The sequence below is a fragment of the Rutidosis leptorrhynchoides genome, chromosome 4, assembly GCF_046630445.1.
Source record: "Rutidosis leptorrhynchoides isolate AG116_Rl617_1_P2 chromosome 4, CSIRO_AGI_Rlap_v1, whole genome shotgun sequence".
NCBI classification, from domain to species: Eukaryota; Viridiplantae; Streptophyta; class Magnoliopsida; order Asterales; family Asteraceae; genus Rutidosis; species Rutidosis leptorrhynchoides.
In genome coordinates, this window is record NC_092336.1 from 17,379,904 (window position 1) to 17,451,992 (window position 72,089).

The following is a 72,089-nucleotide window of genomic DNA, read 5'->3' on the forward strand; positions in this document are numbered from 1 at the left end:
ATATCAAACACGTTAAGAAATTAATATATCACATAATATTCATATGTTAAAAATATATAGTTTCCAACAAAAATGTTAAGCAATCATTTTTAAAGAAAACACGGTCGAAGTCCAGACTCACTAATGCATCCTAACAAACTCGATAAGACACACTAATGCAAATTTTCTGGTTCTCTAAGACCAACGCTCGGATACCAACTGAAATGTCCCGTTCTTATTGATTAAAAACGTTCCATATTAATTGATTTCGTTGCGAGGTTTTGACCTCTATATGAGACGTTTTTCAAAGACTGCATTCATTTTTAAAACAAACCATAACCTTTATTTCATAAATAAAGGTTTAAAAAGCTTTACGTAGATTATCAAATAATGATAATCTAAAATATCCTGTTTACACACGACCATTACATAATGGTTTACAATACAAATATGTTACATCGAAATTAGTTTCTTGAATGCAGTTTTTACACAATATCATACAAACATGGACTCCAAATCTTGTCCTTATTTTAGTATGCAACAGCGGAAGCTCTTAATATTCACCTGAGAATAAACATGCTTTAAACGTCAACAAAAATGTTGGTGAGTTATAGGTTTAACCTATATATATCAAATCGTAACAATAGACCACAAGATTTCATATTTCAATACACATCCCATACATAGAGATAAAAATCATTCATATGGTGAACACCTGGTAACCGACAATAACAAGATGTATATATAAGAATATCCCCATCATTCCGGGACACCCTTCGGATATGATATAAATTTCGAAGTACTAAAGCATCCGGTACTTTGGATGGGGTTTGTTAGGCCCAATAGATCTATCTTTAGGATTCGCGTCAATTAGGGTGTCTGTTCCCTAATTCTTAGATTACCAGACTTAATAAAAAGGGGCATATTCGATTTCGATAATTCAACCATAGAATGTAGTTTCACGTACTTGTGTCTATTTTGTAAATCATTTATAAAACCTGCATGTATTCTCATCCCAAAAATATTAGATTTTAAAAGTGGGACTATAACTCACTTTCACAGATTTTTACTTCGTCGGGAAGTAAGACTTGACCACTGTTGATTCACGAACCTATAACAATATATACATATACATATATATTAAAGTATGTTCAAAATATATTTACAACACTTTTAATATATTTTGATGTTTTAAGTTTATTAAGTCAGCTGTCCTCGTTAGTAACCTATAACTAGTTGTCCACAGTTAGATGTACAGAAATAAATTGATAAATATTATCTTGAATCAATCCACGACCCAGTGTATACGTATCTCAGTATTGATCACAACTCAAACTATATATATTTTGGAATCAACCTCAACCCTGTATAGCTAACTCCAACATTCACATATAGAGTGTCTATGGTTGTTCCGAAATATATATAGATGTGTCGACATGATAGGTCGAAACATTGTATACGTGTCTATGGTATCTCAAGATTACATAATATACAATACAAGTTGATTAAGTTATGGTTGGAATAGATTTGTTATCAATTTTCACGTAGCTAAAATGAGAAAAATTATCCAATCTTGTTTTACCCATAACTTCTTCATTTTAAATCCGTTTTGAGTGAATCAAATTGCTATGGTTTCATATTGAACTCTATTTTATGAATCTAAACAGAAAAAGTATAGGTTTATAGTCGGAAAAATAAGTTACAAGTCGTTTTTGTAAAGGTAGTCATTTCAGTCGAAAGAACGACGTCTAGATGACCATTTTAGAAAACATACTTCCACTTTGAGTTTAATCATAATTTTTGGATATAGTTTCATGTTCATAATAAAAATCATTTTCTCAGAATAACAACTTTTAAATCAAAGTTTATCATAGTTTTTAATTAACTAACCCAAAACAGCCCGCGGTGTTACTACGACGGCGTAAATCCGGTTTTACGGTGTTTTTCGTGTTTCCAGGTTTTAAGTCATTAAGTTAGCATATCATATAGATATAGAACATGTGTTTAGTTGATTTTAAAAGTCAAGTTAGAAGGATTAACTTTTGTTTGCGAACAAGTTTAGAATTAACTAAACTATGTTCTAGTGATTACAAGTTTAAACCTTCGAATAAGATAGCTTTATATGTATGAATCGAATGATGTTATGAACATCATTACTACCTTAATTTCCTTGGATAAACCTACTGGAAAAGAGAAAAATGGATCTAGCTTCAATGGATCCTTGGATGGCTCGAAGTTCTTGAAGCAGAATCATGACACGAAAACAAGTTCAAGTAAGATCATCACTTGAAATAAGATTGTTATAGTTATAGAAATTGAACCAAAGTTTGAATATGATTATTACCTTGTATTAGAATGATAACCTACTGTAAGAAACAAAGATTTCTTGAGGTTGGATGATCACCTTACAAGATTGGAAGTGAGCTAGCAAACTTGAAAGTATTCTTGATTTTATGAAACTAGAACTTTTGGAATTTATGAAGAACACTTAGAACTTGAAGATAGAACTTGAGAGAGATCAATTAGATGAAGAAAATTGAAGAATGAAAGTGTTTGTAGGTGTTTTTGGTCGTTGGTGTATGGATTAGATATAAAGGATATGTAATTTTGTTTTCATGTAAATAAGTCATGAATGATTACTCATATTTTTGTAATTTTATGAGATATTTCATGCTAGTTGCCAAATGATGGTTCCCACATGTGTTAGATGACTCACATGGGCTGCTAAGAGCTGATCATTGGAGTGTATATACCAATAGTACATACATCTAAAAGCTGTGTATTGTACGAGTACGAATACGGGTGCATACGAGTAGAATTGTTGATGAAACTGAACGAGGATGTAATTGTAAGCATTTTTGTTAAGTAGAAGTATTTTGATAAGTGTAATGAAGTCTCTCAAAAGTGTATAAATACATATTAAAACACTACATGTATATACATTTTAACTGAGTCGTTAAGTCATCGTTAGTCGTTACATGTAAGTGTTGTTTTGAAACCTTTAGGTTAACGATCTTGTTAAATGTTGTTAACCCAATATTTATAATATCAAATGAGATTTTAAATTATTATATTATCATGATATTATCATGTATGAATATCTCTTAATATGATATATATACATTAAATGTCTTTACAACGATAATCGTTACATATATGTCTCGTTTAAAAATCATTAAGTTAGTAGTCTTGTTTTTACATATGTAGTTCATTGTTAATATACTTTATGAAATGTTTTCTTATCATAGTATCATGTTAACTATATATATATATCCATATATATGTTATCATATAGTTTTTACAAGTTTTAACGTTCGTGAATCACCGATCAACTTGGGTGGTCAATTGTCTATATGAAACATATTTCAATTAATCAAGTCTTAACAAGTTTGATTGCTTAACATGTTGGAAACATTTAATCATGTAAATATCAATCTCAATTAATATATATAAACATGGAAAAGTTCGGGTCACTACAGGATGTACAACATAGCATTTTAGTAGTATGAATTATCCGAGTAATATTTACCCCTTAAAATTCATACGTAATTGCTTTAGTACGAAAAGATATATTATGGTTTTAAAATTTATATATATATATATATATATATATATATATATATATATATATATATATATATATATATATAATATATAAATTCTTTGGAAATAATAAGTTAATACTTCATAACTCATTATTACAATATACCCATTGGTGATTGTGGTGTAGTTATCGTCGGTGGTTATGGAGCTGGTGGAGCTTGTGATGATACAGGTGTTGCTAGTGGTACTTCTGGTGATGCTGTATAACAAGTCTAGCTTGTAAATCACGTACCATTCTTGTCAGGGTTTCTATTCTTCCTTCTATCATCTCTATTCATCTGGTTTACGGTTAGAACTGGGATAAATAATCTCTAAGATTATAGATTATATAATCGTCGTAGAATATTTCTCCGATGAAGTTATGAATCCATACTTCATCGTTTGTTGTTGTTGGTACTCCTTGGTATCTATGGTGCGTATGATGTTGATATCCGAGGTACAGATTGTGATGTTGAGGCGTGTGATGGGGATGTTGTTGTTGGTGGTGGTAATGGTACTGTTGGTGTTAATGATGGTGGTACCGTTGATGCCAGTGATGCTGCTGGTGCTTGTGGTATTGAGGATGGCGATGTGGATGTTGCTAGTGGTACTGGTGTCGTTGCTGATGGTGCTTGTAATCTTTGCACCATATGTTCCAAAGTCACTACTCGAGCGTGAAGCTCGTTGACTTCTTCTATTATACCGGGATGATTGGTGGTTCGGACGATCGGATAAATAAGATTTAGAATAGTGGATATTACGTAGTCGTTGCGAGCTATTCTGGAAATGGGGGTGAAAATGGTGTTTCGAACGGGTTCGCCGGTAAGTGCTTCAGGTTCTTCGCCAAGAGGTGAATGTGGTGGATGGAAGAGATCACCTTCTTCTTATCTCCAATGATTAAGTAGATTACGAACCCATCCCAAATTCATCCAGAATAGATGATGGCTTATTGGTTGATCCATTTCGGTTACGCTGCTTTCGGAGCTCAGGTAGAATTCCATATTGGAATAGCTGTCGGAATCTGAGGAATTCGAACTAGATGCGGAATTCATCTTACACTGTTAGATAAAGGATTTTTGATATGAAATGATTTTCGGATTTTGGATTAGATTCTAATTACATAGAATACCTATATATAGTACAGAAGATCCCGTAGATTACGGAGGAACTTTCGGAAGCTGTCAGGAAAAGTTTACAGTAACTGATATGCTAAGATATGAATTTTGTCTATACACTATTCATGCAATCAATGCAGTAAAACGTGTCTAGACTAAGAATGATAAGCAGGTAATTTTCGATAAGAAATGATAAGCAAAACTTTTGACATGTAGACACGGTCGAAGTCCAGACTTACTAATGCATCCTAACAACTATTAGTTAGACACACTCATGCAAGACCTGGTTCGCTAAGACCAACGCTCTGATACCAACTGCGACGATCACTCCAAATCCATATGGACGAATACGTCATTCATCGATTTCATTGCGAGGTATTTGACCTCTATATGATACGTTTTATAAACATTGCATTCTTTTGAAAAGGTATACCATAAATGAATATTTAAATCTAAGGTTTTCGACATTTGATGATTTCTACATATAGACAATCACCGTAAATAATGGTTTACAATAATACTTCCGTTGACAATGCAGTCAAAATAGATACATGGTGATGATTTTGTGAATGCAACGTTTTCTCGAATAAAGCATGTATGACTCCATGCACATAGCTTGTATAACATATAAGCAAACACCAGAAGACTTATAAGGAACCTGAGAATAAACATGCTTACAAGTGTCAACACAAAGGTTGGTGAGTTCATAGTTTTAATGTTTCGCATAATCTGTATATAAAGGTGGACCACAAGATTTCAGTTGTTTCATTCAGAAACGTTTATCAAAAGATTCTACGAAATTGAGCACCCTAGTAACTAAACTTTAACGTCTATATAATAAGTACCCCTATTTTAACATACATGCAACCAACATGTACAATACACGCAAACCAACGTGTACTAACCTCAAATAGCATACGTCTGTTTTATAGTTCAGGCTAGGGTTTCTATACCTGGAACAGACGGGGATGTCAAGCCATATGGATCCATATACAACTATTCGCGCTCACCAGTTCTTATAACCGGCAGCTACTAGTTACCAAAGCTAAGGGATTTTCGGTTCAAACTCAGTGTAGAATTAAGTATGTACTTGTGTCCATTGCGTATAAAATACAGTTTGTATATATTCTCAGCCCAAAAATGTATTGCAAAAGCAATTAAAAAGGGAGCAATGAAACTCACCTTAGCAGCACATAAAGTCATTCACCGAAATGTGACCGAAACTCGGAATACCAAATAACCGTAGATCTCAACCTAGAGAACATATGTTGGTCAATAACTATCTATCAAGCTAGGTCAGGTCATAGTGTATTACAATCCTAATGCTCGAGATCGACATACAAAAGTTATCAAAAGTCATTTCAAAAAGTCAATCTGACTCAATACTATAGTTGAATGATCATGGCAATCGAAACATTTTAACATTTTAAATAGTTTCCCAATTCTTGTAAAATTAGACTATAGTTTTTATAAGGCTTTAAAATATGATAAAACAATCAATTTTGACAATTGTTCAACAAAACGAGACGTGCCTTATATAAGGATTCATTTACTCGGCTGGTAATATTCAAAAATCCACTTTATCAATCTCATAAACAAGTTGTTTAAATCTTAATTGCAGATTCAAAAGCAATTTCAATTAACGTCAAACATAATTCAGTTGACCATATCTTTTAATCCGTTCATCGAAATCACGCGATTTCTAAATGAAAAGTTATTGATTTTCCGCCAGCTTTTCAAAAACATGCATATCATATACCTTATACTAGTAGTATATGTATTAAATTTGTGATTCATCATAAACTATCTAACGACGAAATTTAGCATACAAGCATGCAAAAACATATATACTCGAGTACTTGACATGGATACACTATTAATATATAAAAGATAAGATATGAATGCTCACGTATCAATATTGTGATTCAATATTGCAGGAAAGTACGTAGACGCAACAGAGATGATAAATACTAGATTTGACTTGCGAACAAAACTCATGAACATTACCCATAACCTTCATAGCTATAACCCAAAGTTTCCTTAGCTCTATCCCGCTCGAAAACCCATTTTGAAAATAACCCGCTCATAACCTCGTTGTAATATTTTATGTAATAATAATACTAAATATAATAATAATAATAATAATAATAATAATAATAATAATAATAATAATAATAATAATAATAATAATAATATATAATATATAATTTTGTATAACAGAGAGAGATTGAGAGAAAATGGGTGAAGAGTTCGGCAGAAACTGATCGAATTTATAGACCTTTTGTGGAATCAGTCCCCATGCGATCGCATGGGGTTTTAGTGTGTAAGCCATGCGATCGCATGGCTTCAGTTTACAGCTCACAACATTTTTGTTTTCTAGTTTTTCGACATATTATTATATAATATATATAATATATTTAATTTATATAATTATTTATATATTATATTAAATTCTCATGCATAGTTAACCTGTAATTTTTGTTCCGATAAGTCGTACGTCGTCACTTAACTTATGTCCCGGTTCCAGTTTTTCAAACGTCCTTTCGTATACTGAGAAAACTTGTACTTTACATTTCGTGACTCTTACCTTTGTCAAAATATAGATTTAAATTATCCATAAACTATACCACTCGAATATAACTTATACATTTGAGTGTTTTGGTCATTTACCTCTATAAATCATCGTCTCGTTATCTACTAATATAATAGTATTATCAAACGTTTTAAATACACGTCGCAAGTTATTCATACAATTAATATTCCAACTTATCATATATATTCAAATAGATATATAAACCAATAAGTTTAATGTACGGTATCATACAATTAATACTTTGTTACGTTTTTAAGTTATAGTATATATATATATATATATATGTATCTATTTACATATAATTGTTCGCGAATCGTCGAGGACAGTCGATGGGTAATTGATCATATGAAAGTAGTTCAAAAATATTGAGATTCAGTTTTACAGGCTTTGCTTATCGTGTCGGAAACGTTAATCATACAAGATTATGTTTAAATTTAGTCAGAAATTTTTGGGTCATCACAGCTCAAAAGTCTGGAAACGCAGCTCGAACAGTTATCACAACGCCTTGAAACCCGACCGCAGGGAAGATTTCCAAGTAATACTATCCAAAATCCCCACATAGAAGAAGCAAAGCAAATGGATTCTGTAATCCCAGAGGAAGAACCACGGAAAAGGTCAGCCAGGATCAAGAATAAATCGACATATACTCAGAAGCTGACCCCTGAAACTCCAGTTCGCGTACCCCATCCTGGAAGGCTACAAGAAGGACCATCCAAGCTTGATTCCTTCAAACTTGATGGAAGATTCATGGACACCATGTCCAAAGTTCCCAACCAGAAGAGATACATCCGAAGGATTCTTTCTACAAAGGAGAGGATACCAGACTCTAATAAAATTCCACTGAGTGAAGAATGCTCTGCATTACTCAGGAACTCTCTACCACCAAAGCTAGGAGATACGGGCCGATTCGTTTTCCCGTGTTCAATCTACCAATCTAGAACCATTCATGCGCTAGCAGATTTAGGAGCAAGTATCAACCTAATCCCCTACTCTCTCTACAAGAGATTAGAGTTAGGAGACTTATCACCAACCAAAATGACAATCCAACTTGCCGATCACACAATTCGATACCCTAAGGGCATAGTTGAGAACGTCTTGGTGAAAGTTGAAAAATTCTTGTATTCTACGGATTTCGTAGTAATGGATATTAAGGAAGACCTACACACACCAGTAGTGTTAGGAAGACCTTTCATGAATACGGCTAGGACTGTCATTGATGTGTACAATCAAACCTTGATCTTACGATCACATTGGGAGAGCGTTACCTTCAAAATTGACCGACCAACCGATCTTTCTGGACATGCAGAGATATTTGCTATTTCCACCAGACAGATCACTTCCGATGACGAGTCTTCACCACCAGCCGATGATATCGAGATGGGTGTCGAATCACAGTTTGTAGACGACCCAGAAATGAAAGAAGAGGATCCCAGCAAAGAAATAGAGGAAGAGGAGGAATCTGAAGAGGAAGAGGAAATGGAAGACGTAAAAGAAACTGCGAAAATAGCCGCTTCAAGCATTGAGCGTCATGAAGAAATAATGAGGCTTGAGACGGAAGATCACAGTTTAATCATTCGCTTCAAGAAGAAGACCAACAAGGCTGAGGTTAAGGATATAGAAATTGATCCCGCAAGTATAAAAGTGGAGAATCAGAATACTGAAGAAACCCGTTCATCAGACGCATCCTCAGAAGAACAATACACCGATGATGACGAGGTGGAGCAACATTAAGACATTCTGAATAACTCACACTCTCCAACCGAACCAGATCAAGGGGAGCCGGACTCTTCTTCAGATCGGATTCCGGTTATATCCACACACGCAGACATGATAACCTTCATCAATGATACCGATGAATTTGAAGATATTCTAGAAGCCATCCAAAAATCAACCATTGATTTTTCGCTACGCTTAACAGAATGATTTATGGCTATCCAAGAAGAACACAACCTCTATCTCCTAAGAGAAGATAATGATGTTGAAATCCTAGAAGAAAGCATTCAAGAGTTTATCAATTCTCTTCACGATCATATTTACCAAGAAGAAAGGCAACGAGAGCACAATTCAGTGGTTCGCACTATTCTTGAGACAAGATTCTGTCGAGATCAGAAGATCATTTACTCTAAGGTTTATAATGCCTTAGCCGGATCTGCACTTCCGTTCTCACAAAACCAACGAGCACTACTGACTCTCATCCGAAAGCACATGGATCTTTCCACCGGACGCCCAACTTATCACTCTGATTTGCAAATGATCGAGGATATTCACAGCTTTTTCACTCTCTTGGAAAGAGATAATTTCGAAAGCACACCAGACAGACTAGTGATTTACGTAACAATTGATTACCATGCTGATCTGATTATCAAAGAGTTACGAGACGCTGTTATAGAAGAAGCAAGGAGAAACAATCCATTCTCTCATCTTGAACCAGAAAAGTCAACATTGCCACCTATGTTACAAAGCAGATATCACGTATCTTCCACGAATCCACAGATCCTAGTTTCACATTTAAAGCTGGATGTCGAGAGATATACTTAAAGACGGTGAAATTAATACTCGGATCAGGATTGTTGTTCACTTCTTTCCAGCTTCATCTTTTGACTAATCTGTGCAAAGCTACAGACTCCTACTGTGGAGATCACCGTTCCGAAGACTTCAAGATTCTAAAGATACAGTTTCTAACATTGTTTGAAGACCTCCGAAATGAGCATCCCATCAGAGAAACAATCACCACCAGCACTGCTTCTATGATTGATATTCATGGGTCAACCAGCAGAGCCGTGGATCATATTCTCATCGGACTTCAAAACTTATCAAGAGCCGAAACTGCGCACTACTTACTTTCAGAAGATCTTCAAGAGAAGTACTGGATCTACTACCACTATTGGTCCGACACTTTCTCAGGATTTATCCGCCAAGATTCACATTCCCTCGAGAAGACCAAGATCACAACCATCAGCAAGGAATGTTTGCTTTTTAAAGCATCACTATGGTCGAGCCAATGACCTTAAACAAAAGCGCTTCTCGGGAGGCAACCCGTGCAATAAAGTAGAGTAGAAGAATAAAGGATGACAAATGAGCCGATAAAGACGCAAGGATTGGAAGCCAGCCACATCTGCTAGGGGTATTTCTTTCCTTTCACTACTAGCTCAAGATTCAAACTATGCCACATCCTAGCTTATCACTAAGTGTGGGATAACACCCAATTAAAACACTAGACAAATACTCCCAAATCTTCAACTAAAACTCCTAAGTGTGGGATACACTAGGAACATTGAGGACAACATTCGTCTAAGTGTGGGATGTTGGTATAATATTTTTATGCTGTATTAAAATAACCCATTACGAAGATTCCAAGTCTTTAAGCAAATTTCAAAAATGTTTTTGCAAAAGAAACCCTTTTCGAAAAAGTATTTTTGAAAACCTAAAACGTTTGTCAATAAAAATAAGGCTTAAGTAAGGTGGAAATCTTGTTAGGTTGAATCAAATCTCTAATAGAGCATTGCATGACTAAGGCATTATCGACCTAAATTGATTATGGTGAGGCACCCCAAATAAGACCAACATTCATCTTTAATGCTTTACTATTTTTCGTTGAGAGTGCCGATGTCTGTGCTCAGAATCAGAACTTGCTTTAGATCTACATTTCCAAGCAGCGAAACGTGATTCATTTGTAATCAAAAGAGCTAGTCATTTGTCATACATAAACCTTCCGCACCTCCACTATTTCTACTCCACCACCACATCCACATCACCTTTACTATTTACTCGAAAAATCCAGAAAACGAGATTTCTTTCGAAAACCCGATGTTATAAACCTCTCAAGTATCATGACAAATGTCTTGAAAAAGTTTACCGGAAAATAGTTTCTCGAGATGAAGTCTCCAAAAAAATAAAAAAAATAAAAAAAATTCAAGTTCTGAAAAAAGGAGCAGAACTCAATAAAGAGAAACGCCGAAGAAAACTTGACCAAAAATGTTTATCAAATAAAGAAAAGTTTAAAAGTGCTTCTCAAAATACTTCAGCACTCCTTTCTATCCGAATAAAAGTCTGCATAAAGACTACATTACCCTTATATCTCACCCCTAAAAAACAACTTCACTACCACTCCAAAATTCCTTCTCCATCATTAACAAATGACCTATAAAGCTGAGATTACTACCGTTCTCGCATTAGCAGCAAGGATTTGAGTCTTTATCAAGCCTATGCCGATGGGTGCAGCATGACTGACTATGAGTGTATTAATTTCTTAGATCTATAGGGAACCCTAAACACTTGAGTGATTTGAGTGACCCGTGAAAGCTAGCATATGTCATGTAACCTCCTCGCATGCTTGCAGAGATAGTTTCAATCATAACATAGATGACTCACCTTAGCTTTTTGCTCTTATAATAAAAGCAACCCGCTTAGGCTATTAGAAAAGAAACGCCGAAAAGATTCTTAAGGAAATGAGAGTTTACTTGAGGACAAGCAAAGTCTAAGTGTGTGATATTTGATATCGGCTAAAAAGTCACGTTTTCAACCCGGTATTAAGGTCCAAAAACAAGAAAGATTCAAACTTTGTTGGCAAAATACCTACTTCGTCGGTTAGAATTGAAGAACAAGTAATTACGAAGACGGTGCAAAAAGAATCAAGAGAATCGGAGCTAAAACGAAGATTCTAGAGCGAAAACCGTGAAAGACAAGAAATCAAGTTACGATCCAGTAAATCAAGGCTGACCAGGCTCAAAAACGGCCTGCCATACGGCTTGCCAGTATGGTAAATGGCCTGCCAAACGGTCAAGCAAATGGGCTCGATAAACGGCTTGCCTGGTAAACGGCTTGCCAAATACGGCCTGCCAAACGGCTTGCCAGCCGTTTGCAGGCAAAATTCTTGTTTATTTAAAGGGTCTTTGTCATTCATTCCAACACACACTTCAATTAACTTCTTTCTCTCTCTTGTACAATATTAGTCATACTCTCAAGGCCTTCGACTCCGTGCGGGAAACCTAGTACCCGGAGAAGAACGCTGAAGATTGTATTAGGAGCGGTCTGGAGTCTTTAAGTTGTCACTTTTGTATTCAGAACTCGTTTAATCTACTGGTACTTCTATCCTTTATCTTTATAATGTCTTCTATCATTATGTTATGTGATATTGTTGCCATGATTAGCGAGTAGTTATCTTTAGTGTATGCTATGATGTAAGCAGTTATAATGCCAAAATAATATTATGGTTTGTGTATGCTGTTGAAATGCTTTCCGATTATGCTTTAAACTCAATCGCTTTTCCAACTAATAGAACGCAGTTACAGGCTCTGTTATTGGGAAGTTGCGAACCCCAATTCAGAGTACACTATCTGTGTCACCCCTTGGTAAGAGAAGTCTATCGGATAAAACGTACGATCGACTGAGGCACAATGGTTGTAGTAAGTCTATCAAGCTTTGGATTCCGACTGAGGACTATTTTGTAGTGAAACATCTGACTAGACCCTTAGTACATTGTCAGTCCCAGACCATGCTAGTGTAGTCACCAAGCATATAAACTTCGTACGTGCACGCTAAAGCACAGTGGTTGTTGTAAGCTGTACCTCTGCTAAGTAAGGCCATGGAACCCGGTTAGTGTTGACCAGTACACTGCACTATAACGCGGTCTCAAGCATTGCACCCCGCTTGAGGGATTCTTAGTTAATTACGGAACTGTTTGTTTAAACACATAAAGGATTGGACCGTTAGGATAACCGAACGTGTTCATGAAAGTCAGCTTGACTTGGCCATGGTGTTCTTTATGGTTGAGGGCCTAACTATCTTTTAAAATCAATCATTAACGAAAGCATTAAAACACATCACGTCTCTCGAATATGGTAAACCATGTATTCTATTATGCTTAAGAAAGTTTAGACCATTATAGAATGTTAATACGTCACCCAACCGAGTCGTTCAATTGGATGAGCCGTCTGAACGTGTATGCCTGTAGTCAGACTGCACGGGCGTCGGGGGTAAGGGACGTTGCTGTCTATTCAGAATCTTCAAGCCTAACGCAGTACCCAGTGACATGTCTTATGACAGGGGCGTTTAGGACCAGTGTAATGAATACAAGGCCTCTGCCTATTCATGAGCCAGCATTCCATAATCTCGGCAGAGTAACTGATGAAGTCATAGTATGCACTCACTTTAACCTTATTTGAATTACGAATTTTATCGCATTTACTTTATCTGTCTTATAAATTAGAAAATCCCAAAATTAAATAACCACTACTCCCTAACTATCTTAGGCTTAAATATAGGTTCGATTCTATTGATATCTCAAAAATACGACTCTAGGTCATACTTCCCTTACTTATAAGGAGTGGTAAGATTTAGGCCCCGCTATATATAAATTTAAAACAGTACCCCTCCCTCGAGTGGCTGATCCTGGCGAGACGCCGCCCGACGACACCGTGCGAATAAAAACCGTCCGTTTCGGCCATATCAGTCGACCGTACAGGTAACCGTGTGTCAACGGCTATTTTTTGAATCCCACTATAAAAGGCAAACATTAAAGAGCATTTGAAGCTGGCCCTCTTTCATATTTCAAAGGCTTATTTCCAGAGATCACAAGGGCTCTAATTACTACTCAAATGTGATCAAGCAAGAGAAGATTCTATGATCTTAGAGATATAGAATTTTGTTGTTGTAAACTTACTAATCAAAATCATTAATCTTGTGAGTTTACTTAGTGTAATGTATGTCATAGTATTGTCTTAGGATCATCATTGCAAAGTGTATAAGTCTTGTAACTAACTTCAATTAGTAGAAGCATATGCTAGCTTAGTGATCTACTTCCTTAAAGGACTTAGGAAGTTGATTAATCTTATTTGGAGATTAATACTTGTTCAAGGTGAAGACAAGTTGATCTAGGTTGGAGTTGACCTTTCAAAGGGATAGAAAGATTAGGTTTGTTGTCTATCAAAGAAGTTGAAGACTTGTAAATCGGATCTCCACCGGGTTTGGAGAAAAGTGCTTAGTGAAGCAACAAATCCCGATTAGTGTAATCGGGGACTGGATTAAGGTGGATTAGTTAACATCTACCCGAACCAATATAAATCCTTGTGTCTATGTTCTTTACATTACTTCATTTATCATTTTGAACATATACACTACACACATCAAGTTTGAGTTGAATTGGTTGATCAAAGTTAATCGAATTTGGTGATCAATCAAAAAAGTGTTAAAAATGTATCAAGTAACTATTCACACCCTCCTCTAGTTACTTACAGTTTAGATAAATTTTATCCCCTTTTCAATTTATCCCATTATATTATATACATATACATATACATATACATATACATATACATATATATATTATATACATATACATATACATATACATATACATATACATATACATATACATATACATATACATATACATATACATATACATATGCATATGCATATACATATGCATATACATATACATATATATATATATATATATATATATATATATATATATATATATATATATATATATATATATATATATATATATATATATATATATTCACTAATACTTTTAAACTTCCACATTATCTATAATTCATAAATTTTAATTATAACCTTATTAATCATCTTCATTACTTTATCATCATAATATTTTTAACTATCATAATCACTAATCAAATTTACATGTTAAATTTTACAAATATACTTACATATATTCTTCACTATATTAATGCTTTAAATTCACACACACACACACACACACACACACACACACACACACACACACACACACACATATATATATATATATATATATATATATATATATATATATATATATATATATACATGCACACGAATGCATGCATGCAACACTTCCTTTATTATTTTTTTACACATTCAATATCATAATCTGTAAACATACCTTCTTATTATTATTATTATTTACAAACATCATGCTTTTATTCGTAATATAAACTACATAATTAACTATCTTCATGTGTTTATATACATATTTAACTTATTCATATTCATAATCATAAACCAATAACATAAGAATTAAAACAAGATAAAAAGTATGATTAGATTATAGTATTTAGCGATACATTAAGTGTCTTAGAGCAAGAAAAAGATTGTGTTTTGATGGTGACAGGAATCGAAACAGGAGCCACAAAAATGCAACAGTAGAGTGACAAATTGGGCGAGCTTATGGGCTGTTTTGGATACGCAGAAAAAGCAGCAGAGACTGCAAAAAATCGTAGAAACCAGGTGGTGTTGGTGGCGGTTCACAGCAGCAGCAAAAGGCTGCGGTTTGGGCTGTTTTTGGTGGCGAAAAACTGCAGCAAAAGGTTGCTGAAGGTGGCAGTTTGTATGCTGATTTTCAGCTACAAAAATAGCAACAAAAGTGATGGTGGTGGCGACGGTTGTAGCTGCAAAAAGGACAACAAAGTGGCGGTGGTAAAAGGACAATAATATTTATATAAGATAAGTATTATTGTTTCTTTTTATTTTAGTCTTTAATTTTATTTAATTTTTAATTGTTTCTCAATTGTTTTATTATTTATAAATATGTCCCATTTTATTATTTACTTATAGTTTAACAATTATAAGATCACAGAAATGCATAAATCTTACTTAACAGGAAGTGTCGACTAAAAAATTTACTATTTAGTCAACGTTTAGTTAAAGAAAGTTTGCGAGTACACAAAATCATAAGGGCTTTTCAATAATTTTAGAAGCGGAAAAATGAGAGTCGTTATAAAACCCAACCCATGCAAACCCTAATCTGGAGAATGCGACGTAAAGGAATTGTAATTTATAAATAACGATGGACCATTTTTTTACATAATATGGAGTAAAATAATACGTAAAAAGGAAGATAAAAATGGAGGGTGAAGGAGCGAAGAAACGAAAACTGGAGGATGAGTCATCAGATGATGAAATCGAAGAGCTTATCTTCAACAAACCTTTTTCATCAAATGACCCTATTAAAAGTAATTTATCTTTCCTCTCAGTCGTCATTAAACCCCCAATTTAGGGTTTATCACTTTTCGTTTTTTATTTCACAAAAATTTACTACTCTGCACTCTAGTTTTACTAATTTTTTATTTTATTCCATGTTTTATATAAATTATACACGAGAAAGGTTTATTTAATTTAGCAAATATACCTTACAACGTCAAAACTTGTTAAGAAAGAAAGTTTTGGAAGTAAAGAATGTTTTTTTATTGAAATACAAAATTTAAATATTTATTATTGACTAACTAACTGAACCTTTTTATAATTTCAAATATTTATTGATTGATTCTTATTTTGTTTTTATGTGTGAAATTTAGTGTGCATTTTATATTGTTTGTAAGCTGGTTTAAGAAGCTCTGTTTTATGTTGTATCTGGCTTATCTATGTATATATACACACATATGTATATATATGTCTCCAGGCGCCCTTAAATTACCTATTATATTCCAACAGGTATACTATTGTGGCTCATCGAGATGTTGTGGGTTTGATACACTGTTGTAGAACTAGAAATTACTCCCCGAGTACTCGATTTTTGGAGAGCTCTGAGTGTTTTTCGAGTACTTGGTCAAACATGGCCTAAACTTGGGATTACTCTAAAAAATCGTTCAAAAATCAACCAAATATAGCAGTTACTTGGAAATTCGGTTATAATTGGTCTAAATTCAGTCAAAGTCACACATAATGTTGAGCTTATTATATTATCTTGGTTTTTCAGTGTGCAGCTATATATATCAGGATTTTCACAGGTAAGACCATATCTTTAGAAGTCAAACTCTCAGACACCATCAGCTACATAAAAGCCTTGATTGAGTATAAAGAACATATTTGCACCAACGAGCAGGTGCTGATGTTGAACACCGGCATTGTCCTCGAGGATAGCGATATCCTTGCTGACTTTGACATCGCGAATACACACCCGGTCATCACACTTATCCGTAAATCATCAGGACTCATCCCGATATTTATCAAGCAGATATTCCAGTGGTCTTTACCAAATCATACTCGTACCATTTCGTTGTATGTCAAACCTTCAGACACCATCAGCAATGTAAAACACAAAATCTATTCTAAGTGCAGTAGTTTTCCCATTGACGAGCAGAGGCTGATTTACAACGACATGCTCCTTGACGATAATGGCACACTTGCTGATTTCCACATCAAAAAGGACTTTACTCTCACACTTGTTCGATCAGGGGGATGGATAAAAATATTTGTCAAGACTCTAAGCTCGGGCAAGACCATCTCTGAGAGAGTCAAACCCTCATACACAGTCGGCAAAGTCAAAGAAAAAATCGAGTCCAGTGTAAGTATCCCCCCTAATGAGCAGATCCTGATGTTTAAAGACATGGTTCTTGAGGACAGCTGTACACTTGCTGACTTTGACATTGGTAGGGATTCTACGCTCACACTTATTCAGAAATCGGACGGAAAGATGCAGATATTCATTAAGATGTTAATTGGAAAGACCATTAATCTGAAAGTTAAACCCTTAGATACAGTTGACTTTGTTAAAAATGTGATGGAACGTATAGAAGATATTCCTTGTCACCAGCAGAGGCTGATCTTTGAAGGAAGGCAACTCGAGGACTGGCGTACCCTCAAACACTACAACATCACCAACGAATCCACCCTTCATCTTGTGCTTAAACTAGAAGGAGGAGGATGAAGGTACTTGATTAGACCATCATGTTACAATGTCCAAACTACATAAATTCCTGCAATTGGTAATCAACTAGACTAACACAGTGGATTTATCATCTCTATTGTACTAGTTTTGTCTTTTAATGTACCTCTCTTAATTTATGCTACTATTATGTCAATGTAGCTCTGTTTTTCAATTAGACTAACCCCTTGTATGATCCGATCTGTGGTTCTAGTTTCCGTATATTAGTGATAGTTGGTGATACTATACATTAATTTTTATTAGTAGACTTGGGAGAATTCACAATGTTTGGTCGTTGACAGTGGGAGATGATTGGGTGGGTAGGGTTTTCGATTGATTGATTTGTTTGTTGATCAAGATGTGTTTATTGTCACATCTTGGTGTTCATTCTTGTGGTTCTCGTCGCGGTCACATCTTGGTGTTCCTCCTGTCACATTGTCACATGGTTGTGTATTTGGGATGGACGCCACTTAAATCGGAATGTCACACAGTATTATTCAATTTTATCAAATGCAGCTTCAATCTGAGCTATAGAGTCCTGAATCTATGTTTCTATCTCACTGAGATATCTCAATTTGATTGTTTTTAAAGTAGATAAGATAATTCAATAAATGTATTTTGTTACTATCAGGTCTGAAGTAGATAATATATTTGATAATATAGTGACAAAATTGCACCGTTGGTCTTTCATCTTTGTATCAAACTTGGTTGACCATTATTTATCAACTTTCAACACGAATGACCCGTCACTAACTTCTGTTAGTTTTTGCCTGTTAAGTTTGATCACGTGCCAGGCACGTGAGGGCAGTTTCGTCCACACCTATTTTATCCTCACATGAGGGTACTACTGTCATTTTAGTATCATTTTTATGTCATTTTCCATTTTCCCCGATGTTAAAGTATTGACTAACTTTTCATATCCAAAATCAGGTCCAAAGTCAAGATCATAATTTTAATCAGATCAAAAGTCACTTACCATTATGAGTTCCATTTATGAAATCAGATGCAAAATAAAAAGTTGTTCTAACTCGTTGCCACCACCGACTACATCTAGTTCTGGCGACCTCCAATTCGTCTCCGGCGACCACCAGTTACTCACTGCCACTTGCGCCGGAGGTCAAGAACACTGTCACTCAAGGCGACCTTTGTTTTTCCGGCCACAAATTTGAACATGTTCAAAAACGGGAGACATGTTATTTGGGCCAACAAGCGAACATTTCTCAATCATTCCATACGTGAAGCAATTGCTAGCCTGCTTTCAGCTTTCTGAATCACACGATGTTAATAGAAGAAATGAATTCTTTGTTATTTTATGGACATCATGTGCATATCAAGTTCTCTGTGTTTGCTGCAACGATGATTATGAGAAGATAGAGTAGGCAAAGTGTCCAACTTGCAGGGTTTGGTGTTTTGATTTAGCAGTGTGTTTGTTATGAGCTTCGCGTATACCAATTGTCGTGCTTTACATGTACCTCCTAAAATTTATTATCCCAGTTAATGTGTATCATTTGTGATTTTCTTTAGTTTTCAATTTTTTCTTGTAAATTAAAAATTAAAATCATGTGGTTTGGAATTGGTTAAGTGTTGATAATTTTTAGGCGTTAATGAGTTTATGATTTTTTATAAGGATTGAAGATGTAGATGAAGATGATGAAGGCTGATAAAATGACGAAACACACGAGGTCTCTTAACGGGCAAAACAGTGGCGAAAGTGTTAAGGGGCAAGGGGGCGGCCGCAACGGATTTTTTTTTTCAGTGTTAAAATTTTGGGTTTTTCGACTTTGACCCCGGTGAATTTTATTTTTTGCCCTCAAACCTACATATTTTGCCCCAAAACCTTCAAATTTTGCCCCAAAATCTCCAACTTTTGTTCCAAAATCTTCAAATTTTGTCCAAAAAAATTGCTACGGTTTAAATTTTTTTTCTTTCCCCCGGGTGAAAAAATCCTAGTTTCGCCACTGGGGCAAAAATTAACAAAAGTTAGGGAAGAGGTCACCCGTGTCGAAAGTTGATAAACGAGGGTCAACTAGATAGAAAAATGTTTATTTTTGTCGTTTGATAAGGACTAACGGTACAATTTTGTCTATTATAATTATAAAAAGGGTCATTGGACCATAGCGGTATAAAGAAATAGATAACGAAATATGATTAGGCGGACGCCTCTACGAACATTTTGATTCAATTTTTGGTTTAATTTAAGAATTAAGAATTAAGAATTACGAGTATATAAAAAAAATTACTCCGTATTTACTGTAGAAGCCACCCTAAACCCAAAAAGTGTTTTGTAGCTTCCGTCTCAAATAAAAATGGTGGGTGAAGGATCGGAGAAACGAAAACGGGAGGATGACTCATCAGATACTGAAATCAACGAGTTTAGCTTCAACAACCATTCACCTTCTTCTTCAAATGATCGCATTATAAGTAATTTATATTTCCTCTCTTTCTTCATTCTACCCCCAATATATATAGGGTTTATCACTTTCATTTTTAATTTTACCAAAGGTTACTCTACACTCAGATTATATTTATTTTATTTATTCTTCTACACAAAATTTTCGTGGCTAGTAGCTAATTATATTTAGTAAGTGTCCCTTACAATGTCAAAACTTGTTGAGAGAGAAAAGTTTTGGAAGTACAGAATGTTTTATTATTCAAATATACAAAATCAAAACATGTATTGTAATGACCAAGTAACTTAACATGTTACTCTACACCAAGTATCTGCTGTGCGTGTGTGCTAACTTAACATGTTACTCTACACTACGTATCTGCTGTGTGCGCGAGCGCACGTGCGCACGCATAGTTATCATTTAACAACATGTCTCCTGGAAACATACCAATATTCAGATTAAGTGACAAAGAAACATCGATTTTACTTACTGAATTAAAACACAGATCATTAAGTGGAAAGCAAACTAGAAATTTGTGTGTTTCAGTGAACGTTCCAGTAAAATATATCTTCACATCTACTGTTTTTGTGGGCTGTAGAATATAGAGAAGTTAAAGCCTAATTGTTGAAAATTTGTTTGCTTTTTTTTATTTGTTTTGTGCAGCTATATTCGTCAAGATTTACACAGGTAAGACCATTTCTTTAGAAGTCAAACTCTCAGACACAATCAATCACATAAAAACCTTGATCGAGCGTAAAGAACGTATTTGCCCCAACCAGCAGGTGCTGATCTTGGACGACACCGTCTTCGAGGATACCGATATCGTTGCCGACTTTTACATAGAGAATAAACAGCCCGTCCTCACACTTATCAGTAAATCATTGGGACTGATCCGGATATTTGTCAAGAAGATAGCATGCGAGCCTTATCTAGAACATACCTTTTCGCTGAACGTCAAACCTTCGGACACCATCATCAATGTTAAACACAAAATATATTCTAAGTGCATTTGCGAACGTTATCCCGTTGACGAGCAGAGGCTGATCTACAACGACATGCTACTTGATGATAACGGTACACTTGCTGATTTTCACATTAAAAAGGACTCCACTCTCAAACTTCTTAAATCATCAGGGGGGTGGATTAAAATATTCGTCAAGACTCTAAGCTCGGGGAAGACCATTTCTGAGAGAGTCAAACCCTCATACACAGTCAGCAAAGTCAAAGAATTAATCGAGTCCAGTGTAGGTATCCACCCTAATGAGCAGGTGCTGATGTTCAATGATATGGTTCTTGATGACTGCTGTACACTTGCTGACTTTGACATTGGTAGGGATTGTACGCTCACACTTATTCAGAAATCAGACGCAAAGATGCAGATATTCATTAAGATGATGGATGGAAATACCATTATTATGAAAGTCAAACCCTTAGTTACGATCGACCGTGTTAAAACCGCGATCGAACGTTTAAAAGATATTCCTTATGACCAGCAGAGGCTGATCTTTGAAGGAAGGCCACTCGAGGACTGGCGTACCCTCAAACACTACAACATCAACAACGGATCCACCCTTCATCTTATACTTCGACTAATAGGAGGATGAGGCTGATCTAACACCAATACACCATGGATGCATGATCTGTATTGGACTAGAAGATGATGCCCTTTGTCTTTTAATAGAGCTCTCTTGATTTATGTTGCCATTAATGTCACAAAGTATTGCCTTCAATTGTTCTGCTTCTAATATTTCTGATGTTTTTTGATGCTATTTGTTAGCTTTCAATTTTGTTTGTTTAAACTGGTTTACAGCATTATACATCTAAAATTACAAATGATACATTACTGGAATTGAAACTAAATAGAAATCCTTAAACACATGTTTAAAATTACAACATAAAGTATTTTCAATATCTAAACCCCTATCATCTGGTCCGACAATGGATATGCAAATTCATGGCATGAAGATTTTCAAATTAAACACATCACAATACAAACAACAAACCTTGAGCGCAATTTAGACCTCAATTGGTTCAGGCAAAGCCTCTGGTGGCGGAGCACCACTGCTGCCGTTAAGAACTGTCACATTTCCGTCACCATCAACGTCCACAATTACCGAATCGCCCTCCTTAATATCCCTTGAAAGCATCTTCTCAGCCATACTATCTTCTAGAAGCCTCATGATGGCTCTTCTTAATGGCCTAGCACCATAACTTGGATTATATCCTTCTTCAACAACCCGATCTCTAAATCTCTCAGTTACTTGAAGCTCGATTTCTTTATTTTTCAACCTGTCAAAAACTTCCTTCAACATGATGTCAGCAATCTCTTTGACTTCCAATTTAGTCAACTGTCTGAACACGATCATTTCATCTAATCTGTTCAAGAACTCGGGTCTAAAATACTGTTTTAATTCTTCCGTCACCAAGCTTTTAATTTTATTATAGCTGCTGTCCTTTTCATCGTAGTCAAGGTCAAACCCGATTCTTCGGCCACCTTTTTCAATAACACTACTACCGACATTCGATGTCATAATCAAAAGCGTGTTTTTAAAGTCAACCGTTCGTCCTTTGCTGTCGGTCAACCTTCCGTCTTCAAGAATTTGAAGCATCATGTTGAACACATCCGGATGAGCTTTTTCGATTTCGTCGAATAGGACCACGGTGTAAGGGCGGCGACGGACCGCCTCGGTTAACTGACCGCCTTCGGTGTAGCCGACGTAACCGGGCGGTGAACCGATGAGTTTAGAGACGGTGTGTCTCTCCATGAACTCACTCATATCTAGCCGAATCATGGCTTCTTCGGACCCAAAGTAGTACGTGGCTAGGGCTTTAGCAAGTTCAGATTTTCCAACTCCTGTGGGCCCGGAAAATATGAAGCTGGCAATGGGGCGGTTAGGGTTTTTAAGACCAACGCGGGCCCGGCGAATGGCTCGGCTTATGGCTTTGACGGCTTCATCTTGACCGATGATTCTTGTGTGAAGAGTTTCTTCCATTTTTAGAAGACGGTCAGATTCATCACTGGATACTTTTTCCACTGGTATGCCGGTCCAGGAAGATACGATGTGCTGAATATCCATCTCTGTTACGGTGGGACCCTCCTCTCCTGCCTCGGTTTCTGCTTTGCTCATCTCTTTGTTTTTATCAATGAGTGCTGAGATCTGAGTTTTAAGATCCATTTCTCTATCCCGCAATTCCCCGGCCTATACATTCATTAAAGATATCAATATAGAGGTGGCAAACTTGACCCACTTTGTCCAGTTGGGCCAACATTATCCCTTCAACTGAGAAACAACACCAGAACAAGTGGAAAGATATTACCTTTTCGAAATCTTGACCCCGAACTGCTTCGTTCTTTTCTTTGGTTATCTGTCGAAGGTCTTTTTCAAGCTCTCGGGCTTCTTCTGGGAGCTTCACATGATAGATTATTAAGGTATGGCCAATGAGAAACTAAAAAAAAAAAAAAAAAACATGAGCGGTCTAAAGTTAATACACGTACTTGTGCGTGACGAAGACGGACACGGGAACCGGCTTCATCGATCAAATCGATTGCTTTATCAGGAAGAAAACGGTCACTGCAAGTAACAATAACAATAGACATAGTAAACAGATGAATACTCGACTTATTATAACTGTAATAAAATTTATTACAAGGGAGTTGAAGTGAGGATTCAGTAGATTATTATACCTTATGTACTGGTATGATAACTGAGCTGCAGCAACTAATGATTCATCAGTGTAACGAAGCTTATGATGGATTTCATATCGCTCACGAAGCCCTTTCAAAATCTGTATTGTCTCATCAACTGTTGGCTCGGGTACCTTTACAGGTTGGAATCGTCTCTCAAGTGCTGGGTCCTTCTCAATATGCTTACGATATTCATCCAGTGTTGTAGCACCAATACACTGTACAAATTAAAACTTTTAATAACCATGGAATCAATCAATTCAATAATACTACACAACTATATTTAATGCATCACTTGTTACTTACCTGTAATTCACCTCTAGCAAGAGCTGGCTTCAAAATGTTAGCAGCATCAATAGCCCCCTCTGCGGCTCCGGCTCCAATAAGAGTATGAACCTCATCAATAAATAGAATAATCTCATCACTTTGCTTAATTTCCTCCATTAATTTCTTTAATCTTTCTTCAAATTCTCCGCGGTACTTTGTGCCCGCCACAAGAAGACCCATATCTAGAGTTATCACCTAAAAAAAGCACAAATTTTTAACTATAATTTAAATACCAGGGTTGATATTATGAACTGCAAGATTAATAATAATGAATTACAACTCACCTTTTTCCCCTCTATAGTTTCTGGAACATCACCATTTGCAATTCTTTGAGCAAGGCCTTCTGCTATAGCTGTCTTGCCCACACCAGGTTCTCCGATAAGGCAGGGATTGTTTTTCGTACGTCTGCCCAAAATTTGAGTAACTCGTTCGATTTGTGGTTGCCTTCCAACAACAGGATCTAGCTTACCCTATATAAGTAAAAAATAGAGGAATAAAAACATTATCGTCTGCATAAAAAGTGAATAACTTTGCACTGATTTAACCTAACTTACCTCTTCTGCAAGCTTCGTTAAGTTAGTTCCATATTCTTCAAGTGTTGGCATCTTATTGTTAGAGCTACCACCACCAACTCCAGCACCTACAGCTTCTGCACTCTCACCAACCATTCTGATAACCTATACAAACAATTGAAGTTGAAGATTAAAAATTAATCGAGGAGGAAATAAGTAAAGATCATTTTGCACAATGGTAGAAACTAGAACACAATGAAATATTTGAAGTTTGTAACACTAGAACTTGCCTGTGTGCGAATGTTATTTGGGTCAGCTCCTAAATTTTCAAGAACGCGAGCTGCTACACCTTCACCCTCACGAAGCAAACCAAGAAGCAAGTGCTCTGATCCAATATAATTATGACCTGAAACATTCGGACACGTTAGCTTGTTTACTTTCCACTTAATGATCTGTCTCTATACAGCTTCAGTAAGTAAAATTGTTGTTTTTTTGTCACTAATCTGAAATTTTTTATGTTTCTAGGAGACATAGAATCAGACACCCCGAGGCAAATGGAAACAGAGGCAAATTCAGAAGAAAAAAAAAAAAAAAACAGCCCCAAGTGACCTATAAACAAATCACAGTGTGCATCAACTCTCCCAGTGCATATGTAACATACATATTTGTGAAAAGATAAAAAGAGCGAAAGATTGAGAGGTTACCAAGTTGACGAGCCTCCTCTAACGAAAGTTCCAAAACACGCTTTGCACGTGGTGTAAACGGGATCTCAACAGCAACAAATCCACTTCCCCTACCAATAATCTTCTCTACCTCGACTCTTGCATCTTTCAAATTAATTCCCATTGACTTAAGCACCTTTGCTGCAATGCCAGTGCCTTCACCAATAAGACCCAACAAAATCTGCTCGGTACCCACAAAGTTGTGACCAAGCCGTCTTGCCTCTTCTTGTGCAAGCATAATAACTTTAATAGCTTTCTCAGTAAACCGCTCAAACATGGCTTTTGGCACGATTCGAGATGGCTTTGCTTTTCTAACGGAAGTGGCAGCTGCAACCTTTGAATGAAAATCTTGACCCCTTTTGACCAAGTTGTCTAATGCATTGGTTCCACGTAAACCAGAGAAAGATCTTACTGTCATTGGAGGAGTTTGTAAGCTATACATCATCTTGACTTCCCCTTTTGTTCTGTTAGATCTTTTTGAACGGATCTTGTTTTCACCAGCAACCGTTGAAGGAAAGCTAGTAGACTGAATTAGAGCCCCAGCCATGATTGCAATTAATGACCTGCAAATAATGAATTAATTATCGGTACTAATATGTATGCAGAATAACAATAATTGCAGCTGAAACCACAAGATTAACCATCCGTAGAGAAAATATCCTATCTTATCCACAAAATTATCCTATTAATCATCGAGATAATCAACATTTATTAACGAATTCACACCAAAATTATTCAAAGAATATCATCAAGTATCGACACAAACACGTAATTAAGCTTAATCAAAACCGAAAACCCAACAACACAAAAATGAAGAAAATTAGGTCAAAATAATACCTGAATCAGTGAATTACTAGTTAAAAATAACAGAAGCGCAATAATATTTCAGGACCTCTGTTATTGAGGTCCGTTGATTGTAGAAATGTGAATGATAACAGTTTGTCGGTTTATATATATAGAAAGAATTATAGATAGATAGATAGATAAATACAGTATACACTCCGTATTGAAAGTAGAAATTAGATATAGATACATAAGATGTATGTATATACGTAAAACCGATATTTTGTATTTTTGGTATATGTGTTGTTTTAACACGCCACTCCATCTAGAAATCTAGAATTAAGGTCATGTTTTTCTTTTCTCTTAAATTAATTCGAATGATTAACTTAATGGTCAATATATTGAGAATTTTTAAGTTTGAGTGGTTCTAAATAAGTTTGTGATAAATACACACACTTTTATTGATTTTTCGATAATGACCCTTTAATAAATTGTCACAAAAAACCTGTGTAGCAAAATAAAAAAACACTAACGTTAAAATGAAAATCAAATTACTAACAAGTATAAGAATGACTTTCATTAATATAAAAAAAAAAAAAAAAAAAATTAAAACACATTAGAAAGGAAAGTCTTTAACTCTTTAAAGTATATTTTATTAAAGTTATTAAAATATGTTTAGCTATTAGAAAGGAAAGTCTTTAAAGTATATTTTATTGAAGTTGTAAAATTAACTATTTGCAAAATACATTTTATAAAATATGTAACTATTAAGTTTTTATTTATTAAATAGCTCCGTGCTAATTTAGATACTTCCAATGTTTTGTGTGTTTTGACTTTTTTTTTTATATATAAATATATATGATATATAGTAAATGTCTATGTCACGTGTTTATTTATAGATTAAACTAAAATAAAATACGGAGTATAAATATTATGTTTGATTATAAAAGTAGTTGTTACTATTAAGATGTTGATCGTTGTTTGTATATAGTTACAAGAAATAAGAATAACGTATATGTATATTTATAATCATGTCGAGGAAAGTTGAATGAAGGTTGAATACTCTTAGATGATGCACATGATTGTAAAGATCAAAAGAGAAAAATATTTTAATGATGTATGGCAAAAAAAATGGATATAGAAACCATATCTCTAAGATTTTGTATAATAGATAGTTGTGTTTGATCATTATTTACAATAAAAAATTATAAATTTTGTAAACAAAATGAAATATTTAGGGGTGGTCAAAATTCAAAAACATATACTGGCCACTGGCGTCTTGCTATTGTGCGGTGATGTAGAATGTAATGGGGAGACTTTAGGACCGCCCAAGACGAGGAAGGTTGGACAAATAACGGCCATTTGATTTTAATGCAACGTTTTCTTCAAAGAGATTTTGATTTTAAGGACAAAGTGCCAAACATCTAAAAATGTCGCACGCTACCAAAATATCAAATACAGCAGTAAGTTGTTTTATAACGCTACGAGTACATTTATGAACGCGTGAAATATGGTGAAAACCGACGATAAAGAATAAGAGGATATCATCGATTTGAGCTAACAAAATAGCAATAGCAAAACAAATTAACTAAGACAAACCATAATACCATATAAACAGGTTTTTCAAGAGAAGTAATTTAAGCACAAACTAGTTTTAGCTAAGTTGTCAAAATCACAAAAGTGTTCACATTTGATGTGCCACAACACATTAATGTACACACTACAAAGCCAAAGGGCTTAGAGGAAACACAGTCTAGACCTCGTATGAATTCTAATTCTCGGCTTCCATTGATACTCCAACGTCGTCATCTACTATAACATCCTCATCTGTGTCTTTTTTATCACCAGCAACTATCCTCGTTATTTCCTCTACTTCACTCGTTTGATTCAGCTGATACCTTAATCTTCGGATCTCAGCCTCTTTGTCTTCAAGCTTCTCTTCCAATATAAGAACCTAAATAAAGGCAGCCGTGATATATATATTTGTCAGTAATCATAATCATAAAAACACTTTCAAGCATAGAAAATAAACAGCCATTGCTATCAGTAATCATAACATATGTCAAGCATAGAAAATTAAACCACGTGAAAAATCATTCGGTATTGTCTATTAGTGGCCAAATTGAGATATAGCCACTGCTACATGCCTACAAGAGCAAGTTGGGTACCAGTAAACACTATGGCCATCTTTTAAAGTAAACTATTAACATTTTTGATAACATAAACAATGCTCTTACAATATTATCTAGACTAGATTTTGAAGTTTTTAATACATATAATGTACAAGGTCATAAGTATTGATAACAGACTTATGCTGACTACACAATCGTTTAATTCATTGTACCAGTTTCATTATGATTATATAGCTAATAGCTAACTTTATTAGACCCGTTTGAAACATAATATAACACATTCATAAGTAAATGGGCTTGAGTTGCAATTTCTAGTACGTTAGAACAAGGTAATGGTGGGTTGATCCTAGGATAAACAGTCAACTAGTTGGATACTTCACTTGCCGTCAAGTAAGTTGGCTTATAAAAATGACTGTCCTTATGGCATTCTTTAAGGTTACCTAATATAAAATTAAACTGTTAATTAAATATAAACATTCCATATACAAATAATAAATCTTTTAATTAATTTAATATTAATATTATCATTGAGTATAAAGTACAATTAATTATGGAATAGATGCTTTGTAAATGCGAAAGATGAAGAATATATAATTACTAGTTTAAATTTATTTTAAGTAACCTTAGCGGGGATTCCTTAAGGGCACTCGTTATCAAAACTCATAAGGAGTTATGAAATCAACTCCATTCACACATGACAACCAATATTTTTTATAATTTGGGAATATCGGGTCTCCTTGTGTATATGAAACGAATAAATAAAAATAGCAAATCGAATCAAGCTTAAATAACCATATAGCACAAAACAAGAAACAACAATGAGAAATCTTGAAAGGGTAAAACAGATAAAATACCATTTCATTTGATTTTTCAACATCATTTGTCAGTCCTTCCATGTGCTTGAATAATCCTGCATGAAGTAAACACAAACTAATATAGTAAATAACAAAACACAACGTAAATTAATCGGAGGGTAATATGATAGAAGCAGCAGTTGTGTGACACTTCTTACCCAACATTCCAAATGACCCGAAACAAAAAGTTTAACTAGAAAGGGACATTTGGGATATACTGTAATAAAACTCATAGAAAACAGCGACTTATTATTCTTTGAGCATCGAAATCAATGTGAGATTAAACTATTATGAAAACACGTATGTTTATCTACAAACGGTTAAACATGTAACAATCAAACAAATAAAAAATTCAACCTTCATAATGGTTTCTGAGTTCTACATTCTGAGCTTTCTGCGAAGCAAGTTTCATTGACAACTCATGTATCTGCAAACAATAACTCTAAAATGGTTAGCAACCACAACTTTCAAAATTACCCATAAAAGAATCATCTGAGCCCACCAAATTTCACACGTCTTGAGTACAACAGAGCAGTTTGATAAGCAAAATATTACATTAAGAGAAGCGTTATTGGATAACAGCTTCTCATAGTTTGTACAGTGCCTTTAAGAGATCACTCAAACAGGACCATCATCGTTTAATATTTTTTGTTGTAAAAGTACCAATCATCGCCCAACTTAAGAGAACCACAAGTCTTTAATTCAAAACAAAGTCTGGTCGTTTATAATTCTATTTTCTTCTTTCGATATTATACTAAAAGTTTGTCTAATTACGTGACTCGTGAGAGCCATGAATCAACATGAGTTGGAAGAGTTGATAAATGACTCGTAAGAATAAAGGTGATTTAGAGACGAGGTCCAAGATGCCTCGTTTTTAAGGAAATCTGACGCGACTCGTAAGAGTCTAACTTTTTAAGTATTTCAGGTCACTTTAATTGCTTTGATTAGACCAACTTTTTAAGTTTGAACATTTCACCTATTACAGGTAATAAAATATAACCCCCATCAGCTCATTTCTGAGTAAGCTTTTGAATATAACATACATTTAAAATATATAATTTAGGGTGTAAGCTTTTGAATACGGTTTAGGTGACTTTTGAGCCGCTTGAACCATTTATAACCCATTTCTTTCTTGGCTATTTTTACATTTGATTCCTTGTCAATACAATACAACCCAAATTACCATTTCCGCATAAATTTACTGAAAATTATCACCTCTATAAATCTAAAAATTAACTTACCTTTCCTTCCTTAGCTTGATTCCCTATCTCCTCATTTTCTTCTTGTAGGGTCCTGCATTTTGCCATTAGACTCTTTCCCATTTTGCTTTGTGGGGTGAAGTTAACTGCAGCAACATTATCCTGCAGCTCCTTTACTTTTTTATCCTTCTCCTCTACCAAATTCTGGATTTGTAAATTCATGTGCATTCAGTAATGTACAACTAAGTATACACTAAAACCCATATCTCAAGCAAAATATAAGGTAAAAGTTACACACTGCTTTTTTTACTTATTTTCCAAAGCTGCAATCACTCAGGTGATTCAGATTCTAGGTGGAATACTTTATATCTATGTGCTTGTATTTTTTATATTTTTAAATTTTAAACTTTAAACATAAAGGTATTTTAAGTAATGTGCTGCATGTTTGTAATTTTAAAAGTAGACTTAAAGTATCACTGTGTTGTAAATAATTGAGAATGGAAATACTTTGGTGAAATTTTATTTGGAAAAAGTTATTCTTAGGGCCGAGTCATGAGTCCATGCATCTAAGTATCATTATATTTAATTTAATGATAGTATAAAGTAAAATTTAAATATAATGTTTGGCCTTGAATGAAAACTAAGCACAACTACTCGAATGATAGTAAAAATGTATCAAAATACGTTCAGGATTGTCCAATCTAGATACCTTCAAACGCATAAATTCCTCATGGATTGCAGGATCAAGCAATAATCTTCTTGCCTGCAAAATATAGAACAGATATTTTCGTATATATAGAAATATAAAGTAACCATAAACATGCAGTTACTCGACCAAAGAAAGAATATTTTGTTTTGCATGTACATATAACTAAAAATCTACAAATATGCAAATACAGGTATTGGTCAACGCGACCTGAAGCACGATTAGAAGGTAATCGTGTTTATAAAATAATTATTACAGCCTTGGATACTGAAAAAACAAGAAATAAAGTAGTTGTTGTAGGTGACTTTCAACACGTTTCACTCATTTGACCCATTGAAGATAGAACACAACCCAAATGAACCCATTAATATGTAATTGGCAGAAAATTGTCACCTCTGAAAAACAGATACAACTACACTGTGAAAAAGTAGTTCAATAATTTCAGAAATTTTCTACTACACGTTTTGTCTTGAAAAAGATGTAAGAAATAGGTGTACCTGCATTGAAAGAGGCTTGAGTTGCGATCTTAGATCCCGAACTGCAGACTAAGGAATTTGAAAAATAAAAGTTGATTAGTTGACATATAAATAAGGAATTGCGTACATTTAATACTTATATAAAGCATTTGAAACTCGCCTGAACACCTGCTATAATAAATCAATGTAGTAGAAATAAATGGCAAAACGCAAATGATTTGTTATAAGAATATGTATAGTAATAACAACTGAAAACAAAAGCACCTTCAAATCTGCTATTTCCTGCTCTCGCTTTGCAATGGTTACTATAAATGCAGCTTCCTTTTTCCTTGATTTTTCTAGCTGAGCACAATAATGCAATAACCATAAATCAACAAAATTTGACAATAATTTGCAACTACAAATTAGAGGTTGAACACTATTTGTAAAATATAACTAATTTAATCCAAACCAGAATGTCAAATATTATAATAAATTCGTATTATCAATCTTACTTGGAATAAAGGTGATATATGAGATTATGTTTTATGCATTGAAAATACACTTGGGCACGTTTGAACCTGTCTGGCAAATCCTACCATTTTGACCAGTTTGTTTTGGTCTAATTTTGTTTACTTACGTGACCCATTAGATAAAGATTAATCAAAGACATAAGAAAATGGGCTAAGATTGCCACCTTTATCACAAAGACATATATTTTTACAACAAACCTGCTCTCTAACAGACTCCTCAGACGATTTTAGGTTTTGAAGATAATGGATCACTACGCTAGGCTCTGCAAAGGTAGCATAAACATCAGCAACCATTATTTCATTATCAAACAAGCTTCAAAAAATAAATCTATGAATACATAATACATGACGTGTTTAATCTTTAGAAGTTTTAAAAGAACATATATAAGAAACCAACCAACTGATGAGCCCTGAGGAATAAACGATTCCTTCTGAAAGGCACAATGCCATTTTTGATTTTCTGCCTTCGCAGCTTCAAGCTCTGACTATAACCAAAATTCGTAATATCAAATACTCCATAAATAAGATAACAACGTAGAGGAAAGGGGCACATGAATGAGTCAAACAGGTTAGGCTGACCTGAACAACTATTTCATATTACTGTTTAAAATAAATAATTAGTGTCAAATACGACTGTGAAGACACATTAATTCACTAATAATCTAAACTTGTCATAAAGATTTAGAAAGGTGTGTGCATCTAATAAAATACACTTTGTATAACTTCAACCAGTTTGAACTGTTCCGTTTGAAACAAATTATTTATACCCATTTGACCCTATTAAAGATAAAGCCAAATCCACTCATTTTTAAGTAAATTCTTCGCGTTGCCACATCTAGTAATACAGATTAAGTAATTTGTTGCATAAGATTTGTGAAAAATGGTGAAAGTAATAGAGACATGTTAAAATTAAGTTGATACATACTTGGCATGTAGCAAGAGTATCCTTACAGCTCTGGAGACTACAGATTAAAAGCACAAAGAAAGATATGCATAAGCGGATTTATATATATTTCAGATGCAAGTATTATGAAAAGACTTTAACCTTCAAAATCAAGAAGCCCAAGAAAAATCGAGTAGTGATACCTTTCGCGAAGAGATAAAATCATCCCGGTTGCCACACCTGGTGCGGTTTCTTCTACTTTTATGTTAGCCTGAAATGAAAACATGGTAATAACAAAAATCACCTACCTTAACTAATAGAAACTGCTCCACTAAAGTAATATATACACCTATAGAATGAATATATTAGGAGTATGATAGAAGAATAATTATTTTTTCTAAAAATAAAAGAACAGAAAGAATTGTAGTCAAACAACGCTCAAGTAAAAGCGTTATTTGTTTGAAGGAAAAAACTAAAAGTTATTTGCAGCTACATATATCATTGAAACGGTAAACGTAAATAACAAGCTGTTATGTATCAAACCGTATATAGAACACATTCAAATTGTCCATTTTGCAAGAACAGGGTGTAATGTGGTGAGGAAAGTTGTGGAAAGTAAATGAGGAACTACAAACGTAGGCAGAGATAGAGTATTAAAGGTAGCCAGAAACTTTAAAACATATGACAAAGGAGAAAAAAGACTAATATCATGTTTGCTTCAAAGGCGTAAATATTATTGATGATGTAAACGATAAATCACAATTGGAAAATTAAAGGCATATTTACTCTAACTCTCTTATAATTATGTATATAACTGCTAATAGTTTCTATCACATACAACACTTCAAAATAGTCCATGATACAACCATATTGATATGTAACTAAATTTTACAGCAAAATCTCTTATTCAGTTCTGCACAAAATTGCAAGTTTTTATGATGCAACTGCAAATATGTTAATAAATTCTACAAAACTATAAATAAATATACATGAAACAATTGCCACAAATCAAGACAATAACCAAAGTGCAAAACAAACCTTTTTGGATCCAAATATATCGTCTTCATCATCATCAATATCTCCAAACCCTCTCTTAGTGCCTAAAATAGAATAAGAAAATCAAAACATAAATAGAGAGCAATTGAACTAAATTCAAACGAACTGATCGCTTAAATATCCATTATTAATTCAAACCTGATACTCTCGTAGGGTTAGTGCCAGCGAAATCACCGCCAAAATCATCATCCTACAATATCAGATCAAATAAAAGATAAAACATGTACGGAATCATGTAATATACTGTAAGAAATAACGTATCGACAGAAAGACTGCAAAACCCTAGCAGTTCAATACTTACGTCGTCGATGTTAGGATGTGATGCCATTGGTGTAATCTATCTAATTATGTAGGATTGTAAAACCCTAACCTTTGTTTGGATTTGAAATTTGGCTGATGGTAGTAAGACGGAGGAGGGTAAGAGTAATGGAAAATACAAAAAAGGGGTAAGTAAATGCATCAGAGTTCGGGTTTCGAATGTATGGAACAAGATACCCGAGCCGACTACCCGGAATATGTGATTCGGAAGCATCAGAGTTCGGGTTTCGAATGTATGGAACAAGATACCCGAGCCGACTACCCGGAATATGTGATTCGGAAATACCCGAAATTAGGTAATTGCATAGTACCCGGTCCAATATGTATGGTGGGTTTAAATTGTATCAGAGCGGGCCTGATCCCGGTATCCAATCAACCGCGACCATTTGTAATGGTTAGCGGTGTCACTTGTGTTGTCACTTGCCTTTTTGCACTTTTTGGATGAGTAGGACATGTTTCTTTGTTGAGTGGAGTATTGATGGTGTTTCTTTTTTGTGTTAGTTTGAAGTATTTTTTTTTTTTTTTTTAAAAAGCAAACTATATATTAAAAAACAAGAATATGTACAAAAGGGAGGTGGGGTAGCCAAAGCAGCTACACAACACCAAGACACGAAAAAGTAAACACGCTACACGAGAAAACTATAACTAGATAAAGTATAAACACGAAAAAAGCATCTATCAACCCGGATCAATATTCACTTGCGCCACACTAGGATTATACGGATTTAAAAGCCATTGATGCCAAGACACACAAAACTTATTCGAACGATTTTTCACCCTTTCAAAGACATAACTTGAACCTCATTAATAATCTTTGAAGGAGCCCATGCGTCGTTACGAAAAACCTTTAGATTTCTATTTTTCCAAATGAGATAACACGTCACCCAAATTAATAATCATGTCTTCCAAAGTGGAACTCGAAGGAAAGGGAAGATTCCACCATTGATGGATGCCGATCCAAATATCTCGAGCGGATTTGCAAGAAAAAATGGCATGATCTACCGACTCGACCGCGTCGTTACATATAGGGCATAACAACGAGTCCAAGTCGATCCCCCTTTTGTCGAGTTCCTCTTTAACCGCGATTCTTTTCCTTAGAGTTCTCCAAACGAAAAGTCCCACTTTTTGCGGAATAAGATTATTTCTAAGAGTAACCGAAGCTGAAGATTCCCTTGGAAGAAGCTTGCCGTCAATTGTAGAACCCAAAGATTTTGTATTGAAAACTCCACTTTTGTCTCCTTTAAACTTCCACGTGCTACAACCTGATCCCATATTCGAACAAGTCTTGATGATGTTTGTCAGAGTTTCTAATTCCCCGTTTAACCTGCCTGAAATATCTCTAGTCCAATCCCAATCAAAAGTCCAGCCATCGTTCATGTATTTTGCTCGATCTCTGATGGATGCTGTTGGCCGGGTATCCAATCTGAAAAGCCTCGGACATAAATTTTTCAAAGGGATGTTGCTTGCCCATTGATCAAACCAAAATAAAGTGTCGTGACCGTCTCTAATTTGTCTTTCGAATAAACTCTCCAAGTTAATGCCAATCTTGTTTAGATCAGCCCCAACTTTTATGATGCTATTCCAAACTGTACTCTGTTTCACAATAACACTTTCACAATTAGAACCCAGCCCCCCCTCCCTCCCATATATGCTTTTAATGATTTTAACCCAAAGTGAGTCGCTTTCAGTACGAAAATGCCACCACCATTTACTCAATAAAGCCCAATGTTTTGCTTTAAGAGTCCCAATGTTCAACCCTCCCTCTTTATAAGGCAAAAGAATAGTATCTCATTTAACCCATGAAAGATTTGATCCTTCACCCGACCCGCCCCAAAAAAACTTACGACACATACTCTCGAGAAGGTTGATGATGCAAGAAGGAGCACGAAACAACGAGAAGAAGTATAGAGAAAGACTATTAAGCACCGCCTTTATAAGAGTTAATCTACCCCCAAAAGACATCATTCGAGCTTTCCAATCCGATAAACGCTTACTAAACTTATCGATTATGGGATTCCATGCTACTTTTTTGTTCATTTTGTCACTGATAGGCATCCCTAAGTATGTAAAAGGAAGTGATCCCGAAATACACCCCAACGTAGTTGCCATATTATCAAATTCCACCCGATTAACACCAATCCCATACAAGTGGCTCTTAGCCATATTAATTTTGAGACCTGACACCTTTTCATAACACTCTAGGGTTTTGTGCACATTACTAACATTCCTTTTGTTCCAATCACCAAAGAAGATCGCGTCATCCGCGAATTGGAGATGCGAAATGTTGATCTTATCACGCCCGATCTCCACCCCCTTATGATATTATTCCTTCCCGCAATTTTAGCTAATATGTTCAAACCTTTACTAGCTATAATGAAAAGACAAGGAGAAAGTGGATCACCTTGCTGAATCCCTCTTTGAAGACTAAACTTGTGATGCCCCGTACAAAATTAACGTGTACGGATCATCAACAACAGGATCATTACAATGTCAAACACTATATGCTGTTTTAAAATAAGTTTGCATTCATAAAACGGAGTGACGTCTTAACCGACATTAAAAGTTTTACAACGAAAGTATGCTTCTATGAATAGAAGCAATTAATAATAGTACATGACCCATAGGTCGTTACAAATTCATTTTTTCAAAAGTAAAATAGTTTGAATATAAAATAAACGTTTCATGCGAAGACATCTCTAATAAGCGCAGCGGGAGTCTACAAAGCATGGCAACTACAGCGAAAGCAATCAAACCTTAAGCACCTGAGAAAAACATGCTTAAAAACGTCAACACAAAGGTTGTTGAGCTATAGTTTAAGTATAACAGTAATGTAAGGTAGGCCACGAGATTTCAGTGTTTCAAACAGTATGAAAAGTATATGTATAACCGTGGGCACTTGGTAACTAACTTAACGTAAATAACACCCCCTAAAAGTACACTTGGCGAGTGCGTAAGTTTACGAAGTATTAAACACCTGTTAAATACTAGCGCTACTAGCCCGAGTGGGGATGTCAAACCTTATCGATCCATATCTAAGATTCGCGTTCACCGATTCATAGACCAATGACTAAACGTTACCGAGCTAAGGGGAAAGTTTATGTCGTTGTATAACCCACCCATATATAAAGTTTAAGTACTCGTGCCTAGTATGTAAAACGTAAAATGCGCATGTGTGACGACCCCGTCAAAACACTTAACGGATCCGTCAGTTGGTCCCATAGCTTGATCGGACTTAAATGAATTAAATAAACAAAGTTGCATTCTTTTATTTCAAAATGTTACCCAAAAAGGAAACAAACCAAATTAAGTAGTTTGAAAACCAACCAACCATAATATTAAACCAAAAGTTGACACAAAACATTGCCAACAACCCACAATTTAAATTATCCAAAATAGAATGCAAACTTAAGTTTCATAAATAGTTTCATAAAATCTGCCCAAATGCATGCAGACTCTTCTAACGACAGCGGAAGCATCAAATAACTCAAGTACCTGTGAAAACATGCAAGTAAACTGTCAACACAAAGGTTGAGTGAATTATAGGTTTAAATAAATAAGTAAACTTTAGACCACAAGATTTAAAAAAAATGTTAGAAAACATTAAACATTATTCCATTATCAATGAGCCACCTGGTAACCACTTAACCCTTTATTTACCCTTGCCAAACACAATAAAAATATACACTTGGACAGTGTATCTACAACAAATTACGAAGTACTAAACATTCCGATTATAAATTGCTAGCGCGACTAGCTCGAAATGGGGTTGTCAAACCCGATAGATCTATCCGTAGGATTCGCGTTCACCGGTAGAAATCAATGATTACAGTTACCAGACTAGGGAATATTTTTGTCCAACTCACAATGAATAATTAAATTTAACTGTTACTTGTGTCTAAACGTAAATAAAAATGCATGTAATCACATCCCAAAAATATACTTTGAAAAGTATGTAAAAACGGGACTATAACTCACCTTAAATAGCAACTGAAGAAATCTCACAAACAAGCGAACAGCAAGTAAAGTAAAGTGATCAAGAAAGATCACAACGCCGACCTATAAATAAAGCAGGTCGAAATAAATAACTAACTTAGGTCAAGTCTTAGTATGATAGCTATTGTACATGTTGCAAGTAGACATAGAACATTACTCAGCAAGCATCGGTTTGATTGGAACAGCATAAGGACACACACTTTCTATTTTTAGAAAGTTTCTATTTTTAGCAGGTTTCCATTTTTGGAAAGTTTCTATTTTTAGAAAGTTTCTATTTTTGGAAAGTTTCTATTTTTGGAAAGTTTCCAAATTTAGAAAGTTCTATTTTTAGAAAGTTTTGAAGTTAGGAAAGTTTCCTTATTTAGAAAGTCAACTGAAGTCAACTGGAAGTCAAAGTCAACCGAAAGTCAACTTAAAAGTCAACCTTGGTCAAACATAATCAATATTAATTTTAAAAGTGTAAGTTATAATAATAACATAGGTTATAATGTTATTTAAAGTCAAATGTGTATAATAAAGTCTTAACATAAGTTTAATTTAATAAAAAATGAATTATTAAAGTTAATATAAGTTGAAATGTTATAATTAGTATAACATAAGTATTTAATTAATTAATTAAATATCAATCATAATATAAATATTATTAATTTATAATGAATTTTAAATCATATCATAGGTATTATTAATTAATAATGAATTATTAATCATATCATAAGTTTCTAATTAAAATTATTAAATCATAAGTATTTAATAATTAAGTCATAATTAAATAATAATTAAGTCATAATTAAATAATAATTAAGTCTTATAATAATTAAATAATTATTTAATATTTATTATAAGTCTTTTAATAATTTCTCAAAAACAAATTTAATACTTATCATAAGTATTTTCCTTTAATAATAAAAGTATTACTAATCATAAGTTTAATTAAAATGTTAATTAAATTATAATTAATAATTAAATGATATAATAAATATTTATATCATATGTTTTAAATAATAATAATTACTTCTTTTATCATAAGTAATTAATTAATAATGAATTCCATAAATTTTATCATAAGTTTAATCATTAACCATAAGTTTTAAGTTTAAAAGTTCGTCGGGTCGTATCTTGAGCCCCGGGTGTCGGTTTCGGGCAAGCCACATATGCAACTTCACCTACTCAAACCACCCGACACAATTATGAACTCAAAAACACTCCAAGAACAGTCCCTAGGTCATGGATATCAGCCATGACAACATTTGGGAAATCAATTTACTCAAAACGGTAATTCGGGCACAACGGGTGAACCGTGGCTCGGATTTAGGTGACCCGAACATAAAAATTCGTCTCACCATCAGTCCTAACCAAATGACACACCCTAAAGACACCAAGGATGGTCACAAAGTCGGACCCAACCTTGTTCATGCCAAGAACACCTTTCAATCTTTAACAAAAACCAAATTAAGCATATCTAGGGCTCCGGGAATCGAAACGACATGAATCCGGAGTCTAAAATTAATGTCTTGACGAGAGGAACTCATTTATGTACTTTATTTTAACATTCATATCAGTTATATAGTCAGAATATACGAATCAAACTGCTGTCCAAAATTTACAAACCGAAATCATACGCAAACGAGTAATTCTACGCATCCAAACAACATTACAACAACTAATATACATCATACTAATAATATAAACTCAAAATACAGAAATATAAATAAATATGAAAAGTTCTAGGGTTAGGGTTTATACCCTAATCGAGAATCAAAGAATATAGATGTGTAGAGAAAGACGAGAGGAATCCGATTATGCAAGCCAATTGATGATCCAAGCAATAAAAAGTGGTGAAGATGGTGATGTATGGTGGTGGTGGCGACGGCCTAGAGGGGAGAGGGAGAGAGGAGAGCTCAAAATAGAATTAGGTTTTGTGTTTTTGTAAAATGAAGTGGAAAAAGAAAAATCAAGGGAGTATACTCCCTCCCTTGGTGAACTTCGGCCGAATGGGGGTCATGGGGGTGGGCCCCATGGCCCAATTTTGCTAAATGGTGAAATCCTTGTGGCCCGAGATCCCGTACGAAGCCCGAAACGCGAAAACACGCTTACGCGATTAAAAATCCGGAAAGATAACAAACGCGCGACGAAAAATAAATATAAATACACCTAATAATAATATGACCTTAAAATATCATATTTAAAATATTTAGGATTTAAAAATCCCGAAAGCTCGACCGTTGGTTTAAAAACCGAAAAGATTCGCCGGATGGAAATCCGCGGAACGTAGGAACGTATAATTTAAAATATGAATACATATATCCACATAACACATAATAATTATTATATATATATTATTACAAAAATAATAATATAGGTCATGGAAATGACGTGGCACACTAACAGTTAACGGTCGTTAAATAATTAACGGAAAAAGATAACGGAAAAAGTAGGGTCGTGACAGCATGTATTCTCAGTTCCCAAAATAGTTAAAGTAAAAATGGATTCTATAACTCACAGTGGAAAGTAGTAAAAGTCGATACGCGGGAATAGTAAGCAAGTGGTTGGTCCGAAAGGTCCTCAACCTAAGTCAAAAGTTACTAAGTCAGTAAATCGTTCCCAAAGGTTTAAAAGTATGTAAATTAGGTCTTAAGTATCATCATCATTCATCATTAATCAAAAAGTGTAAAGTAAGTTTCAATCAAGAATAGAGTTTGAAATAAAGGCTGACTTCGTTCGGGCGCCACGACCTCTATACAAACTGAAATGAGGTGAGACCAGTGTCTATGGCTCCGTATATGAGTCCCCTAGAGGCTGACCAATTTCCAGAACCAAACTCGTCTTCGTTTGACAGTGAGTGCGAGTAGGTCAGAAATTTCAGCACAACGTGAACAGCAAATTCAGCCAAACACTTCTTTAAGTTCGAAATATGGAAAACATCGTGAACAGCACTGAGTTCTTGTGGCAACTTCAAACGATAAGCCACCGGTCCAACTCTTTCAATGATCTTAAACGGTCCCACAAAACGAGGACTTAACTTCCCTCTTTTACCAAAACGAATAACACCCTTCCAAGGCGAAACTTTTAACATAACACGATCACCAACTTGAAATTCAACATCTTTCCTTCCTTTGTCGGCATAACTCTTTTGCCGACTTCTAGCAGTTCTCAACCTTTCTTTAATTTGAACAATCTTCTCAGTAGTCTCGTGAATAATCTCTGGACCTGTAAGTTGAGCATCCCCAACCTCATTCCAACAAATAGGAGATCTACATTTCCTACCGTACAAAGCTTCAAACGGTGCGGCTTTAATACTTGCGTGGTAGCTGTTGTTATAAGAAAACTCAGCTAACGGCAAATACCTATCCCACCCATTTCCAAAATCAATCACACAAGCTCGCAACATATCTTCTAATGTCTGAATGGTCCTCTCACTTTGACCATCCGTTTGAGGATGATAAGCGGTGCTCATATCCAATCTAGTGCCCAAGGCTTCTTGCAACGATTGCCAAAATCTCGATACAAATCGACTATCTCTGTCGGAAATTATAGAAACGGGAACACCATGCCTCGAAACAATCTCTTTCAAATACAAACGGGTGAGTTTCTCCATGGAATCGGTTTCCCTAATCGGCAAAAAGTGAGCCGACTTAGTGAGTCGATCTACAATCACCCAAATCGCATCGTAGCCACCCGAAACTCTTGGTAACTTAGTGATAAAATCCATAGTGATACCTTCCCACTTCCACTCGGGAATTTCTGGTTGTACCAACAATCCGGACGGTTTTTGATGTTCAGCTTTGACCTTAGAACAGGTCAAACACTTAGCCACATACGTAGCCACATCACCTTTCAAATTTGGCCACCAATACAGCTCCTTAAGATCATGGTACATCTTCCCTGAACCAGGATGAATAGAGTACCTAGACTTATGAGCCTCATCCAAAACAAGTTGTCGCAGTTCACCAAACTTCGGAACCCAAAGACGTCCTACAAAGTACCTAGTACCATCTGCTCGAATCTCAAATTTCTTAGCCATACCTCTTACGTTCTCTTTCACAAAATTCTCTTCCTTTAAGGCTTCTTGTTGTGCCTCAAGAATCTGCCTTGCGAGGTTTGATCTAACTGTCATATTCAAGGCCCTAACCCTGCGAGGTTCAGTCCTTTCTTTACGACTCAATGCATCAGCCACAACATTGGCCTTACCCGGGTGATACAAAAGGTCACAATCGTAATCATTCAACGTCTCAATCCATCTTCGTTGTCTCATGTTCAACTGTTTCTGATCGAGGATATGTTGAAGACTTTTGTGATCTGTGTACACAGTACTCTTGACCCCATACAAATAATGTCTCCAAATCTTAAGTGCAAAAACAACGGCCCCCAACTCTAAATCATGAGTTGTATAGTTCTGCTCGTGAATCTTCAACTGACGTGATGCGTACGCAATAACCTTCTTTCGTTGCATCAAAACGCAACCATAGCCTTGTCGTGATGCGTCACAATAAACAACAAAATCATCATTACCCTCCGGTAGAGACAATATCGGAGCGGTAGTCAGTTTCTTCTTCAAAATCTGAAAAGCATTCTCCTGTTCATCCTTCCACTCATACTTTTTCCCTTTATGCGTTAAAGCAGTCAGAGGTTTCGCTATACGAGAGAAATCCTGGATGAACCTTCGATAGTAACCTGCCAATCCTAAGAACTGACGAATTTGAGTAGGAGTTTTCGGGGTTTCCCACTTTTCAATCGCCTCAATTTTAGCAGGATCAACTTGTATTCCTTGTTTGCTAACAATGTGACCAAGGAACTGAACTTCTCTTAACCAAAAAGCACACTTAGAGAACTTAGCGTACAACTCTTCTTTCTTTAACAAATCAAGTACTAACCTCAAGTGTTCTTCGTGCTCTTCATCACTCTTAGAATAGATAAGAATGTCGTCGATGAAAACAATAACGAACTTGTCCAGATAGGGTCTACACACACGATTCATGAGGTCCATGAACACAGCAGGTGCATTTGTCAATCCGAACGGCATAACAAGAAATTCAAAGTGACCGTAACGGGTGCGAAAAGCAGTTTTTGAAACATCAGATTCTTTAACACGCAACTGATGATAGCCAGAACGAAGATCAATTTTTGAATAAACAGAAGAACCCTGAAGCTGATCGAACAGATCATCAATTCTCGGAAGAGGATAACGATTTTTAACAGTGAGCTTATTCAGTTCACGATAATCAATGCATAAACGAAAAGAACCATCCTTCTTCTTAACAAACAGAACAGGAGCTCCCCAAGGGGACGAACTAGGACGAATAAAACCTTTGTCTATCAACTCACGGAGTTGACTTGACAATTCTTGAAGTTCAGAAGGCGCAAGACGATAAGGAGCACGTGCTACAGGAGCAGCGCCAGGAACAAGATCAATTTGGAATTCTACCGCGCGTTGCGGCGGAAGGCCAGGTAAGTCATCGGGAAACACCTCGGGAAAATCCCTAACAATATGAACGTCATCAACGTTCTTTACTTCCTTACTAGGACCAACAACATGAGCAAGGATAGCATGACAGCCCTTGCGGAGATGTTTACGAACTTTCATACAGCTAATAAGGTTTAACTGTGTGCATTTCTTATCTCCAAAGACCATCAGTGGCTCTCCAATCACATCAGTAATACGAACAGCCTTATCATAACAGACGATCTCGGCACGGTTCGCGGACAACCAATCCATACCAATAACAATATCAAAACTACCAAGTTCAATCGGTATCAAATCTATCTCGAAATCCCTACCACCCAGATTAATGTTACACTTATGATGTACAGTCTTAGCAGTAAGTTCCTTACCATTAGCTACTTCAATAACATAAGTATTGTCTAAGAGAGCTAACGGCGTTTTGATTCTCGGACTTAATTTACTCGACACGAAACTTAAATCAGCCCCTGAATCAAATAACACATAAACTGATAAATCGTTGACTGAGAACGTACCAGTAACAAGCTTAGGATCTTCCTCCGCATCCTTAGCATTAATGTTGAACGCTCGGCCGCGTGCAGTCTCTGCAGTCTTCTTGTTGGGACAAGCATCTCGGAAATGCCCCGGCTTCCCACACTCATAACAAACCCTCGGATTACCTCCATTATTCGATTTCCCATTACCGTTACCGTTACCACCTCTATTACCAACATTATTATTATTACCACCAGTCGCGGGAGTAGCAGACCCCGGCAAAAGCACTGTACAATCTTTAGCAATGTGCCCTTGCTTAGAGCACCTCTTACAAGTAACTGTGCAGTAACCATCATGAACTTTATAGCAACGAGGACACACACGCTGATTCCTGTTGTTAGCACCTGAGGTATCCTGTTTCTTCTGCTGATTTTGGTTTTGATTGCGGTTGTTATCCCACTTTCGTTTCCCATTATCAGCCTTCTTGACAACCTCCTCACTATTTTCGACAACTGTAGTCTTGCTTCTTCTCAACACCTTGTCATTAAGTTTGTGGGCCATAGACATAGCTGCCTCAATAGTCTGGGGTTCACTGGACTCAACCCCGTGTTCAATCTTCTCGGACAAACCATCAATGTAAGCCTCAATTTTGCGGTCCTCATCCGCATAAACCCTAGGACACAGCAAAGTTAACTCGAAAAACCTTCGTTCATAGGCATCTAACTCGGTGCCATGCATTTTCAAATTCTTGAGCTCAACCTCTAGCTTCTTAAGCTCACCCCGAGGTCTATAGCGGGTGATCAATCTTTCCTTAAAATCATTCCAGGCCAAACCATAAGCTACATCGCTTCCCAAACTACTAACCAGATTGTTCCACCATGTCAAGGCACTATCCTTGAGAGTGCAACTAGCGAAACTAACTTTGTCCTCTTCACGGACTCGACTGACCCTGAAAATAGATTCGATTTTCTCGAACCAACGAGTAAGCCCTATTGGTCCTTCCGTACCACTGAATTCTTGGGGTCGACCAGCCATAAAAGTTTTGTGGGAGCATACCACGTTGTTGTTCACATTGGCGTTAACATTAGCATTTGCTGCCATAGCAGCAGCAATTCCTTCATTGATCAGGCGTTGCATACGCGCTTCAGTGGACTCTCTTGGAGGCATGATCTTCAAAATAGAATAACACATCCGTTAGTACCAAGAATAATACTTGTGTCATAAAGGAATAGATCAAAACACGAAAAGACTAACCATTAAGATATTAGTCAACTAACACTATGAGTAATAACATGACAGTTATGATTGTTATAGAAATAACCATCACATGCATACATATTTTATGATAACATCATACAACATACATAGCACCTACATACATGAACATATATTACGCATAATATAACATGCCAAGAGCCACAACATCAGAAATAAAACATGATAATGATAATAGATGTCATAAAAATAACCATCCATACATAATGAAAAATATCCCATAACAAAATCTTAATAAAATCCTCGGCAAAACGCCGTACATAACCCAAAATGTATGTATAAAAAGGACATTAAGTCTGATGAAATAGATAATCAATATGAATAATCACATCACATTCGCTTAGAGCGGGTGTGATAAGCTGGTCCAGCATGAGTCTCAGCAGGATCCTCATACTTACGCAACTTCCCTTTCACATCATCCAACTCTTCCTTCAACACACGAACAGTGCTCTCGAGAGCCTCGAACTTAGCATTAACTTCTCGATCACGCTTGCGGTTCGCATCCTCAACCCTATGCTTGAAAGTGATAAAGTTACCCATGTCGGCAAGGATCTCGTCCATAACTTCATTATGTGGCAAGGTGCGCAAACAATCACTAAGGGCATTAATACGTGTCACCTCATTATAAGCCCGGTTCATATGAGTAATGGTAGAAAAATAGTAATGAACAGGATCATCGATCTCCGGTTGATTAGCACGACGTCTAGCAGGAGACGGAGGAGCAGGAGCAGCAACAGAGTTATCGCTCGAGGTCGACATCTGCAAACAGCAAAACCGCAAACCATATACCAAAAGATATGAAAGCTAATAATATAACTTATACGAAATGAAATGCATAATAATGCTATAGCAAAAAGGTCGGGCTGTAGACTAGACTCTAATGCACCCTAATAACCACGGGTTGACCACATTAAGACCGCCTAGTTCCCTACAACCAGAGCTCTGATACCACATGTGACGACCCCGTCAAAACACTTAACGGATCCGTCAGTTGGTCCCATAGCTTGATCGGACTTAAATGAATTAAATAAACAAAGTTGCATTCTTTTATTTCAAAATGTTACCCAAAAAGGAAACAAACCAAATTAAGTAGTTTGAAAACCAACCAACCATAATATTAAACCAAAAGTTGACACAAAACATTGCCAACAACCCACAATTTAAATTATCCAAAATAGAATGCAAACTTAAGTTTCATAAATAGTTTCATAAAATCTGCCCAAATGCATGCAGACTCTTCTAACGACAGCGGAAGCATCAAATAACTCAAGTACCTGTGAAAACATGCAAGTAAACTGTCAACACAAAGGTTGAGTGAATTATAGGTTTAAATAAATAAGTAAACTTTAGACCACAAGATTTAAAAAAAATGTTAGAAAACATTAAACATTATTCCATTATCAATGAGCCACCTGGTAACCACTTAACCCTTTATTTACCCTTGCCAAACACAATAAAAATATACACTTGGACAGTGTATCTACAACAAATTACGAAGTACTAAACATTCCGATTATAAATTGCTAGCGCGACTAGCTCGAAATGGGGTTGTCAAACCCGATAGATCTATCCGTAGGATTCGCGTTCACCGGTAGAAACCAATGATTACAGTTACCAGACTAGGGAATATTTTTGTCCAACTCACAATGAATAATTAAATTTAACTGTTACTTGTGTCTAAACGTAAATAAAAATGCATGTAATCACATCCCAAAAATATACTTTGAAAAGTATGTAAAAACGGGACTATAACTCACCTTAAATAGCAACTGAAGAAATCTCACAAACAAGCGAACAGCAAGTAAAGTAAAGTGATCAAGAAAGATCACAACGCCGACCTATAAATAAAGCAGGTCGAAATAAATAACTAACTTAGGTCAAGTCTTAGTATGATAGCTATTGTACATGTTGCAAGTAGACATAGAACATTACTCAGCAAGCATCGGTTTGATTGGAACAGCATAAGGACACACACTTTCTATTTTTAGAAAGTTTCTATTTTTAGCAGGTTTCCATTTTTGGAAAGTTTCTATTTTTAGAAAGTTTCTATTTTTGGAAAGTTTCTATTTTTGGAAAGTTTCCAAATTTAGAAAGTTCTATTTTTAGAAAGTTTTGAAGTTAGGAAAGTTTCCTTATTTAGAAAGTCAACTGAAGTCAACTGGAAGTCAGAGTCAACCGAAAGTCAACTTAAAAGTCAACCTTGGTCAAACATAATCAATATTAATTTTAAAAGTGTAAGTTATAATAATAACATAGGTTATAATGTTATTTAAAGTCAAATGTGTATAATAAAGTCTTAACATAAGTTTAATTTAATAAAAAATGAATTATTAAAGTTAATATAAGTTGAAATGTTATAATTAGTATAACATAAGTATTTAATTAATTAATTAAATATCAATCATAATATAAATATTATTAATTTATAATGAATTTTAAATCATATCATAGGTATTATTAATTAATAATGAATTATTAATCATATCATAAGTTTCTAATTAAAATTATTAAATCATAAGTATTTAATAATTAAGTCATAATTAAATAATAATTAAGTCATAATTAAATAATAATTAAGTCTTATAATAATTAAATAATTATTTAATATTTATTATAAGTCTTTTAATAATTTCTCAAAAACAAATTTAATACTTATCATAAGTATTTTCCTTTAATAATAAAAGTATTACTAATCATAAGTTTAATTAAAATGTTAATTAAATTATAATTAATAATTAAATGATATAATAAATATTTATATCATATGTTTTAAATAATAATAATTACTTCTTTTATCATAAGTAATTAATTAATAATGAATTCCATAAATTTTATCATAAGTTTAATCATTAACCATAAGTTTTAAGTTTAAAAGTTCGTCGGGTCGTATCTTGAGCCCCGGGTGTCGGTTTCGGGCAAGCCACATATGCAACTTCACCTACTCAAACCACCCGACACAATTATGAACTCAAAAACACTCCAAGAACAGTCCCTAGGTCATGGATATCAGCCATGACAACATTTGGGAAATCAATTTACTCAAAACGGTAATTCGGGCACAACGGGTGAACCGTGGCTCGGATTTAGGTGACCCGAACATAAAAATTCGTCTCACCATCAGTCCTAACCAAATGACACACCCTAAAGACACCAAGGATGGTCACAAAGTCGGACCCAACCTTGTTCATGCCAAGAACACCTTTCAATCTTTAACAAAAACCAAATTAAGCATATCTAGGGCTCCGGGAATCGAAACGACATGAATCCGGAGTCTAAAATTAATGTCTTGACGAGAGGAACTCATTTATGTACTTTATTTTAACATTCATATCAGTTATATAGTCAGAATATACGAATCAAACTGCTGTCCAAAATTTACAAACCGAAATCATACGCAAACGAGTAATTCTACGCATCCAAACAACATTACAACAACTAATATACATCATACTAATAATATAAACTCAAAATACAGAAATATAAATAAATATGAAAAGTTCTAGGGTTAGGGTTTATACCCTAATCGAGAATCAAAGAATATAGATGTGTAGAGAAAGACGAGAGGAATCCGATTATGCAAGCCAATTGATGATCCAAGCAATAAAAAGTGGTGAAGATGGTGATGTATGGTGGTGGTGGCGACGGCCTAGAGGGGAGAGGGAGAGAGGAGAGCTCAAAATAGAATTAGGTTTTGTGTTTTTGTAAAATGAAGTGGAAAAAGAAAAATCAAGGGAGTATACTCCCTCCCTTGGTGAACTTCGGCCGAATGGGGGTCATGGGGGTGGGCCCCATGGCCCAATTTTGCTAAATGGTGAAATCCTTGTGGCCCGAGATCCCGTACGAAGCCCGAAACGCGAAAACACGCTTACGCGATTAAAAATCCGGAAAGATAACAAACGCGCGACGAAAAATAAATATAAATACACCTAATAATAATATGACCTTAAAATATCATATTTAAAATATTTAGGATTTAAAAATCCCGAAAGCTCGACCGTTGGTTTAAAAACCGAAAAGATTCGCCGGATGGAAATCCGCGGAACGTAGGAACGTATAATTTAAAATATGAATACATATATCCACATAACACATAATAATTATTATATATATATTATTACAAAAATAATAATATAGGTCATGGAAATGACGTGGCACACTAACAGTTAACGGTCGTTAAATAATTAACGGAAAAAGATAACGGAAAAAGTAGGGTCGTGACAGCATGTATTCTCAGTTCCCAAAATAGTTAAAGTAAAAATGGATTCTATAACTCACAGTGGAAAGTAGTAAAAGTCGATACGCGGGAATAGTAAGCAAGTGGTTGGTCCGAAAGGTCCTCAACCTAAGTCAAAAGTTACTAAGTCAGTAAATCGTTCCCAAAGGTTTAAAAGTATGTAAATTAGGTCTTAAGTATCATCATCATTCATCATTAATCAAAAAGTGTAAAGTAAGTTTCAATCAAGAATAGAGTTTGAAATAAAGGCTGACTTCGTTCGGGCGCCACGACCTCTATACAAACTGAAATGAGGTGAGACCAGTGTCTATGGCTCCGTATATGAGTCCCCTAGAGGCTGACCAATTTCCAGAACCAAACTCGTCTTCGTTTGACAGTGAGTGCGAGTAGGTCAGAAATTTCAGCACAACGTTAAAAGGGTGTAGTGACTTTCGGATGGCTATAAATCCTAAACCGTAACTCTGATTAAGACGAGGTCAAACGGAAAATCATCTACTCGAACTGAAATAGCTGGAAATCAACTTTTCCAGTAGCCCAGGTTAATGATCAGTTCCAGAAAACAGTAAGTAAGGTGTTCCGGTGAGTTCTTGGTGCTTGATGCTCATCACGGTTCTCATCCTTGATGCTTATAGCTTCAAGTGTACAACTTGTTGATGTGTTTGAATCATCTTAACCAAGTTTTAACCATCATAACACTAGTGTAAGTCTAAGATATGTAGCACAACTCAATTAAGGGTTGTAAGTAGTTTGATGAACCAAAGTTACATCAAGATCTTAGATCCGACACATACATGAGTTCTAATAGTAATATTAAGTTACAAACTTGAAAGTAAACTAAATAAATGAGATCTTAAGTTGTAGAACTTAGATCTTAGCTAGATCTTAAAGATCCTAGACTAGAAAGTCTAAATCTAGTATTCTTAAGTTAGATCCTAAGTTACAAAACTTGGATCTTTACTTTAATGAAACCATAAGTTATGAAACTTAGATTTTCATCTTGTAAAATGTATATAAGCTTATAAGATCTTGTTTACAACAAAATTAGAAGACCATAAGCTATAGAAACTTAGATCCAACATAAGTGTATGAAGTTATAACTAGAAAGTTATACTTCCATGTTCTTGAACTTATAAAGTTAACTTTAGTTTCAAGAAATATGAGATCAAGTTTAACTAGTAACACTTGACCAACCAAACAAGAATCACGAATTGAAACATGTACAAAAAGAAGAAATAAATTAAATCTACAAGTAATAAGTTCATGGTTGTTCATACTTAGGAAGATTCAAGCCAAGGCTTGGATCTTTAAGAAAGTAAACCTTAAGTTTACAAAACATTAACACAAGTATGATTATAAAGCTCATGAACTTTTCTTTTTAACAAGTTTTATGGAGGAATCAAACTATAAACTTGATCCTCCTTGCTTCTTGTATGTTCTTGTATAAACAAGATAATATGAAGAATAAACTAGAAAGTTTGATTCTTTAACAACTAGTAAGTAAACAACAACAAAAGAACAAGTAACAAAACAAGTAATTGATGATGATACTTGTGCTAGAATTCGGTTTTCAAAGGGAAAAAAAAGAGAAGAAAATAGTTCATGTTACTTACAATGTAGAGAGAAAAGATGAGAGAAAAAGTGTAGTAAAATGAAGTGTGTGTAAAAGTGAAGTAATACTAGCTAATAAGTAACAAAAAAATTTGAAAATGGAACTCCCTCTTTGTCCATGGATGTCGACGGTTTAGAGGACAAAAGGGGAAAGGTCAAAAGCAATCTTTCAAATGTTGGGAGATGATGTTGTGACGACCCGTAAAATTTTAACTTATTTTAAACCAATTCTCTATATGATTTCGTCATGATAAGCAATGAATTTTGACAAGTTTTAAAGCTTTTAAAAATGAGTTTTATACAAACAGTTGACCATCCATTTGTCCGACGATTCACGAACGTCATAACTTGTATTAATTATATACTTATGTATATATATGTATATATATGGATTATATCTAACTTGAATATATGATAATTAAGTATCTCATTAAGTATATTAACAATGGGTTATATATATAAAATGAGACTACTAACTTAAGGGTTTCGAAACATTATATATATGTAACGCTTAACGACGTAATAACCCTTATGTTAAAATGAATATATATGTATTGTATTAATATGTAATATACACACTTTTGAAAGACTTAAATACTTGTACTAACATATTTATACTCAACAAAGATAACTATACTCGTATTCGCATTCGATTTTCTCAAGAATTCTACTTGTATTCATACGGTATTTATACCCGTATTATACACAGTTGCTAGATGTATTTACTATTGGAATATACCAATAGGAAAACATCATTTTCAACCTTTTATCATGGAAAATGACATCTTTGTTATTATATATGACTCATGAGACATGTACTATATACAATTTCTAGATGTATTTACTATTCGTATATACCAATAGTAAAACATCATTTTCAACCTATTAATCATGGGGAAACATGTTTAAACATTTCTTAACTTCTAGTATTAAACTTCTAGCTCAAAATTCAACTTAGGAATCCCTTTATGAGGAATCAAAAATGATGCCTAACTACATACACACTTAACCATTTCCATTTCAATTCTAATCCTCATTTCTTACTCTATAAAACACACACACTTGAAATCTCTTCTCAACCTCCTCATCTCAGCAAAAACCCATCATAATCTAGCTTCAAAAACAATATATAAATACCATAGAAAGAATCACTCAAGAATACCTTCAATAATCACTTGATCATAAAATCGTTTACATATTCGGACTCCTCTCGAAGACCTCTACACATATATACCAACAATTTCTTGATTAGGGTAAGTTTAAAAAACTCTAATTTTTGGGTTTTCGTGTTTTTTTTTACATTTTAGGGTAGATATAGTGTCTAGTGCTCAAGTCCTTGTATGTATGCATGATAGTATTCGTTAATTTGATCGTTTGATGACTTTTTGATAAATCACGAATTTGTATTTGATGGTAACAGAAATTTTAATTTTTAAATTGCATGATATTATGTGATATTCATAATCCTCATGAAAAACTATTGATTTTAGGCTTTGGATTCGCTTGATTTCGTTTCCGTATGCTTATGTTATGACCGTTTGAATTATCGTTGTGTTTTTATGCTTGATCAGAAAACTGGTATTGATGGGTCACGAATTGGCTTATGTGTTGATTACCATTGGATATAAAATTCAAAAACACTCAGGTTACACTAGGATATCATGTTATTTTCTTGATTAAAACTCGTGTTATGCCTAATCGAATGAAAATGTAGATTTTTCCAGCACATGCATGAAAACGGACTTGTATGCTAAAATGTATTGACTTCTGAGATGAGATCTTTTCATATCTGAAATATACACAGAAAGTAATTCACTTTTCGTGTAGATATCATGGTCTAATTGTATCTATATCTTCGGCTAATTGCATGCGAATGTGACTAGCTAAACTAGGATCGAATCTTCCACTTGTTCTCTGATTTGTACTCTGTGGTTTGTGTTTTGTGAATTAGAATGAATGCTTCTGGAATATGAATATTTACATGATATGTGATATATGTTTAGTTTATTGTAACCTCTAAAAACTTATGCATTGTGCACACTAGGGCCATAGTTTTGGTAATTTCTGAAATGAACTGAAACAGGACATCCAACTTTATTGAATAAACTGTACCAATTGGCTAAACCAAAGTTACTTATTTTTGGATATGTTATATTTTGACTTGTCCTTGAACCATGGCCACTGACCTTGTATTAATTCCATGTCCCTAGCTCTGGTTATAGCCATTACGATATCAGTGCGCGGTCAGAAACTGATTTAGTAAATGATAAATGTACCCCTTCTGATTCCATACTTGTAGACATAGTATGAGACCCTGGCTGGACTTTTTAGAATCTATTTTGAGTCTATTTGTGATCTGGAGTTTGCCATGTTACCATGAATTTTGTGCTATGAGATATTATGCGAAGTTTGCTACATGTACATGAACGTTATGCATGACAATAAACTATGATTGTGTAATTGACCATTTATGAACTAAAACGTGTTGTTTGACCTATGTTTGACTATTTGACCAAGTTGAGTAATATTATGAGATTTTGACTTGTGTTAACCATGTTGACTGTGTTTGACTTGCGTTTGACTTACATTTGACTTACTTTGACTTGCGTTGACTTTTGTTGACTTTTGCTAAATTTATGAGTCGGACTTGAGCAATAGGACTATACTTACCCTATAGACTGACCTAGCTTATTAGATACTTATTGACCAACATATGTTCTCTAGGTTGAGGTCTATGGTTACTTGCATTCCGATATTCGGTTTTATCTCTGTGATTTATTTCTGAAGTTGTCAGGTGAGTTTCATTTGCTCCCTTTTTAATTGCTTTTGCAATATATATTTTTGGGCTGAGAATACATGCGCTGCTTTTATAAATGTTTACGAAATAGACACAAGTACTTAAAAATATATTCTACGTTGAGTTGTACAACTGGCATACTTCCCTGTAGCTTGGTAACTACTATTTACATGTGGTATTGTAAACGCGAATCCTGTTGATAGATCTATCGGGCCTGACAACCCCAACCGGACTGGACGACCAGTATTCAACGGTTGCACAGTACTTCGTTTCGGTGACTACACTTGGTACGGTGTAGTGAGATTTCATAATAAAGGGAATATGCGACGTGATTAAATGTTAAGTATGGTTACCAAGTGCTCAACCACTTAGAATGCTTTACATACACTTGCGAGTGTATTATGTTTATGATTATGAAATCTTGTGGTCTATTAATATATTGAAATAATTGATACGATAAACCTATGAACTCACCAACCTTTTGGTTGACACTTTTAAGCATGTTTATTCTCAGGTACGAATTAAGTCTTCCGCTGTGCATTTGCTCATTTTAAGGACATTACTTGGAGTCGATCATCGCAATGGGACCAAATGTTGATGACTTCGTCCAGATGGATTAGGACAGGTCATTTCAGTTGGTATCAGAGCGGTGGTCTTAGCGAACCAGGTCTTGCATTAGTGTGTCTAACTGATAGTTGTTTAGATGCATTAGTGGGTCTGGACTTCGACCGTGTCTGCATGTCAAAAGTTTTGCTTATCATTTAGTGTCGAAAATTATTTGCTTATCATTCTTAGTCTAGACACATTTTACTGCATTGACTGCATGAATAGTGTATAGACAAAATTCATATCTTAGCGTATCTGTTATTGTTACCTTTGCCTGACAGCTTCCGTAGATTCCTCCGTAACTTATGGGATTTTAGTATTATATATGCATATGTAAATGATGTATTACAGGGTACTAATCTACATCCTATAATCTATTTCCTATCGAAAATCCTTCATCTGATCGTACGAGATGAATCCCTCAACCAGTTCGAGTCCCTCAGATTTCGATAGCTATTCCGACATGGATATTCACCTAAGCTCCGAAAGCGGTGTCACCAGAATTAATCAATCAATCAGCCATCCCCAATTCATCTGATGGGTTCGTAGTCGACTTAATCAATGGAGACGCGAAGAAGGCGATCCTTTTCACCAACCGAACTTACCTCTTGGCGATGAACCTGAAGCACTTACCGACGAACCAGTCCGAAACACCATTTTCACCCTCATTTTCCGAATATCTCACCACGATTATATTCTATCTAAAATTCTAAACCTTATTCATTCGCTAGTTTCGACCGACGATCATCCCGGAATAATGGAAGAAGTCAACGAGCTTCACACTCGAGTAATCAATTTAGAAAACATGGTGCGAAACTTACCAGCTTCAGCAACATCACCATCACCAACAGTACCACTAACAACCAAAGTTTCAACATCACATGCCTCAATATCTCATTCTGTACCTCGAGTATAATCATCGTTCTACATGACGTTCTACATCATTTATCTTCGTTCGACATGATGATTATGTAATCTCTAATGTTTTAGAGATTATGTACTCTAGTTCTAACCAAAAAGCAAATGAGATTAATATCATATTGACTCATTAAATCCATGATTACATCTGAAGAAAATATATACGTATATATGTTTTTATAAAGATTGTAATTAAAAATTCTTTTGTACTGTTAATGGCGAAAATATTTTAATGGGTAGGTAATACCCAAGGAATATTTAGATTTCACCTTAATAAGTAACACTGTACATTCGTCGAAGCTGATTCAACAGTCATTCACTATCCTACTTACAACCACCGATATACGTATTCGTTCACCGCAGAATAACCATTTTCATCCAATTTCATATTCGGATTTTGATTTACCAGAATCCAACAAGTGGCATAATGAAGAAAACATTGAACAAAATAAAATTTGTTAGAAACAAACAAATTAACTATGAGAAATTCTATTAAGAATCCAAGCTAACAAAATCCTAGCTAACTATTCCTAGCTAACTGTTAATTCCAATTACATTTATTTATCGCAATTTATTTATCGCAATTTTAATTCTCGCAATTTTATTTATCGTCATTTAATTTCTGTTATTTATTTTACGCACTTTAAATATCGGGACACGTATACAAGGTTTTGACATATCATATCGACACATCTATATATATTATTTGGAATAACCATAGACACTCTATATGCAGCAATGCTGGAGTTAGCTATACAGGGTTGAGGTTGATTCTACAATAATATATATAGTTTGAGTTGTGATCGAGTCTGAGACGTATACGGGTCACGACACGTATTAATTAATTCGAATATAATATATTAAACTATATTTGAATTACTGGACTGTTAAATGTGGACTATCGACTGTGGACTAATGACATTGGACAATTAAAATGAATTAAAATATTGATTATAACATATGAAACTAAACATCTCTTCAAGTTTGCCACTTGATTTCATCTTAAACCTCATTTGTATCTTGACGAATACAATCTGCGTTCAAACTTTTCATGATTCTTGAAAATACCTCAATTGAGGGGATGAACCAACCGCACTTCATCTATGGAAGAAATGATTGACGCATGTAGTTATCCACTGAAAACACTCGGAACCTGAGTAAACGTTTAACACGTATTTGTGCTAGCTCCTTTAGTATTGTTATTACCCAAAATAACTTTATAATCCCTTTTTAAGATAGCCAATTTTGTCACAGCTCTAGCAAGTCAACTTCGACTTTTCGTTCGAAACAATCATATTATAACCTTGATATATATGCGTGCTCTTTTATTGTTACCAGGGAACCTTTTATATGCCACCATATTACCATCAGCGTTTAATCATCTAAAAAAACAATTCTCTTGAAACCACCTCGGATTGATAATCGATGATTCAGATATAGCTGCATTAAATGCAGAGGAAACAGTAAAATTGTAGATGGCCTAAATGGCCAAGAGTTTGATGATAAAGAATGGAATGTTGGGAACGCTCGATAGAAAATTTGGTACTGAAAAAAAAAATGAATTGAGCTAACCATGAAGGAGACCAAGGACAAATACAAGGACCAAACCCTATATTCAAAGAATCCAAGTAATTCTGAATCCGATGAAATCTTTAGAGAATATCATTCTCCGAAGTCATGTTAAAATCTTGCGGAAAACTCTTCTTCATCAACCTTCGAACTTAGAAATTCAAAAAAAATATCATCATAAATATCTTCGATATTTCTGAGGATATTTTCATAAATATTCTTGTCCGAAATTATCTACCTTATCGTGTTTTCTGTATTCCATTATATTGAAAACTTCTGTAAAATCTAAGTATAAATTATGAATGAATTGTAGAGAAGTGTTGGAAATTGAAGCATGGGTTAGTATAATATAATGACGCCCGGCCAACGTGATTATATTACAGTAAGTCATACTGAATTTCTAATGGAACATGATGATGGTTCACAAATCATATCCTCATCAGGTGCCATGTTACACGACTCTTTCATTCTACTTAACCTCTAAACGTGTTAAGAAAAATATTTTCTTGATATTTCTATCTTTCCGTGATTTCTGGTAATTTAACAAATCAGATCGTGCTATTACATTTCCTTTCTGATTAGAGGATTTCTTTAAATTCCCTGAATTCTGGAAATCAACCTACGTCAAAAGATAAGACGAATTTCTATTTCTATATTTCAATCCTTTGCGATAGCTTCACTTATACTCTTCGCGTAATCGAATTGTTTTATCCATATTACTCAACAATGATGAAACTCTATTTATCAACTCATATTCGTTATGAAAACATTCTTATTGTTAGCCACGACGACCTCGATCAAATTTCGGGACGAAATTTCTTTAACGGGTAGGTACTGTGACGACCCGGAAAATTTTAACTTATTTTAAACCAATTCTCTATATGATTTCGTCATGATAAGCAATGAATTTTGACAAGTTTTAAAACTTTTAAAAATGAGTTTTATACAAGCAGTTGACCATCCATTTGTCCGACGATTCACGAATGTCATAACTTGTATTAATTATATACTTATGTATATATATGGATTATATCTAACTTGAATATATGATAATTAAGTATCTCATTAAGTATATTAACAATGGGTTATATATATAAAATGAGACTACTAACTTAAGGGTTTCGAAACATTATATATATGTAACGCTTAACGACGTAATAACCCTTATGTTAAAATGAATATATATGTGTTGTATTAATATGTAATATACACACTTTTGAAAGACTTAAATACTTGTACTAACATATTTATACTCAACAAAGATAGCTATACTCGTATTCGCATTCTATTTTCTCAAGAATTCTACTCATATTCATACGGTATTTATACTCGTATTCATACGGTATTTATACCCGTATTATACACAGTTGCTAGATGTATTTACTATTGGAATATACCAATAGGAAACCATCATTTTCAACCTTTTATCATGGAAAATGACATCTTTGTTATTATATATGACTCATGAGACATGTACTATATACAATTTCTAGATGTATTTACTATTCGTATATACCAATAGTAAAACATCATTTTCAACCTATTAATCATGGGAAAACATGTTTAAACATTTCTTAACTTCTAGTATTAAACTTCTAGCTCAAAATTCAACTTAGAAATCCCTTTATGAGGAATCAAAAATGACGCCTAACTACATACACACTTAACCATTTCCATTTCAATTCTAATCCTCATTTCTTACTCTATAAAACACACACACTTGAAATCTCTTCTCAACCTCCTCATCTCAGCAAAAACCCATCATAATCTAGCTTCAAAAACAATACATAAACATCATAGAAAGAATCACTCAAGAACACCTTCAATAATCACTTGATCATAAAATCGTTTACATATTCGGACTCCTCTCGAAGACCTCTACACATATATACCAACAATTTCTTGATTAGGGTAAGTTTCAAAAACTCTAATTTTTGGGTTTTCATGTTTTTTTTTTACATTTTAGGGTAGATATAGTGTCTAGTGCTCAAGTCCTTGTATGTATGCATGATAGTATTCGTTAATTTGATCGTTTGATGACTTTTTGATAAATCACGAATTTGTATTTGATGGTAACAGAAATTTGAATTTTTAAATTGCATGATATTATGTGATATTCATAATCCTCATGAAAAACTATTGATTTTAGGCTTTGGATTCGCTTGATTTCGTTTCCGTATGCTTATGTTATGACCGTTTGAATTATCGTTGTGTTTTTATGCTTGATCAGAAAACTGGTATTGATGGGTCATGAATTGGATTATGTGTTGATTACCATTGGATATAAAATTCAAAAACACTCAGGTTACACTAGGATGTCATGTCATTTACTTGAGTAAAACTCGTGTTATGCCTAATCGAATGAAATTGTAGATTTTTCCAGCACATGCATGAAAACGGACTTGTATGCTAAAATGTATTGACTTCTGAGATGAGATATTTTCATATCTGAAATATACACAGAAAGTAATTCACTTTTTGTGTAGATATCATGGTCTAATTGTATCTATATCTTCGGCTAATTGCATGCGAAAGTGACTAGCTAAACTAGGATCGAATCTTCCACTTGTTCTCTGATTTGTACTCTGTGGTTTGTGTTTTGTAAATTAACATGAATGCTTCTGGAATATGAATCTTTACATGATATGTGATATATTTTTAGTTTATTGCAACCTCTGAAAACTTATTCATTGTGCACACTAGGGCCATAGTTTTGGTAATTTCTAAAATGAACTGAAACAGGACATCCAACTTTATTGAATAAACTGTACCAATTGGCTAAACCAAAGTTACTTATTTTTGGATATGTTATATTTTGACTTGTCCTTGAACCATGGCCACTAACCTTGTATTAATTCCATGTCCCTAGCTCTGGTTATAGCCATTACGATATCAGTGCGCGGTCAGAAATTGATTTAGTAAATGATAAATGTACCCCTTCTGATTCCAGACTTGTAGACATAGTATGAGACCCTGGCTGGACTTTTTGGAATCTATTTTGAGTCTATTTGTGATCTGGAGTTTGCCATGTTACCATGAATTTTGTGCTATGAGATATTATGCGAAGTTTGCTACATGTACATGAACGTTATGCATGACAATAAACTATGATTGTGTAATTGACCATTTATGAACTAAAACGTGTTGTTTGACCTATGTTTGACTATTTGACCAAGTTGAGTAATATTATGAGATTTTGACTTGTGTTAACCATGTTGACTGTGTTTGACTTGCGTTTGACTTACATTTGACTTACTTTGACTTGCGTTGACTTTTGTTGACTTTTGCTAAATTTATGAGTCAGACTTGAGCAATAGGACTATACTTACCCTATAGACTGACCTAGCTTATTAGATACTTATTGACCAACATATGTTCTCTAGGTTGAGATCTACGGTTACTTGCATTCCGATATTCGGTTTTATCTCTGTGATTTATTTCTGAAGTTGTCAGGTGAGTTTCATTTGCTCTCTTTTTAATTGCTTTTGCAATATATATTTTTGGGCTGAGAATACATGCGCTGCTTTTATAAATGTTTACGAAATATACACAAGTACTTAAAAATATATTCTACGTTGAGTTGTACCACTGGCATACTTCCATGTAGCTTGGTAACTACTATTTACATGTGGTATTGTAAACGCGAATCCTGTTGATAGATCTATCGGGCCTGACAACCCCAACCGGACTGGACGACCAGTATTCAACGGTTGCACAGTACTTCGTTTCGGTGACTACACTTGGTACGGTGTAGTGAGATTTCATAATAAAGGGAATATACGACGTGATTAAATGTTAAGTATGGTTACCAAGTGCTCAACCACTTAGAATGCTTTACATACACTTGCGAGTGTATTATGTTTATGATTATGAAATCTTGTGGTCTATTAATATATTGAAATAATTGATACGATAAACCTATGAACTCACCAACCTTTTGGTTGACACTTTTAAGCATGTTTATTCTCAGGTACGAATTAAGTCTTCCGCTGTGCATTTGCTCATTTTAAGGACATTACTTAGAGTCGATCATCGCAATGGGACCAAATGTTGATGACTTCGTCCAGATGGATTAGGACGGGTCGTTTCAGGTGTGAGCTCAAAATGGTATTAAAACTAAATGGCATGGGAAAGAGGTGTAAGTATACTAGTAACAAGTCTCCTCATATCACTAATTAATCTTGTTTTGTCTTAATGAAATACTTGCATAATAATGGGCTAATTAGTCCATTAAGAAAGTAGGGTGGGCTTCCAAGTCCATGTCTATTAATAAAGGCCCAAGTCCAAGTATGTAACAATTAATTAAATAAAGCCTAAGTAATTAACTACTTACACTAGTTAATTAAAAATGAGTAATAATAATTAATCATGAACGTAAATAATATTCAAAATATTATTCGTGTAAAGTACGTGTGTCACAAAGACAAGTCGGGACATGTAAAGTCAAATACGGTAACAAGTAAATGTATAAAAATATATTTATTAACACGCAAGTATTAATAATAAATAATAATAATAAAAGTTGGAAAATCAAGGGTCGTTACATTACCCACCTGTTAAATAAAATTTCGTCCCGAAATTTTAAGCTGAGGTAGATGGAGGAGCTGGGAAAAGGTGAGGATACTTCTGCATCATTTGATCCTCTCACTCCCAGGTAAACTCATGTTCTCGTTTGGCATTTCATCGTACTCGGACGATCGGAATCTTGTTGTGTTTCAAAGTTTTGACCTCACGGTCCATAATTTCGACAGGTTCTTCCACGAAGTGGAGTTTATCATCAATTGTAAGTTCCTCCAATGGTATGACATGTTCCGGTTCAGCAAGACACTTCTTCAAATTCGATACATGAAAGGTAGGATGAACTGAGCTCAATTGAGTTGAAAGATCCAAACGATAAGCAACGAGTCTAACACGCTCCAAGATTTCAAAAGGACCAATGTATCGCGGGTTGAGCTTCCCACATTTTCCAAAACAAATTACACCTTTCCAAGGTGCGACTTTCAACATTACACGATCACCCACGTTGAATTTGAAGTCTTTACGTTTAAGATCAGCATAACTCTTTTGACGATCACTGGCCGTCTTGAGTCTCGCTTGAATTTGGACAATCTTCTCAGTTGTTTCATGGACTATCTCGGGTCCGGTGATCTGCGTTTCGCCTTCCTCGGCCCAACAAATAGGGGATCGACATTTGCGGCCATACAATACTTCAAAAGGTGCGGCATTAATACTAGAATGATAACTGTTGTTGTAAGAGAATTCGGCTAGCGGAAAATGCCTTTCCCAAGCCTTTCCGAAATCAATGACACATGCACGCAACATGTCTTCCAAAGTCTGAATCGTGCGTTCGCTTTGTCCGTCGGTCTGCGAGTGATACGCAGTACTCATATCAAGACGAGTCCCCAAGGCTTCTTGCAAAGAACGCCAAAATCTGGAAGCAAAACGGGGATCGTGATCTGAGATGATTGATAAGGGCACACCATAACGAGATACAACCTCTTTTATGTAAAGTTGAGCGAGTTTCTCCATCGTGTCCGTTTCCTTCATGGCTAAGAAGTGTGCACATTTAGTAAGACAGTCAACAATAACCCAGATGGTATCGTATCCGCCCACCGTCTTTGGTAACTTCGTAATGAAATCCATTGTTATCCTTTCCCACTTCCATTGCGGGATTTCTGGTTGTTGAAGTAACCCAGAAGGCCTCTGATGTTCGGCCTTAACTTTCGAGCAAGTCAAACACTTCCCAACATAAGTTGCAACGTCCTTCTTAAGATTAGGCCACCAGTACTGTTCCTTGAGATCGTGGTACATTTTATCGGCTCTTGGATGAATCGAATATCTCAACTTATGGGCTTCATCTAATATAAGGCTCCATAAATCTCCATAACTAGGTACCCAAATTCTTCCGGCATAGCATCGGAGTCCAGTTTCCTTAACTTCAAATCGAGAAACGAGAATGTTCAAGTATTTATGAGATATATTCTCCTCCTTGAGAGCCTCATCTTGGGCTGCTCGGATCTGGCTATTGAGGTTCAAATGAATGGTGATGTTCAAGGCTCGGACACGAAGAGGTGTCATCCTCTCCTTTCGGCTCAAAGCGTCAGCTACAACATTGGCCTTGCCAGGGTGATAACGAAGTTCACAATCATAGTCGTTCAGCATCTCGATCCATCGACGCTGTCTCATATTTAGTTGCTTCTGATCAAAGATGGGTTGGAGGCTTTTGTGATCAGTGAAAATAGTGCTATTTGTTCCATAAAGATAGTGTCTCCACAGTTTGAGCGCAAAAACAACGACTCCAAGCTCGAGATCGTGAGTAGTGTAACTTCGCTCATGAATCTTCAGTTGACGAGAGGCGTAAGCGATAACCTTTGTGCGTTGCATCAGTACACAACCAAAACCACTTTTCGAAGCATCGTAATAAATGACGAAATCGTCACTGCCTTCAGGAAGTGATAAGATAGGTGTGGTGGTTAGCTTCTTTTTCAAGGTTTGAAATGTTGATTCCTGTTCGGGTTCCCAAATGAACTTCTTCTCTTTGTGAGTCAGCGCGGTCAAAGGACGCACAATCAGAGAGAAAACTTCAATAAATATTCGGTAGTAACCGGCGAGGCCTAAAAATTGGCGGATATGAGTCGGAGTAGTGGGGGTCTCCCACTTGCTGATAGCTTCGATCTTTGCGGGATCAACTTTGATACCTTGATCACTCACAACGTGACCCATAAATTGGACTTCCTTCAACCAAAACTCACACTTGAAGAATTTGGCATAAAGTTGCTCTTGTCTCAAGAGTTCCAACACTAGACAAAGATGTTGCTCATGTTCTTCTTCGCTTTTGGAGTAGATGAGGATATCATCAATGAAGAGGATAACAAACTTATCTAGGTATGGCTTGCATACACGATTCATGAGATCCATAAATACGGCAGGTGCGTTGGTTAAACCGAATGGCATCACGAGAAACTCATAATGACCATAACGGGTCCTGAATGCAGTCTTCATCACATCATTCTCTTTCACCCTTAACTGGTGATAACCAGATCGCAAATCGATCTTAGAGTAAACGCTCGATCCTTGCAACTGGTCGAAAAGATCGTCAATTCGGGGAAGAGGATACCGATTCTTGATCGTCAATTTGTTTAGTTCACGGTAGTCGATACACATGCAGAATGATCCGTCCTTCTTCTTCACAAATAAAACGGGTGCTCCCCAAGGCGAGAAACTAGGTTGGATAAATCCACGGTCTAGCAGTTCTTGTAGTTGACTCTGCAACTCTTGCATTTCGGAAGGTGCGAGTCGATAAGGTGCGCGAGCTACAGGTGCAGCTCCTGGCACTAAATCGATCTGGAACTCCACTGCTCTCTGTGGCGGTAATCCCAGCATTCTTTCGGAAAGACATCGGAAAATTCGTTCACAATTCGTACGTCATCCACGCTCTTCACCTCAGTTTCTAACGTTTTCACATGTGCTAAAACAGCAAGACGTCCTTTCTTCATGATCTTTTGGGCTTTCATGCAACTAATGAGATTCACTTTCGAGCTACATCTCTCTCCGTAAATAATCAGTGGCTCACCGTCTCCGTGTGGTATACGAAGAGGTTTATCTCTACAGATAATGTCGGCCGTTATCTTGGTCAACCAGCCCATACCGACAATAACATCAAAGCTTTCCAACTTAATGGGTATCAAGTCAATCTCGAAATCCACACCAGCTATGTTGATAATAGCTCCTCGGCTAATTTGGTCAACTTTCTCAAGTTTTCCATTGGCTACCTCAACAAGCATACTCTCCTTTAAAGGAACTAACAACCAATTTATCTTAGAGCAAAAGTGTCTACATACGTAACTTCTATCGGCACCAGTATCAAACAGAACAGAAGCTAATAGATTGTTGATAGTGAATATACCTGTAACCAAGTCGGGGTTCTCACGGGCATCCTTTGCGTTTACATTGAAAGCTCTGCCACGCGGTGGTCCGCCGTCCTTTCGCTTGTTGGGACACTCATTTCTGAGGTGGCCCTGTTGTCCGCATTCATAGCACTTTCTTGGTCCAGTGGGGTTTGTCTTCACATTCAGGGTGGTGATCTTGCAGTCTTTGCCAATATGCCCAGTCCTTTTACATTTCTCGCAGACCACGTTGCAGTACCCGGTGTGATGCTTGTAGCATCTCTTGCACTGCGGTAGACTACCCTTGTATTTAGAGTTCGAGCTAGTGTTCGGATTGGGGTTCCTTCCGTTATTGTGCCTCTTAGCAGGGTTTTGTTCAAAGACCCTCCCCTTGTTGTTGTCCCACTTACGCTTCTCACTACTACCCGATTCGGATTTAGCCTTTTCTGGTTCTTGGCTGGTGATTTGGTTCATCAGGGTATGCGCCATGCGCATAGCTTTCGGGACATCAGCTGGTTTTGAAGAGGTGACATTTCCTTGGATGGAATTGGGAAGTCCCCACAAATACCGTTCCATGCGCTTAAATTCCGGGGTAACCATCGTAGGACACATCAAAGCTAGTTCCAGGTACCTACGGTTATAACCATCAAGATCGGTTCCCACAACCTTCAAATCCCAGAACTCAGCCTCCATTTTCTGTATCTCTGTCCTGGGGCAATACTCTTCAATCATGGCCCCCTTAAATTCCTCCGACGGGGTAGCATATACCTCATCAATACCCTTAGCTTGAGCAAGTGTGTTCCACCAGGTTAGGGCGCCGTCCGACAGTGTACAGGAGGCATACTTAGTTTTGTTTATTTCTGAACAGTTGCTTACACGGAACACAACTTCTAATTTCTCAAACCACCTTGTAAGTCCAACTGGCCCCTCAGTACCACTAAAATTGTGGGGCTTGCAGCTTTGGAATTCCTTGTATGTGCACCCGTTATGATTGTGCTGGATAACCGGTGGAGCTTGGGGGGTTCATTTCCGCTATAGCTGCGGCTACCTGTTCGGCTATCATTTCTTCGATCTGTGTTGCTGTGGGCGTTGATCTTCCGTTGGCCATTGATCTTCTAAACAAAAATTTTGACTCAAGTCAAAATCCAGCATTCAAATAATAATAATACAGTATATGGTATCCAACATGGAAACAACACAACACATATTAATTAAGTAATGCAACGAGATACAGATACCAAAAAATCATCACATTGTAACGTAAATGGAACATCGTACAAAAATTAAACAACACTAAGTTCCATTCATTAATAAAAAGTTGCATATATCCGCATAAGGTTCGTACAATACATTAGAAAAGCATGAAACTACAAATGGGGTTACATAAAGTAATCTAATACAAAGGCCCTATGGTGACGGTGGGTAAAGGATGTCCATTATGTGGGACATCTAGTCCTCGAGCTCAGTTACCCGAGCACGGAGGGTATCCACCTCCCTCGTCAGTTCCTCGACAGAGGGAGAGGCTGGTGGAGCAGGCGGTGCTGATGGTGCAGGTGGTGCCGGTGGTGCAGGTGGTGCCTGTGGTGCTGGTGGTGCAGACGGTCCAGCACCAGAAGTAGATGATGCGTAACGGGGAGCCTTACGTATGAATGGATCAGCAGGATACGGCACAAGCCGCTTACGGGCGGTAACTCTAACCTTCAGTCCATGTGTGTTAACGAACGACCTACCTCCGTTAACCCCCGGAATAACAGTACCATCGAAACGATACCACTTCTTCGGCGGGGTGGAGGGTGGCTGCACGGGTGCCTCCTCAGGGTCCTCGTCGGAATCATCGTCGGAATCATCCTCGCTGAAGTCATCGGATGATGAGTCGTCGAAATCATCGGAAGGTGGATGTGCTCGGCCTGTAGTCATCAGTCGGTATCTGCTGGATGGAATCGGCACGACACGTCCATCAGGAAGGCATCTAGCCCAATGACCATGCTCATTCCGGAAAGGAACGTCCCCATATTCTCCAGGAATCACAGCACCACCGGAATGGTGCTGTGGCTCCGAGGGTCCTGGGATGAGTGGAGCTGGAATCTCCGGTGGATCCTCATGTCCGTCTGAGATGATCACTGGGTCGGGTGCATGGCTACTGTCTCCAAAGGACGAAGTGCCAGAGTCGCTGGAGGGTAAAGAGGACGGGATCTGTGAATCGGTAACAATGGCAGGCGAGGTGGCGGATGAGTCTGAGTCGCTCTCCAAAATGATAACGGGCGGGATATCCGACATCTGAACAAGGAAAAATAACTTTTTCCATGTCAGTAAGTCATAAAGCAAGCACGTATTAGGCAAAGTAACTATGACAGTCTAGGTCATCTATAGCATCAAGTAGCATGGCAATAACGACAAGTATCATGCAATCAAAAGCAGATGGTAGCATGCAGTAGTGAAAACAAGTAGCAGTATACGACATATAGCAGTAAAAGTAAGCAGCAGCATGCAGCAAGTTCTGCAGAAACAGGTAAACTAGCAAGTTGTAGATTAGTCCTATTAGTGAATCCTACTCGGTCCGGTCTAGTCTCACTAATGCAACCTAATTCCCTACAACCAATGCTCTGATACAAAATGTGATGCCCCGTACAAAACTAACGTGTACGGATCATCAACAACAGGATCATTACAAGGTCAAACACTATATGCTGTTTTAAAATAAGTTTGCATTCATAAAACGGAGTGACATCTTAACCGACATTAAAAGTTTTACAACGAAAGTATGCTTCTATGAATAGAAGCAATTAATAATAGTACGTGACCCATAGGTCGTTAAAAATTCATTGTTTCAAAAGTAACATAGTTTGAATGCAAAATAAACGTTTCATGCGAAGACATCTCTAATAAGCGCAGCGGGAGTCTACAAAGCATGGCAACTACAGCGGAAGCAATCAAACCTTAAGCACCTGAGAAAAACATGCTTAAAAACGTCAACACAAAGGTTGGTGAGCTATAGTTTAAGTATAATAGTAATGTAAGGTAGGCCACGAGATTTCAATGTTTCAAACAGTATGAAAAGTATATGTATAACCGTGGGCACTTGGTAACTAACTTAACGTAAATAACACCCCCTAAAAGTACACTTGGTGAGTGCGTAAGTTTACGAAGTATTAAACACCCGTTATGTGATGACCCGGGAATTTTCGACCAAATTTAAACTTAATTTTTAGATGTTTCGATACGATAAGCAAAGTCTGTATTGTTGAATCTCATATATTTTGATGTGTTTTCATATATGCAATTACCCTTTGACGGTGCTCGACGATTCACGAACCTTTAATTGTAACTAGGAATGTAAATAAAAATAATTATATATGTAAATAATTGTTATAGTATTGTTATTAGTAATATTATTATGATCATTAATAATATTAGAATAATAAGTATTATTATTAATATAAATATCAGTACTACTAAAATTATTATTTAATTTATTTGAATTATATAATTATGTATTATAGGTAATGATGTTATTATTGTAACTTCCTTATTAAATCTATTATTATTCTTATTGTTATTAATATTTGTATTATTATCATAAGTGTTAAATAATATTATTATCATTAAAACATTAGTATTTGTTAATATTAGTTAAATTTAATAAACATGTAATATAACTAATGATATATACATATATAAATACATATCATATAAAAATACAGATTTTATAAATATAAATATATACAATTATGGATACATATATATATAAATAAGGATTTAACATATATAAATATAGATATATACGCTATATAGAGATCACCATCTGCTACTTTCATTATTTCTTCTGTCTTTCTGTTCATCTGTGATCTTTTGATACCTGCTTTTTAATTTTTTTTGTTTTCTTCTATTTGGAATTGTCTACTACATTATTGGTATAACTTGTCTTCAGTTTCAATCGAAAAAGAAACAGAGTTATATATTTTTTTTTACTTCTTCTTCACGACCTCTGTCTCTACACCTTTTTGGCAAAAATTAAAAATTGAATTCATTTTCAAAATCCAATAATGCAGAAGTGTTAGGAATCATTCAAGTAAGCTTTATCTAAAATCTCAACTTTCAATTCTTTGTATCGAACTCGAATTTTTGAGTCAAACTTTCAAAATAAAAGTCAACAGAATTCGTTCATCACAAAATTTGAGTTCAAATTGATGTTGTTAGTTAAATTGACGATTGATAACGTTTCTAGGATTGATTTGAAACATACTTTATGTAGTAATCATAAGCCTATTTCGTTTTCAAATACAAAAAAATCAATTTTTTTTTTTAAAAAAAAGCTGCGACAGCAGCAACTATATATATATATATATTTTTTTTTTTCGTTTTCAATTAAAACAAACACTTGTATATCGATTTGATATTACGGTTTTGAAGAATCTAATTGTGTTTTTATTCGTTGTTTTGATTATTGAGGTTAAGGATATTTTGGGAAATTTAGGAAGAGGATGAAAATGGGAGTCAGATTAATAAGGGTTAAATAAATATGGAAGTGATTACTTAACAGAAAAATGGAAACAGCTGGGTGGTCGTGGGAGTTAAGGGGTATCCAAGAGGTCACGTGTTCGAGCCCTGCAGGGGTCTTTTCATTTTCTGATTCGTTTTAAGAGGTAGTTCCTTATATAAAAATTTCATTTATTATTAGTATTGTATTATTATAAATGTTAAAATCATTATTGTTGTCAATTATCAATTATTATTAATATTACATGTATAGCAATTATAAGTAGCATTAATATTGTTATAATTAAAATCATTATCATTATCAAGAATTAGTATCATTATTATGATTATGACTATTATTATTATTATTATTATTATTATTATTATTATTATTATTATTATTATTATTATTATTATTATTATTATTATTATTATTATTATTATTATTATTATTATCATTTTATCAATATTAGAACTTTTAGTATTAACATAAGTGTATTAGTAAGCAATTGTATCATTTTAGAGTTATTGTTATTATTTAGATTACCATTAATAATGAGGTTGTTATAATTACTATTATTAAGTATTAAGTATTAAGTATTATTATTAGCATTATCATTTAGGTTATTATTAGTGGTATTATTATGAATAAAACTATTATCGTTATTATATCTGTCATTATTATTATTATTACTGTTATTATTATTAAGTAAGTTAGCTTTAATATTAATATGATGATCTTAGAATTTAAAAGTATTAGTTAGGGATTAATAAATTATAATTTGATTATAAACATAATATACATCTTAGTATTAAAATAAAATTTATGTAAGATATTAATTACTACTAAAAAAATTTATAAGTCATAAAGATCAGTATAAAGATATAAAAAAAATTATTATTTTTAACAATAAGATTGATAATTGTAACATTATTATTATTAGTATCATTTTTATTATTACTTGTATCATTATTATTATTATATCAATTACATTATCATTATTATTATCATTACTTTAGTACTATTATAATTATTATTTTGCAAACAAAAGATATTCATATAACAATAGAATTATTACATAAATCATAAGTATATCTAATTACTACTTTCGTATCAAAATAAAATATATGGGTATTATATAATACTTGGAATAATAAATACATTACTAGTTATATAGGTAATATATTATATAATTAATATATAAACTGGGCTGAATACCATTATATGTTCATTATATGTTTTAATATATATATACCAATGATATAGGTTCGTGAATCTGAGGCCAACCCTATACCTGTTCAATGTCGTTCTATGTATTTTTACTACAAAATACATTAGGTGAGTTTTCATTACTCCCTTTTTATATATATTTTTGGGACTGAGAATACATGCGCTGCTTTTATAAATGTTTTACGATATAGACACAAATAATCGAAACTACATTCTATGGGTGAATTATCGAAGTCGAATATGCCCCTTTTTATTAAGTCTGGTAATCTAAGAATTAGGGAACAGACACCCTAATTGACGCGAACTCTAAAGATAGATCTATCGGGCCCAACAAGCCCCATCCAAAGTACCGGATGCTTTAGTACTTCGAAATTTATATCATGTCCGAAGGAGGATCCCGGAATGATGGGGATATTCTTATATGCATATTGTGAATGTCGGTTACCAGGTGTTCAATCCATATGAATGATATTTTTGTCTCTATGCATGGGACGTATGATTATGAGAAATGGAAGTATGAAATCTTGTGGTCTATTAAAATTATGAAAATTCTTTATGATAAACTAATGAACTCACCAACCTTTTGGTTGACACTTTAAAGCATGTTTATTCTCAGGTACGAAAGAAATCTTCCGCTGTGCATTTGCTCATATTAGAGATATTACTTGGAGTCATTCATGACATATTTCAAAAGATGTTGCATTCGAGTCGTTGAGTTCATCAAGATTATTATTAAGTCAATTATATTTGGATATATTATGAACTGCTTTACATGCCTGTCAACTGTCGATGTAACGAAAGTTTGTCTTTTAAAAACGAATGCAATATTTGTAAAATTTATCATATAGAGGTCAATTACCTCGCGATGTAATAAACTGTTGTGAATCGTTTGTAATCGATATGGACTTCGTCCGGATGGATTAGGACGGGTCTCTACAGTTGGTATCAGAGCGGTGGTCTTAGCGAACTAGGTCTTGCATTAGCGTACCTAACTGATAGTCGTTAGGATGCATTAGTGAGTCTGGACTTCGACCGTGTCTGCATGTCAAAAGTCTTGCTTATCATTTTGTGTCGAAAATTATCTGCTTA

General features: G+C 35.1%; 4 protein-coding genes across 4 annotated transcripts; 2 read left to right on the plus strand and 2 right to left on the minus strand.

Moving 5' to 3' along the window:
- Window positions 1-16,120: 16,120 nt before the first annotated feature.
- Window positions 16,121-17,923, plus strand: LOC139840446 (uncharacterized). The gene is made up of 3 exons (XM_071830712.1): window positions 16,121-16,229; window positions 16,759-16,814; window positions 16,973-17,923. Exons 1-3 carry the CDS (start codon window positions 16,121-16,123, stop codon window positions 17,921-17,923), a joined length of 1,116 nt encoding a protein of 371 aa, XP_071686813.1.
- Window positions 17,924-18,863: 940 nt separating this feature from the next.
- On the plus strand, window positions 18,864-21,914 carry LOC139840447 (uncharacterized). Its single transcript, XM_071830713.1, has 3 exons — window positions 18,864-19,602; window positions 20,209-20,341; window positions 20,974-21,914. Exons 2-3 carry the CDS (start codon window positions 20,227-20,229, stop codon window positions 21,912-21,914), a joined length of 1,056 nt encoding a protein of 351 aa, XP_071686814.1. The 5' UTR covers window positions 18,864-19,602; window positions 20,209-20,226.
- Window positions 21,915-22,281: 367 nt separating this feature from the next.
- LOC139840159 (ATP-dependent Clp protease ATP-binding subunit ClpA homolog CD4B, chloroplastic-like) lies at window positions 22,282-26,514 on the minus strand. The gene is made up of 10 exons (XM_071830383.1): window positions 26,394-26,514; window positions 25,539-26,119; window positions 25,125-25,240; window positions 24,877-24,999; window positions 24,607-24,792; window positions 24,302-24,517; window positions 23,996-24,213; window positions 23,807-23,882; window positions 23,629-23,718; window positions 22,282-23,510 (listed from the first exon to the last, which is right to left on the minus strand). The coding sequence occupies exons 2-10, from the start codon at window positions 26,101-26,103 to the stop codon at window positions 22,326-22,328; spliced, it is 2,775 nt and encodes a 924-aa protein (XP_071686484.1). The 5' UTR covers window positions 26,104-26,119; window positions 26,394-26,514; the 3' UTR covers window positions 22,282-22,325.
- Window positions 26,515-27,943: 1,429 nt separating this feature from the next.
- LOC139840260 (FKBP12-interacting protein of 37 kDa-like) lies at window positions 27,944-34,604 on the minus strand. Its single transcript, XM_071830513.1, has 14 exons — window positions 34,459-34,604; window positions 34,296-34,347; window positions 34,140-34,201; window positions 33,305-33,372; window positions 33,144-33,180; window positions 32,616-32,703; window positions 32,417-32,481; window positions 31,971-32,048; window positions 31,728-31,775; window positions 31,234-31,287; window positions 30,567-30,728; window positions 29,683-29,752; window positions 29,326-29,381; window positions 27,944-28,293 (listed from the first exon to the last, which is right to left on the minus strand). Exons 1-14 carry the CDS (start codon window positions 34,483-34,485, stop codon window positions 28,111-28,113), a joined length of 1,050 nt encoding a protein of 349 aa, XP_071686614.1. The 5' UTR covers window positions 34,486-34,604; the 3' UTR covers window positions 27,944-28,110.
- Window positions 34,605-72,089: the final 37,485 nt, after the last annotated feature.

Coding starts and splice junctions, on each gene's coding strand:
- LOC139840446 (XM_071830712.1), top strand. CDS start 16,121: ATGGAGGGTGAAGGAGCGAAGAAACGAAAACTGGAGGATGAGTCATCA. Junction 16,230..16,758: donor ATCAAATGACCCTATTAAAA/GTAATTTATCTT, acceptor ACACTGTTGTAG/AACTAGAAATTACTCCCCGA. Junction 16,815..16,972: donor GAGCTCTGAGTGTTTTTCGA/GTACTTGGTCAA, acceptor TTGGTTTTTCAG/TGTGCAGCTATATATATCAG.
- LOC139840447 (XM_071830713.1), top strand. CDS start 20,227: ATGGTGGGTGAAGGATCGGAGAAACGAAAACGGGAGGATGACTCATCA. Junction 20,342..20,973: donor TTCAAATGATCGCATTATAA/GTAATTTATATT, acceptor TGTTTTGTGCAG/CTATATTCGTCAAGATTTAC.
- LOC139840159 (XM_071830383.1), bottom strand. CDS start 26,103: ATGGCTGGGGCTCTAATTCAGTCTACTAGCTTTCCTTCAACGGTTGCT. Junction 23,719..23,806: donor TCCGTCTTCGTCACGCACAA/GTACGTGTATTA, acceptor TATCATGTGAAG/CTCCCAGAAGAAGCCCGAGA. Junction 23,511..23,628: donor GGGGTCAAGATTTCGAAAAG/GTAATATCTTTC, acceptor ATGAATGTATAG/GCCGGGGAATTGCGGGATAG.
- LOC139840260 (XM_071830513.1), bottom strand. CDS start 34,485: ATGGCATCACATCCTAACATCGACGAC. Junction 32,049..32,416: donor AGGAGTCTGTTAGAGAGCAG/GTTTGTTGTAAA, acceptor TATTGTGCTCAG/CTAGAAAAATCAAGGAAAAA. Junction 29,753..30,566: donor ATCAAGCTAAGGAAGGAAAG/GTAAGTTAATTT, acceptor TATTGTTTGCAG/ATACATGAGTTGTCAATGAA.